General features: G+C 36.6%; 2 protein-coding genes across 3 annotated transcripts; both read left to right on the forward strand.

Annotated features, from left to right (window-relative positions):
• The first annotated feature begins 28,182 nt into the window (after positions 1-28,182).
• On the forward strand, positions 28,183-43,010 carry LOC103406312 (uncharacterized). Of its 2 annotated transcripts, none has more exons than XM_070816967.1 (29): positions 28,183-28,423; positions 28,581-28,835; positions 28,928-29,088; positions 30,606-30,671; positions 31,534-31,651; positions 31,767-31,876; positions 31,972-32,067; positions 32,462-32,585; positions 33,466-33,533; positions 33,902-33,988; positions 34,503-34,655; positions 34,731-34,826; positions 35,013-35,072; positions 35,166-35,284; positions 35,408-35,495; positions 35,806-35,910; positions 35,979-36,083; positions 36,162-36,214; positions 36,328-36,391; positions 36,505-36,639; positions 36,874-36,986; positions 37,068-37,161; positions 37,533-37,752; positions 38,972-39,102; positions 39,592-39,738; positions 40,357-40,485; positions 41,329-41,427; positions 42,133-42,171; positions 42,355-43,010. In XM_070816967.1, exons 2-29 carry the CDS (start codon positions 28,595-28,597, stop codon positions 42,490-42,492), a joined length of 3,159 nt encoding a protein of 1,052 aa, XP_070673068.1. In that variant the 5' UTR covers positions 28,183-28,423; positions 28,581-28,594; the 3' UTR covers positions 42,493-43,010. The 2 variants fall into 2 exon arrangements, with proteins under 2 accessions (XP_070673068.1, XP_070673070.1); XM_070816969.1 differs by having other exon boundaries at positions 35,982-36,083.
• A 14,698-nt stretch (positions 43,011-57,708) lies between these two features.
• Positions 57,709-60,065, forward strand: LOC103405945 (pectinesterase 2). The gene is made up of 2 exons (XM_008344979.4): positions 57,709-58,665; positions 59,236-60,065. Exons 1-2 carry the CDS (start codon positions 57,813-57,815, stop codon positions 59,916-59,918), a joined length of 1,536 nt encoding a protein of 511 aa, XP_008343201.1. The 5' UTR covers positions 57,709-57,812; the 3' UTR covers positions 59,919-60,065.
• The last annotated feature ends 6,595 nt before the right edge of the window (positions 60,066-66,660 follow it).

Here is a 66,660-nt window from a genome sequence, read left to right on the forward strand (position 1 = left end):
GCCAAGCCGCAAGGCAAAGGCAAAGGGAAGGAGAAGAAGTCTCCCACTCCTAAGCCGCAAGGAGGAGTGAGGAAAAAGAAGGCAAATGAGCCCAAGGGGACTTGCCACCACTGTGGAAATGAGGGGCATTGGAAGAGGAATTGCATGTTATACCTTGCAACTCTTAAGGACAAGCCACAAGGTATGGTTTATGTTCTTATCTTCAATTCTAATTGTTAGATCTTCTAAATATTTATATTTGATATAAAGGGCTAATCACTTGTATAATTGTATATAGGTGGAGGAGCCAAGTAGAAGAGGAACAAGCAAAGAAAAGTGTGGAGAAGGGTCGGCCACCATGTTTTTGCTTACTACTTAGGAAGTTTGTTAGGCATTTAAAGATAGTCTTTAAACTTTCTTATTTTGTTAAGAACCTTTTAAGTGGCTTCATATGATGGAAGACCACTATTAGTGCCTACATGAAGGTATATAATTAGTCTCCAAATGTATAGAGCTAATTCATTTTGTATTAAACATTATGAATGTTTGAATTATCATATCAATGTAATGTGATGAATGCCTTCTAATATATTATTTCCTTGAAGTAGTGTTATGAATTGAATATTGTCTTGATGTATCCTAGTTGAGATACAAGATTTATATCACTTATTGTAATGTGATGACCAAACTTTAGACTTATCAATTATGGATAGATCTCACATGTAGGACATAGAAGGATACAATGAATCTTTAGATTTGGTTCCAATTGTCTACCTATGAGTTCTATAAGAATTGAAAAAGATCTAGAGATTCCTTTCTTGAAGAAAAGAAAGATCACATTATAATGATATAAGTAATAAAAAAAACGTTTCTTATATGGCTATCACTTAAACCACAATAATCAAGATCACTCTTGATTCAATTAGTAGTTTTGAACAACTAATTGGGCATTCTTTAAATTGTTTTAAAATGTCAATTGTGTTAGTGATTAAACCAAGAAAGAAGTGTCTAAATCTATAAAATGTTTAAAGACTTTAGTCACTTAATAACGAGACATTAACTTAGTGAAGATTGAAACAAACGAGCTTGAAAGGTTTTAAAGCTACTACACAATGTCCTCTACCCGTATACTCCACGTTTATACATTTTGAATGTATGAAGTGATTTCTCATTAAAGTCATGAGAAATAGTGGGAGGTGTGAAAATGGATATAAACTCAAATATGATTGGTTTATAGTTGTCTAAAGAATAATAGTACTTGACTATTATTAAGAGTTTGTAATTTTAATTGTTAAAGGACTCAAGCTCTTCAAACGTTAAAATTCTATGTTGTGTAACATTCTAAAGAATAGTCTTTGAATGTTGGTTTTGTCAACCTAACATAAAATGGTTATATGTTGGGAGTTGTCCATCATTCTCTTTTATGAGAACAAGCTAATAACAAAGCCCATGGACAAATTTGATGAAACAAAAGGGAATAGTTTCAAAATGAGTCGCAACATATAGTTTAACAACAAGACAATCCAAATTCAACATCTTATGTAACTATAACGCTCTATGTAGTTTCGATAAAGAATTATATCAACCACCTGGAAGGAATGGTTGAGTTTCTATATCCTTAGTAGGAGCCATGCTTCCACTAAAGACTTGGATAATTCTTATATGACTACATTAAAGGTCTTAGTATGACTAAAACTTGTAGTATGGTGTATGACACCATATAATTTAAATGAATAGACTTGACAAAGCAAGTCACACATTTCAAAATGAATTACTTGAGAAGGAATTCTTTTGTGTATGATTCGTTTAAATAACTTGTGTTAGCTAAAGTTGTTAATAGTCTCAAAATAGTTGAGACATCATCAATAAGCTAATGGATCTTAATGATTGTCAATAGATCCAAGACAAGTTAGTGGGAGCAATATGCATTCAAATCAAGAAAATATAATTGTTAAGTTTTTTGAATGAATGTTAAGTTACAACATGGCCAGTGGGAGTGATGTCATAATTTGAGCAACAAGATATGAATAAAGTCTATTTGATAGACTTGATAGAACATAGATGTTACTCGAAAAATTGACAAAACATGACACGGTCAATTTTGAAGTATAGACTTGAAATTGGACTTATTGATATAGCAAGGCTATCTCAAGGATGTTATTTGGGGAAATTAAATCTCAAATGTTGAAGATTTAAGAAAGCATTTTCCTATATGATAGAAAAATCACTTTCGTAACCCTTATAATGAATGTGTCACAAAATCACAAAAGGGGCACATGTATGGACTTGTGAGTAGATATCCAAAAGTGAAAAACCACATGGGTTGTCACTTTAAGATATTACTAAATCCCAGGATCAGAACCATAGCAACTGATAGAGTATTATTGCCTTTAAGAAAGGAACATCAGAGTATGACTCTGGAAGCGTGCATTCACTCAGGTTATTAATCAAAGTGAAAATAACCCATTTTAACAAATGGAGCTTCATAATGGATGAAGTACTAATCATATGAATGTATTGTAAGTATTGTACTACAATGGTCTCAAGGTTGGAGCAAAGTTTGTATAACGTATACTAACGAAATATATGACGATATATTGTTTTAGAAACTGCTTCAAAAGGTGTTTTGAATGGAAGGGGTTCTTTTAGAACCAATGATTGAATCCAAACCATAAGGTCGTTGGTAGGATACTACGACGTAATGGGGCGATAGCTCAAGCAATGGAATCAAGGTCTCATCAAAGTATTCGAACACAAGAAAGAGACATCATCAAATGTTTTGGAAACATTTGATAAGTGAATCCCTTTTAAATAAAAAGGATTAATACATAACCAAGTTAACCTACGAGCATAAGCTCTCTCAACTAGAATGTATAAGATACACTAGTGATTGACTTTAGTGCAAATGGGAGATTGTTGGAAATATGCCCTGAAAGACAATCTTTGGAATAAACCTTTCAGGACAATAAATGGATGTATAGATGACTCTTATACATCAAATGGCGAAGATACTATTTAGGACTATCTCTATAAACGATATATGTCCTAAATGGTGAATCCATGGACAATGGATCGATTGAAGAAGTAATCTAATGATGTTAGACTACAGAGACCTTCTTCACATAACCATAATGTCCAAAAGGTTCCTGGTCATAGAATTGTCGGAGGGATACTGACAATGCATAGACCGGTATGTACTATGTCCACTTCGATTAGAAGGATGGAAAGTCTCATCCCATTCGTGTAGTGATACTAAGACAAGTATGTAGGTGCTCATTAAGGGAATGAGTTCACTGAACACAATCGAACGAGAGTACTTGCATGGAGGTCTACTCACATGTCAAGCAAGTGACTCTAATGGTTGGAATAATGTAAGTAGTCCTTTGACCTGAGGCATCATCGTTGTCTTGTGGTTAAGTACTTGATCTTTGATTATGTCAAAGTCACTCCATCCGCGGGTGTCCACGGCATAGTCGGGGTTAAGCCACTTAGTCATGAAGGCAAGTGAATGCGCAACAAGGAATCTCTAATCCTCGTTAAGAGATGATGAATACTCTAAGATATGATTCGGGAATCTTCGGCCGAAGTATCGAGCGTTATAAAGGAAAGCGTTCCTATACGACTCAATTGAATCATATAAGAAGGAATAATCACATTAGGGGTTTGACATAATATATCCATACCCTAGTGATGTGATTGAGAGTATTATTTTAGAGAAGGATCGAATTGCATTGTAATTCCAACTGAATAGGTTCTCCGAACAACTTCTACATTAGCTTAGGTAGCCATGATATATGGTTAGATGTCCCTCATGGCTTGTGAGTTCTTCTAGATGATTAAATGTAGTCGTCAAAGAAGAAGGTGAATTAAAAGTAAGTTTTAATTCACTAAGTGATTGGATTAAATATAATCAATTGGATTGGTGCCAATCACCTCACTGCCTTGCTAATTAGAACCTAAAACGATTGTTCACCAGTACACTATTGTAGTGAGTAATTAATGGATGATGGAAATAATTAATTGGATTAATTAAGTGTTGTGATTAATTAGAAAGTCTAAAGAAATCATAAAAAACGATATAAGATCGTTTTGGGCTTAAAGAAACGTTCGGGTTTAATTGGGCCCATTGGGCCTAAACCCATTGGGCTTTTATTCAAGCATAAGATGACTTGAAATGATAAAAGCCCAAAAGCCCAAACAACACTAAGGAGGCCGGCCACATAAAAGGAAAGGGAGAGAGAGGAAGTCAAGTGGTTGACTAGGTTTCTTTGTTCTATAAAAGGAACTTTATAGAGATATTTTTCAATAAGGGTTTTTGGGTGTTCAAAACAAGAAAAGAGAAAAAGAAAATAACTCTCTCTTCAACACCAAAGGCCAGCCACCATAGGGAGATTTTAGCTAATCATTTTTTTCTCCCTTTGGTTATTCCTTCATCCTTCTCACTACACTAGTGGGTGAGGATCTTTAGAGGTCTTCAACTTTGGAGACTTGAAGAGAACCTAGGAGCACTCATTTGTAAACAAAGTGGAGGAGGCAAGGAAGGAGGCTAGGCTCAAGGAGTTCAAGGAGCAAAGGTCTTTGAGGTGGTCCATCCTTGGTCTAAGATCTAGATCAAGAAGTATAAAACTACTCCTAAACTTTGTTCTTCACTAAAATGTTTTGATGCATCATATATAAACCTATACATCTTGAAGGGGATTTGCATGACTATAGCTTTGATATTATTTGATAACATGCTTCCGTTGCTTATGTATATAAATTTTGAATTGTATATGCTTGCTAGTCACTAGAAATCCCATATGAATCTCATAGATTTCCCTTCAATTTAATGGTTAAACAAGGCATAGTTTTAGGACATATCATCTCTGAAAAAGGAATGGAGGTTGATAAATCAAAGATCGATCTTGTACATCACTTACCCTCTCCTACTTCAGTTAGAGACGGTCGCTTTTTTCTTGGACATGCAGGTTTCTATCGAAGATTTATCAAAGATTTCTCAAAGGTTTCCCAACCTCTTTGCCTTCTCCTTAAAAAAGATGTGGCGTTTGACTTCAATAAAGAGTGCACGGCATCCTTCGAACAACTCAAGGAGTTGCTGACCACGGCTCTCATTATTGTTCCATCGGATTGGAGCCTTCCTTTTGAGCTCATGTATGACACATCCGATTATGCTTTAGGGGCTATTTTAGGACAAAGGAAGGATAAGAGGCTGCATGTCATCTACTATGCTTCACGGACGTTGAATAATGCCCAATGAAACTACTCCACAACGGAAAAAGAACTTCTTGCCGTTGTCTTTGCTTTAGATAAATTTCGATCATATTTAATTGGTACTAAAGTAATTGTTTTCACTGATCATGCAGCTTTAAAATATGCAAGAAGGAGACCAAGCCAAGGCTAATTCGATGGATATTGCTTCTCCAAGAGTTCGACATTGAGATTCGAGACAAAAAGGGAAGTGAAAACGTGGTGGCTGACCACCTAAGCTGTATGATGCATAATGAAGAGTCCCTACCCATTGCTGAAACATTTCCTGATGAACAATTTATGTCCATTAAGGTAAGTGAACCTTGGTATGCTGATTTGGTAAACTTTTTGGTGTCTAAACAAATTCCAAGCACTCTCATTAGACACCAACGTGATCAGCTTAGAAATGACGCATGGTTTTATGTGTGGGATGATCCATATTTGTGGAAATATTGCCCGGATCAGATTATTCGTTAATGTGTGCATGATTCTAAGTTTCATTCCATTTTAAGCTTTTGTCATACATATGCATGTGGTGGTCACTTTGGCACACAAAGAACAGCACTTAAGGTGTTACAATGTGGGTTCTATTGGCCTAGTGTCTTTAAGGATGCTAGAATTTTTTGCTTAACATGTGATAAATGCCAAAGAATAGGAAATATAAGTGCAAAGGATCAAATGCCGCAGGTTTCCATCCTCAATGTTGAAATTTTTTAGGTTTGGGGTATTGATTTTATAGGTCATTTCCCTTCCTCACATGGTTTCCTTTATATCTTACTGGTTGTGGATTATGTATCGAAATGGGTGGAAGCAAAAGCCACCCGAACTAATGATTCTCAAGTGGTTGCTGATTTCATTAGAACTAACCTATTTGCAAGGTTCGGAATGCCACGAGTAATCATCAGTGATGGAGGGTCTCACTTTTGCAATCAAACCATTGCGGCGTTGTTGAAGAAGTACAATGTCAACCATAAGGTTTCTACACCTTACCATCCTCAAACCAATGGGCAAGCCGAGGTGTCTAATAGGGAGATCAAGCAAATTCTAGAGAAGACCATTGGGCCAACAAGAAAGGATTGGAGCTTGCGTTTGGAGGATGCGTTGTGGGCATATCGCACGGCATATAAAACACCCATTGGCATGTCCCCATTTCGGCTCATCTATGGCAAACCATGTTATCTTCCCATAGAATTGGAGCACAAGGCGCATTGGGCTGTTAAAACATTCAACATGGACCTTGAAGCCGCTAGAATTCATAGAAAGCTCCAATTAAATGAACTTGAAGAGATTAGGCATGAGGCTTATGAAAACGCCTGAATTTACAAGGAAAAGACGAAGGCTTTCCATGACAAGATGATTCGAGGCAAATCATTCTCCATTGGGCAGAAAGTGTTACTCTTTAATTCCCGCCTTCGCTTGTTTCCTGGTAAGTTGCGTTCCAAATGGATTGGTCCTTTTGTGGTTACTAATGTTTTTCTTCATGGTGCAGTCCAAATACAAAGTTTGAAGACGCAACAAGAATTCAAGGTAAATGGGCATCGTTTGAAGCCCTATTATGAGGCCTTTGAGGAGCAAGTCGTGAGAATGTACCCCTCAATGTCGTGGGCCCTGTTCAAGCTTAAATGGAGGTATCGTCCGGCTGGAAGACGTTAAAGCAAGCGCTTCTTGGGAGGCAACCCATGTATTCAAATGAGGAAGATTTTTGAATCGCTCCACAAGCAGTTTTGCGTTTCTAAAAACCTTCCATTTTCTGCATTTTTATTTTGCCTGATTGTCATTTTTTAATTTATTTGTTTGTTGCTTATTTAATTATTTTTGGGTTTGGATTTATTTTTGAGACATTGACAGATATGCAAGGTATTTTCAAATTAAAATTCGTGGAAAAGAAACAGGAGACAAAAAAATACAAGAGGGAGCCTTCACAAAGGCTGTTTAGGAGAAGTCTCAGTAGTCGGCGGAGCCTCAGTAGTCGGCGGGGCTACAGAAGGAGGAGGTATCGGAGGTTGATCATTTGGAGCTTCACTACGCGGTACAGCCCCAGAAGATGAAGGCAAATGTTGTTGGAACAAACCCATAAACCTCCGATGATCAAGTAAAATCTGACCATCAGATTCTTGCATCTGGTCAATTTTCCTCTTCATGTTTGTGGCATAGTTGTGTGCGAGCTTGTGCAACTGTTTATTCTCATGCTTGAGCCCTCTAATCTCCTGTTTGAGACTCATCACTTCAGCCGCCAACGATTCAACTTGACGAGTTCGAGTAAATAGGCGTTGGGCCATGTTGGACACAAAACCCGCACACTGCACACTAAGAGCCAGAGACTCCTTAACAGCCAACTCATCAGATCGTTTTGAAAGCAGTCTGTTATCTTCAGGAGTGACAAGGTTTCGGGCCACCACCGCAGCAGTCAGGTCATTCTTCATCACCGAATCCTCAATGGTAAGAGGACCAGTAGGGGATATGAAGGATGGGCGCCATATGTTGTCTGGAGAAGGAATGGCAGCCTCTTTACCAAGGTTCAAGTCAAAACGACGGTCGGAAGGGCCAGACATTTTCAAAGGTGTTGAAGAAAGAAGAGGTCAGACAAGTCAAGTTATTAGAAATGCAAGAAGGGAGTTTATACAAGCGCAAATTCAAGTGTGCTTTGAAATGAACTGCGTGCCTCTATAAAAGTCAACACTCGATGGGATTTCAGATATCGAAGAGGCGAGCTCAAAATTCAAAGAGTCAAATTCAAAAATCGAAGAGGCGCTAACTTTATCAAAAGTTGGGCTTGCTCAGAAACCATGGGCCATCCTCTATTCCAGATTTGTCTGCACTCGTCACATGCAACCTCTGCACTCGACGAAGCTCAAAACTCGAAGAGGCAAGCTCAGAACTTGAAGAGGCAAGCTCAGAAATCGGAGAGACATCTGCTTTATCCAGACGTGTCAGCATCTATCACATGCACGCTCAGCTTTGCGGAAATCACGGGCAATCTGTCGAAGATTTCTGGTGAAATAGAAAGCACGTGAAGTTTACTGTTCAATCATCCAACGGTTGCCGACAAGAGTGAAAGAATAGTACCGGTTATTATTTCCTATAAATGTCGACCTTCACCCTCCATAGCAAGGCAGACATACATAACCTTCCGTCATCTCCGAGAATACCTTCCCAACGAAGCTTCTCGAGTCACTCAGTGTTCCTTATTCCTTGGGGTACCTCTGCAAACAACTCATCCAAAGCAAAAGTATTTCATATCATGAAGGTTGAAAGCAAGAGTATCTCATATCATGCTTTCTCCCTGTCCTTCTCCTTGTCGTTGTTTTCATCTGCATGACAAGGAGAAAGAGAGCAATCAGCCAGCACTTGGTATCAATCTTTCGATCTGAAACCGACTGCCTGGAACCCCTTCCTGATTGCTTACCTAGCCCTGCTCTCAAATACTCATCTTCAACATCTTATGCTTCCTCTTCGTCTACCACACCTGCTTGGGGAACAGATAAGGGAAGTGAAAATGATACCTCGAAGCATGTGAAGACAAGGTACTAATTCATCCTCAACTAGGGACAAGGAGAAAGAAAGCAAGAGGTGGGCACTTGGAAAGATTGAAGAAAGAAATAGACCATCACCTCTACCTCGTGCTTGCCTGTCGTGCAGAAGAAACAAGCAGAGAAGAATGCAGACTGCACAATCAAATCAACCCAACAGAAGGAGTCTGATTTGAAACCAAGGAACTCTCGCTCAGAATTCCGAACCAGTTCTAGATCAAAGCTGTGGAAAGACAACAAGATCACCTATCTCCAAAACCATATTTGCGTTCTTAAACTCTACTATGTCTGGTTTTTACTTTACCATACTTGTCATGTTTATTCGTTGTTTGTTTATTTGCTTGTTTTTGTGTGAGTTTATGCTTGAAACATTGAGGACAATGTTTGATTTAAGTGTGGGGGGTAACCAAGTTGTTTTGCATGAAATTCGTAGGAGTTTATCGCCCATTACTTCTAGTGTTGTTCGTAGAAGTTTATCACCCATTACTTCTACTGTTGTTCCTTACTGTTTTAAGTGTTTTTTTTAAGCTGTTTTGGAGTGTTTTAGTGTGTTTTGATATAAAAATCCGAAAATCTCATAAAAATTTTGAAAAACCCAAAAAGAGTTGTTTTTGTATATTTATTTGTGTCTTAGGGTACCTTCCAACACAATGATGAGGATTTGGTTTTTAATTACATGACTGTTAAAGAGAGTTATAAACATGGATGAAAATTTGATTTACTCCTTGGTGTATGCTTGGTTGTGGTTTAAATTTATGAATTCACATGCAATCATAAAAGAAAATTCAGTTTTGTAACATGCTTGAAGGAAGGAACTCAAATGAACGCTACAACCTTGTGAGACTTGAGCCTAAAACGTTTGTTTGGAGAGTTAATAATCTGTGCATTCTTGTTTTCTAAAGTCGTTGCATGATCTCATTATTCTTTGCTTGGTTACTACTTAGAAGGCATTTCATCATTTAGTTCCAAATGCTAGAACTCATGTCCATTTCATTCAAAGCATGCTCTTGATTTGCATAACACATATTCAAGATGAAGTTGTGTAGTGACCACCACCAAAGCCAAATTGCCGTGTATCCTACTTCATTATATGTTTAAGTTTAACCCGTTGAGCCTTGGGTAGCCTATGTTCTTTGTTAACCCACACTATCCTCACCTAGCCTAGATTTGAACCATCCATACCCTTGTTCTTGAAGCATAGTAAAGCATGACTCAAAATGAATTCCTTTTTATTAATGTATTGCAGAAAACAAGTGTGGGGGAAGTGATTCTTGTTGTGTGTGTGTGCCAAAATCCTTAATAAGGCATGGGTAGGAAAGAAAAAGAAAAAGAAAAATTCGTGGAAAATAGAATGAAAAGAAGAAAAGTTGTGAAAAAGAGCTTTAAAGTGTTGTTTGTTGAAGAAAGGGTCCAAAAACATTGAGTTTGGCCCTAAGTGTTGCATGAATCTTCCCTTTGTATTTAAAAGTTGATTCTGCATTCTAAAGTGAATTCCAAGTGTCGATTTCATTGCTTTGCTTACTATCGCTTTAAGAACGTTTGTTACCCCTATCCTTTCTTTGTTAGCCATTACCCCCAAACCCTGTTACAACCCTTGACTTCAATCTTGAGTGTTGTGCGTTTCAATTTGTGGAGTTTGAAATTGGTATGAGCATATGGTGTCACTGGTTCTCCTATCTAAGTAGTAGCATCTCATTCATAAAATCATATTTAAACATGCTTATTAACTCCAGAAAATTGCTTTCTTGTTGTAACATATGTGAGTACTAGTCTTTCATGTTTACATCAATCTTCTCACATATAACTAGTGTAGGGTGTGTAGTCAGAAAATGTGTGTGAAAATAGAGAGTATCTTGCAAGGAATTGAGCAAATTCTCTAAGGCATGTTACTACATTCAAAACATTGTTTTAATTGGTTAATTGTGAATTAGTTAGTAGTGACTATGATTAAGTATGTGCTCAAGTGTGAAGATAACTAAAATCTGTGGGAATAACGATTTTTAACATGTCATGTGCGTTGGAAATCCCTGAGGCAAACATTGGAAGGTTTAGATTGTGTTTTGTTTTCTTTATTTTGCTCGAGGACTAGCAAAAGCTAAGTGTGGGGGAATTTGATAGGAGCATATTTATGCGACTTAGTTAACATGTTTTCTTGCACTTACTTAGTTAGTTATTGCTTATAAGAGTGTTTTAAATCATTTTCGTATGTTTGTAGGTCCTAATAACAAAGTTGGCAAGAAAAATGCATTTTGGTGCATTTTGGAGCAATTTTGGGCTGAAATAGATTGCATGCACTTGGAGACATGAGGATGGACGTTTTGGGAAGATTAGAATTCAGCATATGTGTGTGCAAGTGTGTGACCTACAACTAACAAACATCATAGCTGCCATGTGATGGAGACAACATCATACAAGGCACATGCAAAGAAACACACACGGCATAGAGAGAAAGTGTAGTGGTTTGTAGCTGAATTGTTGAAGCAAGTGTGTGCAAATGTAAAGGGGATCTAAACATGGACAACACACGGCATGGGCAAAGAGAAAAGCACACATGGACAGCTTGGCATGGACAGGTTAGAGGGCAGAAAATGTGTTTGTTTTGTGGTTGAAATGATGAGGAACATGTGTGTGTAAATGGGCAAAGGAAACACACACACATGGGCAAAGGAAAGGCACGACATGGGCAGAAAATACACCACTACATTCACTCATTACCACAACATTCACCCTTGTCCCCTTCATTATTTCTGTTTTCATGCACCATTACATTTAATCATTGCACTCAAGTGGTGCACATCCCTTGTCCCTTTCACCCATCAGATTTCATTCACTTTCACCTCCACTACATGCACTCATTGATGCACCACTCCTCCACTTTCCTTGCCCATGCCGTGCATCATGAATCCACCTGCACCTATGACTAATTTCTGCACCATTCCACCTATCTTTCCTTTATCTACCATGTGCACAATCATTCATGTTCCCCACTTGCATTCATAGCTGCAACACCACTCCCTTTCACCCCCATGCTTTGCATCATTACTTCACTTTCACCTTTGAATCATTACTCACACCACCATTCATCCCTCCATGCCGTGCACTTCCTCTATAAAAGGAAATGTGTGTGGCAGCCATTACATTCAGTTTTTGCTTGATAATTCATCCCCAATTCAATACAACTTTCATCCAAACACATCCATTCATCTTCACATCCATTCCTCCATACAACCAAACCTTCAAACACTCACCAACACCTTGTGCCGTAACAAAGGAAGGGAAGGAAAGTGCTTGGACGTGCATGCTGTTCAACTTGGATCGTTGGAGCGTTTAGGTGTTTTCTTTCTTTTGTTTTCAATGTCTAAATTTGTTTATCTTTGTTTTGTAAGTATGAGGAACTAAACCCCCCTTAGCTAGGGGGAATTCGAAACCATGTTCATACTTGCAATATGATTTGATTACCTTCAGTTATGATTTCATAAGTTGTGAATTCAATTTGTTTAACTGCTTGATTGATAACTTATTCGTGTATGTTTAGTAAGAATGCACACTTCGTTTGCATGCATGAATATGATGCTAGAGTATAAAGAAGTTTCACCTAATAGTTACAAATTTATATTCACAAGTAGTGGAGGTCGCTTATAAACGATCGCGTTAAATGAATTCTTGGCAGGAGTTTCATGCTCATCACAGTAACGAATGCCTCGTCAATACTTATAGTTTTCATGATGCTTAATGATCTTTCATTGTATCTTTATTGTGCTAGTCATGTAAAGGACTTTTGAAGAATGCTTGAATTGTTGTATGCGCTTTCCCATCCAATTCAATAACTTAAGGAGAACTTGAAGATTAATTTAAGCGGACTTAATTAACCTGGGGTGTTGAGTTTCATGATTGATCGAAAGAACAACTGAAAAATTGGTTTATGTGCAAGTATGTCATGTGTGGAGAAGAACCCTCTAGCTAGCCCATCATCCATAGTTTAACCCATCACCCATCAATTCACCTAAATTTGTCTAAGAATCTGTTTAAATTATTCTTGCTTTGTTTTCCTTATTTTCGTCCAAAACCAAAATCCCCTTTATTTTATTAAAGTCATATTAGTTAGTACTTGTTTTAGATTGTGTTTTTAAGTGTTTTAAGTCAAGATAAAATCAATTTTCGTCCAAACTTTGTGTTAGTGGCAGAAACTGCCTTAGAGTTGTTTTTAGGCAAGTTTGAGTCTCTATAATCTATTTTGAGTCTTATGACTTTGTTTTGAGTCTTGTAAGTTTAATTTCATGCTTTTAAGTTTGTTTTCACATATTTAAGTCAGTTTCAAGTGTTTTAGCAATCCCTCCTAATCCCCGGCCTAGAACGATCCCTACTTACCTTCTTTACTACAATTGAAAACAAGAGGGTTTAATTTGTGTGTTAAGTTAATTTTCGCATCATAGTACAAGTAGGGATTATTGAATTCCGGAGATTAGAAAGGGTGCTAATCAACATAAATTAAACTTATAAAACTGAAAACTAAGTTAAACTAACAACAAAACAGTGACTGGGGATTTTGGACGAATTTAATTACAACAAAAGTAAAGGGAACTTTAACGAAAAGCACCCGATACTGTTCACTTTAACGAAAAACCATATTTTTACACTAAAAAGTCAATTCTGTTACTATTCACTTTACCCTTTATTTTGTCCTTATCATTAAAACTCAAGGTTTTCAAGCCCTTTTTATTAGTTTTCCTAAAAGTAAATGGTAGCAAGTAAATAAAGTTGTGATTGAAATATAGATGAAAGGATAGCAAAATGACTCTTCTCCAAGGATGAAACATATACATACAAAATGATTTCCAGTTATTCTTTCTATAAACCATGAATGACAATTCCCCAAATTAACTATGAACAATACTAATTAACTCTAAGATTTTCCTAAGTTCATTGAGAGGCAACCAAATTATTCTTATGAAGTTCCATAACTATGAAAAGTATGATAGAGATACATCTCAAAGATCATTAAGACCTATGAAAATCATAAGCATTGACGAAGCATTCGTAACTATGAAAAGCATGATATCCCTGACAAGGATTTACTTAATCATGACTAGTGACTTTTACTACTTGCAAACATAAGTTCATAACGTTTAGGTGAAATTCCCTTATATTCTAGCATCAAATCCCTGCGTGCAAACTAAGTATGCATCCTCAATAAACATACAAGAATAAGTTCTTTATAAAGCAGATAAATAAATCGCATTCATGTTTTATGAAACAATAACTGGATGTAATCAATTTATATAAAATATGTAATCATGGCTTCGGATTCACCTCTAACTAAAAAGAAACTTAGTTACACATGTTCATTATAGTTGAAAAGCAATCTAAAATGAACATTGAAACTTAAAATGAAGAGAGAAAGAACTCAAAAAATTTCAGCAACTTCAATGGATGAAATGCAGGCGCGACACACACTAAAACGTTGCAGGACACTTCACATATATAAGGCACGGATGAATCCATGGAGGAAAGGGATTAGGCGTTTTGAATTATTTTAGGACTCTAAGAAATAGTTAGAGAATGTTGAAATGTGATTAGGTTCCTTCCTTGCAGCTGGTGATAAGATAAGATAAGATAGAATAAGATAATGTTTCACTCCAACTAGGATTCATCTTTCTTGTGCAATTCCTTGTCTTCCAAGCCTCAACTATAATTTCTCTAGATTTTAGCACATGTTTAACGCCTTTTAAACACCAAAAACGTCCAGCCCATATGCTATCCACAGATGCTATCCAATCCTAGTCAAAAGCTAATCCAAATTGCTCCATTTGATGTATAATTGTCAACTTTACCAACTGGACCTATTATAAGAAGAAAATAACTTAAATTACTATAAAAATAGAAATTAACTAAGTAAATACAAAGAAATAAGATAACAAAGTCGCACAAATATGCTCCTATCAAATTCCCCCACACTTGCTTTTTGCTAGTCCCCGAGCAAAACAAAGAAAACAAAACAAAACCTAAACATTCCAACAATTGTCTTAGGGATTTCCAATGAAACATGACATATTAAAAATAACTATTTACATAGATTTTAGCCATCCTTACTCTTGAGCTTATACTTAACCGTAGTAATCGCTCACTGGGTCACATTTAATCAATTAAAACAACATTTGAAAGTAGTAACATGCCTTAGAGAATTCACTCAATTCCTCACAGGATATACTCTCTATTTTCACACAGATTTTCTGACTACATCCCCTATACTAAGTATATGTGAGAAGATTGGTGTAAACATGTAGACTAGCACTCATATATGTGATAACAAAGAAGACACTTTTTGGAATTATTAATACAAACATGTATATGATCTCATGAATAGAATGCCACTACTTAGAAGCGAGAACCAGAGATTCCATATGCTCGTACCAATTTCAAACTCCACATATTGAAACACATAACAATCAAAATAAAAGTCTAAGGGTTCTAACGAGGTTGAGGTATTGGTTAACAAAGAAAGGTTAAGGATAAACAAAGGTTCTTAAAGTGATAATAAGCAAAGTAATGAAATCAACACTTAGAATTCAACTTTTCATTGCAGCACCCAACTATAAACACAAAAGGGAGATTTGTACAAACTTTGGGTCAGATTCACATTTTTGGACCTTTCTTCAACAATCAATACTTTTGAACTCATTCTCACTTCTTTTCAACCTTTTTTTTTCTTCTTTTTCAATATCTTATTTTCTTTTTTTTCAACGTTTTTCATCTTCTTTCTCTGAAACATAAAACATAAACACTACTTCACTGGATTCAAAAGAACAAATCCATACTTTTTTATTTTTAAATCGTAGATCAAAAGGAATTCTCAATAAGTTATGCTTCGCTATTCTTTAAGAACAAGGGTATGGATTTTCCTATACTAAGCTAGGTAGGGATAATGTAGGCTAATAAAGAAAATAGGCTAAATAAGGCTCAAAGGGGTTAAACCTACAATACATATGCAAGGGATAAGGCTTTTTGGCTCTAATGGTAACTAGACACCTTCATCTTGTTATTTGTTATGCAATCAATTTTATGCTAAAAACGAAACGGGCATGAGTTCGAGTATTTGGAACTATAATGATGAAAAATCATTCTAAGTAGCAATGAAACAAAGAAATAATGAGATCATGCAACGACCTTAGAAACAAGAATATTATAGATTAATAAACCTCCAAACAAAGCATAGACTCAAGTCTCACTGGGTTGGAGCATTAGTTTGAGTTTCTTCCTTCAAGTATATTACAAAAACTGATTTTCTCTTTCTTTGTGATTACATGTGATTTGTAAATGACAACTATAACTAAGTATTAACCAAAGAGCATATCAAACCTTCACACATGTTTGTAACTTTCTTAACAGTCATGCAATTAAAAACCAAATCATCATCATTGTGTTGGAAGGTATTCTAAGACACAAACAAACAAAACAAATAAAAACGACTCTTTTTTGGTATTTTCTCAAACTTTTTCAATTTTTTTTAAATTAATGTTTTTATAACACAAAATAACACACTTTAAAACAGTGAATAACAACATTAGTAGAGATATGTGGTGAAATTCAAAGAGAAGTCATGAAAAGCAATCCGTTTACCCCCCCCCCCCCAAAACACTTAAACCAAACATTGTCCTCCATGTTTCAAAAATAAACGTAAACAAGAACCCAATAAAAGACAACTAGCAAACAAGACTATAATGCAAAGTAAAAACAATAAAGAGAATGGTAAAAGAGAGCAAATTTGGTTGTAGGAGCCAAAAATTCCATTGTGTCTTTATTTGAACACATCGGTTGCCTCCCAAGAAGCACTTGCTTTAACGTCTTCCAACCGAACAATACCCCCATTTAAGCTTTACTATGGCATGCGGCATTGAGGGGTACATCTTCCACGACATGGCCATCAAAACACTCTTGATAAGGCTTCAATAGATGTCTATTCACCTTGAACGTTTTCAGTCTTTAAACTTTGAATTTGGACTGCACCATGGGGAAAAATATTAGTAATGACAAAAGGACCAATCCATTTAGAACGCAACTTATGTGGAAATAATCGAAGGCGGGAGTTAAAGAGTAACATTTTCTACCCTACAGAATATGTCTTACTACAGATCATCTTGTCATAGAAAGCCTTTGTTTTCTCCCTGTAAACCTGAGCGTTCTCATAAGCCTCATTTCGAATTTCCTCAAGCTCATTCAATTGTGACTTCCTATGAAGGTCCATGTTGAAAGTCTTGACTACCTAATGTGCACGATGCTCCTACTCAATCGGAAGATGACATGGTTTCCCATAAATGAGCTGAAAATGAGACATTCCATTGGTGTTTTGCAGTAGTAGTACGATATGCCTACAATACATCATTCAAATGTAAGCTTCAATCCTTTCAAGTTAGTCCAACTATCTTCTCCAAGATTTGCTTGATTTTCCAGTTAGAAACTTCAGCTTATCCGTTTGCTTGAGGATGATAAGGTGTCGAAACCTTATGTGTGACATTCCATTTTTTTAGCAACGCCTCTATGTCTGATTACAAAATTGAGAACTCCTATCACTTATAATTACTTGCGGCATTCTAAACCTTGCAAATATGTTAGTTTTGACAAAACTACAACCACGTTAGAATCATTAGTATGAGTGGCATTTGCTTCCACCCATTTTGAAACATAATCTATAACAAAGCCCCTTCTTTCAAAGGAGGTTAATATATGTGATTTTTCAAGGTCTGAGAAGCATAGAAGATGACATGTGGCTCCTTGTCCTTTCTTTGTCCCAAAATAGCCCCTAAAGCATAATCTGAAGCATCACACATAAGCTCGAATAGAAGACTCCAATCTGGTGGAACAATAATAAAGGCTGAAGTTAACATCTCCTTAAGGTGATTGAATGTCTTCTCACATTCCTCATTGAACACAAATGGCACATCCTTTTGTAGAAGTTGGGATAAGGGTGTTGAAATCTTTGAGAAGTCTTTGATAAATTGTCTATAGAATCATGCATGTGCAAGAAAATGATAAATCTCTCTCACCGAAGTGGGAGAGGGTAAGTAGTGTACAATATCTACTTTAGATTTATGAACTTCGATTCCCTTTTCCAAAACTATATGACCTAAAAATATGCCTTGTTTTACCATAAAATAACACTTTTCCCAGTTTAAAACAAGGTTAGTTTCGATGCAACGTTTCAATATCAAAGTGAGATTAGTTAGACAATCATCAAAAGAATCACCAAAGAAACTAAAATCATCCATGAAAACTTCAATAATCTTCTGAACAAAATTTGAAAAGATACTTACCATGCATCTTTGAAAGGTGGCTAGTGCATTACATAAACCAAATGGCATTCGATGATAAGCAAAAGTACCAAATGGATAAGTAAGAGTAATCTTTTCTTGACCATATGGAGCTATAACACTCTAATTATATCTTGAATAACCATCAAGAAAGCAAAAAAAGAGTGACTAGCTAACCTTTTGAGCATTTGATCAATGAATGGAAGAGGAAAGTGGTATTTCCTTGTGGTGGCATTGAGCTTCCTATAGTTAATGTAAACTCTCCAACATGTTTGGATATGAGTGGGCACAAGTTCATTCTCTGCATTCTTAACCACAGTGACTCCAAATTTCTTTGGTACTACTTTAATCGGTGAAACCCAACGACTATCCAAAATTGGATAAATGACTCTACAATCAAGAAGCTTGATGATCTCCTTTTTCACAACTTCCATTGTTGGAGGGTTAAGTAGACGTTGAGCCCCTCGAGTTGGTTTAGCCCCCTCTAAAAGAATGTTATGCATGCAGGTTGTAGGACTTATTCGCCTAATGTCAAGCAAAGTCCTTTCAATGGCTATTTTTTACTCTTTCAACACTCTAACCAGATTCTCCTCCTCTAATGTTGTGAGTGATGAAGAGACTATGACTGGAAAAATTTCTTTATCTCCTAAATAAACATACTTCAAATGGTTCAGTAATTGTTTAAGCTCAAGAGTGGGTGCCTGAATTACTGAAGGTAACAACTTGTTAGTAGAAAAGGAAATTGGAAATGGAAGAAGGGGCTTACCAATATGTTGTGGCAAAGACTCAAGGGCAGCCACAATATCAAAAATTTCTACATGATTAGTCTCGGCCAGATTGGATGTGAATCCAATTCTTTAGGCAATGGTTGTCGTAAGTGCATCCCTATTTAGGAATTCAAGATATTTATGCACCAAAGAATCAAATACATCAATAGAAAAACAAGAATGATCATCACTAGGATACCTCATAGCTTCAAAAATATTAAAGTCAAGGACATCGTCGTCAGATTCCATCGTTAACGTTCCCTTGAACAAATGTCTTGGTTCGGGCTGTTTTCATGAAAGGTGTTCCAAGTAATATTGGTAATGGTGTAGAGTAGGTTGGATCCTTCATCTCAAGCACATTAAAATCTGCTGGAAAGATCAAGTGATTAACCTGCACCAAAACATCTTCCAAAACTCATTTGGGGTGTGTATTAGATTGATTAGCTAATTGAATAATAACAACATCATTTTTAAGCTCTCCTAAATTCATAGATGAATAAATGGAATAAGGCATGACATTAATGGAAGCACCTAAATCTAACATAGCACGTTCAAACTTGGTATTACCAATAACAAAAGGGATAGTAAAACTATATGGATCTTTGCATTTTGGTGGGAGCTTTCTTTGCAAAACATACAAAAACATTCTCACTTACCTGTACCAATTCCTTTTCCGAGATCTGTCTTCTTGTTGTACAAAATTCTTTAAACAAATTAGCATACTTTGGAACTTGCTTTATAGTATCAAGAAACGGGATATTACCTTGTACCTTTCGAAAGGTTTCTAAGATGCCTTTTTCACTCTCTTCTTTCTTGGATTGCATAAACCTACGAGGAAAAGGTACATTTGGTGGAATGAGGTTAGAAATAATTGATTTTGGACCAACCTTACCTGAACTGGGTGGCATAGGGGTTTTAGAAGGTTGCGACAAAGTTTGTTCCTTCCTTATCGTGACCTTGTCTTCTTCCTCTTCTTCGGGCAGCAGTTGTTCGTCCTCTTTTTGGCTTTGTTTAGACTTTTTGGTTCAGTTCCAACATCTTGACCAATTCTTAAAGTGATAGCTTTAGCAGTTTCAAAACCTCCATTTGGATTGACAATGGTTGAACTAGGAAGTTTGCCTTGTTCTCTAAATTGTCCCATGAATTCTGCAATTTGTCCAATTTAGTTCTTCATGTTGCCCATCTCTTTAGCTTGGTATTGTAAACCCTGAGTCAAAGAAGTTAGTGTTTGAAGAATTTTATCATAATCCATTGACGAACCTAAATTTGGTTGGGATGGTTGTGAGGGATGCTGTGGTGGTGCAAATGGCCTTTGATAGAATCCTGGAGGTGGCTATATATATCCGCCTTATTGTTGAGATTGCTAAGGCTCCCTCCACTTCATATTTGGATGATCTCTTCAACCCGAATTTTAAGTGTTAGAAAATGGGTCATTCCTTGGTTGATTTTGGCCTTGGTAACCGACGAGATTGGCACTTTCTCATCCCCCATTCTCTATTAATTGAGGACATGGATCAATAAAATGTTCTTGCATAAAGCACACGCCAGATGCAGCTACACTTTGCACTTTGGACCTTTCGACAACCTATGATATAAGAGTAGTGAGATTACCCATTTGAGATGGAAGTTCTGAAATAACACTTACCTCATTGACTTGAATTGGGCGTGCATGTTCTCTTTCTTTAACTCCTTTATATTGTTGTGCATTCAAGGCACGATTCGTATTAAAATCTTCATAACAATTGGGGCTTTGTCAACCAAAGCACCTCCAATTGAAGCATCAAGCATTTATCTCTTAAGTGGAAGTAGTCCTTCATAGAAATATTGAATTAAAAGATCCTTCTTCATTTGATGTTGTGGACAAGATGCAACTAAAGTCTTGGCCTTGTTGAATTCCACCAATTTTCTTCCTCAAAAGAATGACTCTTAAAGTAGGGAAGAATTTCTCTATAAATGCTTTCTTTATGCTTTTTTAAGAAGTGACGGTTCCAAGTGATAATTCAAAGAGCCAATCTTTAGCCTTTTCCAAAAGAGAGAATGGAAAGGCCTTCATCTGTAAATATTCTCATCCACATTAATAGGTGTCATGCTCGAGCACACTACTTCAAATTCCTTGAGATGCTTGTTCGGATCTTCCATGGACAGCCCATGCTACTTGGGAATGTAATGCAGTAAACTAGACTTCAATACACACTCATTGGTTTTGCCTTGAACTGCTATAGGATATTAAATGTAAAAGGGAACGGCATTATCCAATCCCAAGGCTAAAAGTTCCTTAATTGTTCGATTGTCAACAACCATTTCTTGTTCCTCTTTCGGTTCCATTTCAGTTTCAACTTCAAATTCGAATTCGGAACTAAAACTAGGTGGATTGAATTATGGTTGCTTCCTTTTCTTTCTCAAAGTTCGTTCAAAATCGTCGTCAAAGTCTAATATATTTCCACAAACAGGTTGAGAACTCTAAGTCATAAACTAGTACCTAAAACAAAACAAAACAAAATCAGAAAAATAAAAAAACACAAAAATAAAAAGACACAAATAGTAACAAAGGGGAAGATTAGCAATTTTGCGAATCCCCGACAACGGCGCCAAAATTTGATGTGGTAGAAACTAACACACAAATTAAACCTTGTATATTATGCAATTGTAGTACGAGTAAGTAGGGATCGTTCTATTCCAGGGATTAGAAAGGATGCTAATCAAATTAAACTTATAAAACTGAAAACTAAGTTGAACTAACAACAAAACAGTGACTGAGGGGTTTTGGATGAATTTAATTAAAACAAAAGTAAATGGCAGCAAGTAAATTAAGTTGTGAATAAAATAGGGATGAAAGGATAGCTAAAGGATTTTTCTCCACACATGAAACATATGCATACAAAACGGTTTCCAGTTATTCTTCCTATAAACCATGAATGACAATGCCCCAAATTAACTGTGAACAACACTAATTAACTCTCAGATTTTTCTAAGTTCATTGAATTGGACTCAGTGATGCAACTCTTCTCAAGTTCCCTAACTATGAAAAGCATGATAGAGATACACCTTGAAGATCATTAATTTTTGTGAAAATCATAAGCTTTGATGAAGCACTCGTAACTTTGAAAAGCATGATACTCCTCCCAATGATTTACTTTAACTCAATCATGAGTAGTGACTTTTATTACTTACAAACATAAGTTCATAACAATTATGTGAACTTCCCTTATATTCTAGCATCAAATCCATGCATGCAAACTAAGTATACATCCGTAATAAACATACAAAAATAAGTTTTCTATAAAATAGATAAGTAAATCGCATTCATGTATAATGAAACAATAACTGGATGTAAACAATTTATATAAACCATATGATCATGGCTTCGGATTCACCTCTAACTAAAAAGAAACTTAGTTACACATGTTCATCATAGTTGAAAAGCAATTTAAAATAAACATTGAAACTTAAAACAACAAAAGAAAGAACTCTAAAAATTCCAGCAACTTCAATGGATGAAAAGCAGGCGCGGCACACACTGAAACGTTGCAGGACACTTCATATATATCGGGCACAGCTGAATCCAAGGTGGAAAGGGATAACCCGTTTTGAATTATTTAGGACTCTAAGAAACAGTTGGAGAGTGTCGTAATGCGATTAGCATTCTTCCTTGCAGCTGGTGATAAGATAGGATAAGATAACATTTCACTCCAACTAGGATTCCTCTTTCTTGTGCAATTCCTTGTCTTCTAAGCCTCAACTTTAATTTCTCTAGATTTTAGCACATGTTTAACACCTTTTGAACACCAAAATATCCAACTCGTATGCTATCCACGGATGCTATCCCATCCAAGTCCAAAACTGCTCCAAATTGCTCCATTTGATCTCTAATTGTCAAACAACGAAATAACAAATGAAAAAAAATCCTTAAACTATTTCTTACCTTTTGAATCGGGATGACGCAGCAACCCTAGGCAAAGAAATCTTCGGAAATTATCTCTTTCTGCGGCTGTTACCTTACGCATCAATGCTCTGTCAGCTGCCCAACCCTTCACATCAACGTACAATGTCCTTGACGCCATTCACATCAACACCCGGGTGCAAAATAACAACCCTCGATCTAGGCCCAAAGTACAGCAGCCCAACATGCCTATTTTGGGTGAAGAACGACCCACACGCATAGACCTAATGGCAAACCTTTATTAATTCAAAATTGAGCCCTACTTCATACCCAAGATGAATATTGCAATTCGAAATCCAAAACAAAATTTATAAACGCGGATAGGTAACAGCATAGACTTTTCGTTGGAGCCAAAATTACGAAAATACCCCTCATTTTTTACAACAATTGTTTTTATGGTGAGCTGATAGTACCATAGCCCCATCTTTGTTCTTTTCTTGATTTCTCTTTTGATATCTCTCATTTTTTTTGTTGTTTTTTTTCTTTTTCTAGGCTTGTGGGATACGAATTTGGAGTACAAGTGAAGCAAGAGTTTTGAGCGGCTCTTGTTTCACTGGTTCAAGCAAAGGTGCGCAACGATCTGGGTTCATGTTGTAAGTTTAAGGGTTTTTTTCACAAGAAATTTTTTGAAAGTATTTAAACTGATTTTATAAATAAAGTATACAAAACTGATTCTACAAATAATTAAACTTATTTTACAGATATTTAAGCTGTTATATAAACTGATGCTATTAACAAATTACAAAACCGATTTTGAAAGTACATAAATTGATTCTACTAATAAAATACAAAACAGATTCTACAAATAGTTAAATTAATTCTAATAATAAATGATACAAACTGATTCAATTAATAGAGTATAAAAATGATTCTAAATATATTTTTGAAAGTGGTCATGCATAAATGATCGAATAAGGGTTGAGCTGATGGTAGGGGTATAAATCCGTTAAAATTTCTGCTCACTGGGCTCTGATAATTAATAGGTGCCTCAGCAGCATGGATTGAAATTTTAAAATTTTAGTTTGCTTATTTTTGGGTTGTTGGGTTTGGGCTTTTGACTCTCTATGAAATGATTCAAAACTAATGGAGTTCCATAAAATGTAAGTTATTTTGTTTCCATAAAATTTAGCTTTTAGCCCAGAAACAGCTTTTCTGCTCTAACTGTTATGGCCTAAAATTTTAGCCCGAGATTATTAAAGAACGAACTGAGGCTATTTTTTTTCTTAAATTAATTTTTTTTAATAAATATGTAGACTATCGTAAATTAATTTTATGAACATTTTAATCTAAAAAAATTTATATTCCGATAAATATTGAAAAATCACTAAATTTTCCACAAAGCAAGCCTTCAACTTTTACCAATCTTTCAACCCTGGGCTAACTTTCAATTCACCAACTTTTCAACACCAAACTTTCAATTCACCAACTGTTCAACACCAAACTTTCAACTTTCACCAACCATTCAACTTTCATCAATCATCCTCTATATTCACCAATCTTTCAACTTTCAAAGAGTTTTTGTTTCTTAAAAATCCTCAATATCTCATCAATGGGTGATAGAAAAAGGCGTAACATGACAATGCAGATGGCACAATACCAAGCAAGGATCGAGATTGAGGATGCAGAATTGTTCAATGTCGAAGTTGAACTTATCAACTCGTTTATGCAATCTGAGCACCATGGCGAATCTAGCCATCGTGGTTCTGTCACGGGGCGTTCATATGTGCAACGTGATAAAGAAGAATGTCATGATCGAATAATGAAAGATTATTTCATCAAGCGTCCGAGATTTCCTGCTCATGATTTTCGGATGTAGTTTCGAATGAGGAGAAAGTTTTTTGAAAACATCTTGAATGCATTTGTCAATCATGACCATTACTTTGCAAAGAGGTTAGATGCCGCATGCCGACAAGGTCTATCACCTTATCTATTTTTCTCATGCTAGCTAATGGGTGCTCTGCAGACTCAACTGACAAGTTTTGCCGACTTACAAAAAGTACTGCTATTGAGAACCTAAAGCGCTTATGTAAGGCAATTGAAGGCATATATGGAGCCACATACCTTCGCAACCCAAATCATTAAGACTTGAAAAGGCTTCTACGCAAGGCAAACAAAAGAGGCTTCCCTGGCATGATAACAAGTCTCGATTGTATGCAGTAGGAGTGGAAGAATTGTCCTACTGCTTAGGCTAGCCAATTCAAGGGCCGTCATGACAAGCCAACCATCGTGCTCGAGGTTGTGGCGTCTTACGACACATGGATTTGGCATGCTTTCTTCGGCGTTCCTGGATCAAACCACGATATCAACGTTCTTTGGTCTTCTCTTTTGTTCAATTATGTTGTCAATGGATAGGCACCAGAATTTCGGTACAAGGTAAATGGTAATAGGTATGAGCTAGGTTACTACCTAACTAATGATATTTATCCTAGTTGATCTACCTTTGTCAAAAGTTTTTCTCATCCCGATAGTGCAAAGAAGAAATTATTTTCGTAGAGGCAAGAGTTTTACAGGAAGGATGTGGAGAGAGCGTTCGGGATCCTACAAGCTCGATGGGCCATTGTTAGAGGGCTTGCACGATTTTGGAAGTCCAAAGACCTCAATTCAATCATGATGATGTGCATAATTTTGCACAACATAATTGTGGAATATGAGTACATCGAAATTGAAGAAGATTCAGATGAAGATGTAGATGATAACCAACCAACACATGTGAGAGCTATTGCAAGAGATGTTGAATATCTCGCTCCAACCACATATGAGACCTAACAGGATAGGGTCACCTTGAGTGAGTATATGAGATGTTTAAATAGAATTCAAGCTCCTCAATGTTATGACACACTCCGCAAGGATTTGATTGAGCATGTATGGGGCCGAAAAGGTGAACGTTGATGATGTTGGTTAAGCATTTATGTAATAATTTTAAGGGTAAATTACACAGTAGCCCCTCAGGTTTTGAGGTTTATTGCAATCTTATACAACATCTTTAAAACATTTCACTTTCATTCCTCAAGTACTATTTTATTTCAATTTCATACAACCGTTACATTTTCCATCCGTAGATCTGTTAAATGCTGACGTGGCTGCCACATATATGCCACGTGGCTGCTAAATGTCTGCCACGTGGCAAATAAAATAATTTTAAAATTTTTTTTTTAAACCGGAACTTTCTCAACCAAAAAAAAAATATTGAAACTCACATCTGCAACCAGCGATCAGAAGGGGAGGAAAAAAAGGAGAAGAAGAAGGAGGAAAAGAAAAAAAATAAATTTGTCCCCCCCAGCGACCAGAAGAAGAAGAAGAAGAAGAACCCCCCTCCCGTCCCCCCCCCGCGCCCAGCGACCCTCTCCCCACCCCGACCCAGCTCCTTTCCTCCCCTCCCGTCCCCCCCCCCCCGCGCCCAGCGACCCTCCCTCCACCCCGACCCAGCTCCCTTCCTCCCTCTTCTTCTTCTTCTTCTTACAGATCCGGGTTTCTTTTTTTTTATTTTCTTCCTCCTACGACCCTCCTCCCGTCCCCCCCCCGCCCCCCCACCCCAACCCAGCTCCCTTCCTCCCTCTTGTTCTTGCAGATCTGGGTTTCTATTTTTTTTTTCTTCCTCCGACGACCCTCCTCCCGTCCCCCCCCCCCGGCGCCCAACGACCCTCCTCCCGTCCCCCCCCCCGGCGCCCAACGACCCTCCCCCCACCTTGATCTTTTCTTCCTCTTCTTCTTCTTCTTCTTCCTCTTCCTCTTCCTCTTCTTCCTCTTCTTCTTCTTGCAGTAGGTTTCTATTTTTTTTTCTTTTTCTTTCTTCCTCCCTCCTCTTCTTCTTCTTGCAAATGTGGGTTTCAATTTTTTTTTATTTTTTTTTAGAAAATTCAGGTTTTTTAAAAAAATTAAAAAATTATTTTATTTGCCACGTGGCAAACATTTGGCAGCCACGTGGCATATATGTGGCAGCCACGTCAGCATTTAACAGATCCATGGATGGAAAATGTAACGGTTGTATGAAATTGAAATAAAATAGTACTTGAGGTATGAAAGTGAAATGTTTTAAAAATGTTGTATAAGATTGCAATAGACCTCAAACCTGAGGGGCTACTATGTAATTTACTCTAATTTTAAGTGTACTATGTTGTTATTTTCATCGACACCTTCATAGACACCTTCATCTCCGACATTTGTTTGTGTAGCTTCACGTTGAAATAATATTCCCCATTGTTGGTCCGCATTGGTTCCCCACCTTGAACAATCCTTGAGGACGTCCCAAGCATGTTGCAACTTAAAAACTTGATTTTTTTGTGTTATTCTTGTCTTGTAAATTTCCATTGCTTTGTCACCCTATGCAAAAAATACATAAAAATAATTAGTTGCAACATAATATTATGTACATGACAAATAAAATATTAAGAACAAAACTCATAATTTTTGTGGTGATCCTTCCACTAGCCATGCCAACCACGTCTCTCTCCAAGCTTCCCTTCCATAAAGTGCATGCTTTGTTGATAATCTTCCACCGATCATAAACACCACCACCATCCTGCTCGCCGCCATTGCAGTTTTCTTGAAACTTTACAATGATTCTATCCCACAAAACCTTCTTATTTTGATTTGTGCCAACTACATCATCTTCGCTAACAAAAACCCATGTCAAGCATAGAGCAATATCTTCCTCATAGGTCCAATTACGACCTCTAATATGCTCTCTTGCCATGTTGAACAATTTAGAAATGGAAAGAAATGGTAGAAAGATAAATTGGAAAAATTGTAAGAGAAAATTGAGTTTTGTGTGGATGTTTGAACAAATATATAGGTATTTATAGAGTTTTTTGGTGAATTTTGAGTTAAATAATTTTTTTTTAAATTATTTTAGCCGTTGGATTTAAATTTGGATCGTTATATCTTTTTTTTTACTGTTAGATTTGATTATATTTGATCTCAGCCGTTAGATTCAATGTATTTTAAAATAACATATTTAAAAAAATCAAATTTGAATCTGGACCGTTGGATCAACCAACGGTCCGTGAAAACTAGCCATCAGATTGAAAATGTAGCCGTTGGACTGCATTGGGTGGCCGACAAACCGCTGACAGCGGGGCCCACCCCTGTCGGGAACGAATTGCGGGTACTCCGCGTGGGGCGCATTGGAGTGTGAATGGGTCGAGACTGGCCCAATGGCCAGCGAGTCCAATCGCACTGGGGGGGGAAAGGAATTCTGGGGGGTATTTGGCCCAGCTTTAACATTTAACATTTAACCCAATATTTTAGCATGTGTTGGAGATGGTTTGGGAAGACTTAGCATTTAGCGCACCATTGGAGGTGGTTTAAAGGATTTTTTTTTCGACCCGAAAAAAAGGAAAAAAAGGTAGATTTGGATTTGGATCCTTTGTAAATTTTAGACAGATGTAAAATAGTTGCCTGCCTGTGTCGAAACTAAACGGGTCCGTCTTCGGGTACAAAAGGAAAGAAAAAAATCTCACATTTGTGCTCTCTGCTCTCTCTCTCTCTCTTGCTCGCCATTGTAGACTCCTTCACAAGGCACCCAGAAATTCCATTTCCAAAGCCACCAAACGAATTGGGACCGTGAAGCATCGTTGGACTGCAATCGGAGATCGAATCGGCGGCAGCGGCTTACGGCAACCTGGGTCGCGAACCGCCGCGGTTCGGGGTTGGAAGGTAAATCGACCAACCATGCAACTCGGAAAAACCTATGATTTTGATTCTGTGTCTGACATTTGAACCTTTTACCTGGGTTTTAGTAATGATTACATTTTTTTTTTTGTTGGGTTTAAGAATCTGAGGTTATGGTTTATTGGTGATTGATGAATCATAGGAGTTTTCGAAGCGATGGAGGGTTTAAGGCAACTGGAGGCTTTGTGTGAGAGGCTGTACAATTCACAGGACTCAGTCGAAAGGGCTCACGCCGAAAACACTCTCAAATGCTTTTCGGTGAACATCGAATACATTTCGCAGTGCCAGTACATTCTCGACAATGCCATGACTCCCTACGCGTTGATGCTGGCTAGTTCTAGCTTGTTGAAGCAAGTCACTGAGCAAAAACTTGCTCTGCAGCTTCGTCTCGACATCTGTAAGAATCTCCCTTTACTTATATATGTTTAATTGGTTTGCTTTGTTGCTTGCATCTTGTTGGAAATGAACAATGTGGGAAATTTGTTGTAGGGAATTACCTTATTAACTATTTGGCTACTCGAGGACGAGAGTTGCAGCCGTTTGTGACTGCCTCTTTAATCCAACTCTTATGTCGACTCACCAAGTTTGGGTGGTTTGATGATGATCGATTCCGGGATGTGGTGAAAGAGTCAATGAACTTCTTGAATCAGGTTATATGACTTTCTGTTAATATTTGTGATGTCTTTGATCTTGAACTAAATTTTATGATACCGCGGCATTTCTGTTGCGTTATGAGCGGTATTCCCAAGAAAGGTTATGAGTAAGTAACGATGACTGTGAACAAACTGGCCACTGAATAAATGTACTGTAAGGAAACGCCATGAACGAGAAACCAGACAACAAAATCATATTATGTTGAAACTAAGCTAAGCAAAATCTCAATCGCCAACATCCTTCCAATTCTCATAGATAAGGAACAACTGTACATCCTAAAACTCAGAAGAAACCGATGACCATAAAAGAGGTCTAAAATGAAACTTTATCTCACAAAATCCCCAAAATCTCACCACCATAAAATGCATGATGTGGAAATTGCCTAGAGCATACCAGCTTTCCTAAATAGGACTGACATGGGAATACGCCCTCTGGCTCAAAATTCCAGCTCATTCCTTCTGTCTAGAGGTTGTAAATCAGGTGTAAGTGTAGATACAAAAACTAACTTTGCTGGGTAATCTCAGCAACTTGCATTACTTCAGCTTCAGCTTCTTTGGGATTTCAGGAAATTCCTTACTTTCCCCTTTCTTTCATTTTTTTTTTTTATTTTTTTTTCTGATTAGAAGCAGTTCTTATCTAAATTATGTGGTAGTTGTTGGATTGTTAAAGTTATTACATTGGCTATTTTGTTTGTAGTGGACAGCTTTCTCGTAATTGCTTGGGCTTAATAAAATTTTATTTTCTGTAAAAATCAAAACTCTGTATGTATAGGACATTTAGATTACTATACTGTATTTGTTTCCAGTCATATCGTTGATTGAGAATATAACTGGTTTATAGAAAGCTGCATCGATCTACAAAATCACCTTATTTGTATCCATGATTGCATTGTTTTTAACACATTGTGGCCACATGATCCCTGATCTATCATTCTGGAACTTAGGAGTTAAATATTAATTGGTTATCTTCTTGTACATGTATATCTCTTACTATTTAGCTCTATTCAAGGCCTTGTTTTTGGGTAACTATCTAAAATTTTTATTGTCCGTTGCTTATTTTTACCTAACTCAATTTTTGGGATGCTGCATGCACTTTTTTTTAACATACAACAAGAGTCAGACTAGTATTCTTCATAAGCCCTATATTGCACATAGCCAACTTTTGTCTTCCAGTCTGTCGAACTATTTTTTGAAGTATCACATCAACTGTATTGCCATGTAGAGTGCCAGCTCAACCTTACGAATGTGCTCATTTATTAAGTTACATTTTCAGTTTTCTAATGTTGCTCGATATCTATCTTACCATCTTGAAGTTCATGTGCTCCATTTGCATTGTAATATTGCTCTCTTAAAACTGTAGAGGGAAGAGTATAGATAACTGAGTAAATTTAACTGCTACTACTGAGTGATTCAAGTGGTTGTGTTGCTTTTTTCTTTTTTTTTTAATTTTTTTATATGTTCTCTGTCATTATATCTTTCAGACAAGTGTAACTCATAAACAATTTGTTTACCAGGCAACATCTGATCACTATGCCATTGGTTTGAAGATATTGAACCAGCTCGTGTCTGAGATGAGTCAGGTTAGATTGTAATTTGTGCCCCTTTATATCATCATTAATATGAGAGATTACTTTTTGGTTACAGAAGATTTCCGCTCCATTTCCATTATTTCTCGTCTTCCTGCAACTTGTGTTTGAGTGAGTTGAACCACATATCATCCTGAAGTGTCTTCGGGGCATCATTACATGGATAGATGATAGTGTACGGTGTGGATATTTCTAATTTATTTTCTTGTTCAAGAACACTGATAGAAGCTAGTTAAAGCACTCAAAGTTTGTCCTTGGTCGAACATCCATAGGCATGTTGTTTTTTAGTTAATTTCACTATTATTTTGGGGTTATATTTAACTTTCAAATTTTTATAAGAATTAAACTTAATTTTGTTTGTTTCCTTGAAATGGCCTTTCCTTCTAAAATGTGTGATGTAAAACAATAGGAAGGGATAGAGAAATAGAAGAGATCCAGACTCACTCCAGCCTTTGGCATTACACCAAAGGTGTATTGGACTCACTCCAATAGAGAATTAGAAAAATTCTGGCATCACACCGAAGGTGCCTTGGAATCACTCCAAGGTTGTGCCTCACACAAGCTGAGAAATTTTCTTTTTGACTAACAATCTGATTTCAAAGCTCACAAAGTAGCCCCTTTATAGGCTTAATTGGTACGTGAATCTGGAAAGGTCCACATTAATATGCTTAGGAATTCTAAAGACTAATTTATGACGCCTAATACATTAAAACTGTAACATAGAGAGACTTAGACAATTACCTTGTAGACTACATTGCATTATTGAAGTTTTAACTTGGCTATTAACATCAATGTGCTTGTTTATTTATTATTTGATTAACATTTGCTTGTTTTTCATTAATTGATAAATGATCAGCCTAATCCTGGGTTGCCCTCAACACATCATCGGAGGGTTGCGTGCTCCTTCAGGGACCAGTCTCTCTTTCAAATATTCCAAATATCTTTGACTTCATTGCGTCAATTGGAAAGTAATGGTAATACGTTGGCAGTTGTTCTAGACCTGTTTTGATTACCCCCTTACCACCACTATTTAATTATTGTAATTCTTGGTTTATTGGTATCAATGCTGTTTTATTTTGTGTTGCACAGTTGCAAGTCGATTGCAAGAGTTGGCTCTTTCGCTTTCACTTAAATGCCTATCTTTTGATTTTGTTGGGACCTCAATTGATGAAAGTTCTGAAGAATTTGGTACTGTTCAGGTATTATCCTCGTTTCTTTTGGATTGTTAACCATTCGAAGGTCTGTCAATTAGTCTCGTATGCAGTGAATAAGTATTTAACTGGTAATCTTACAGATTCCGTCGGGTTGGAAGTCGACATTGGAGGATCCTGCTACACTTCAAGTCTTCTTTGATTACTATGCCAATACAAAGCCCCCTCTTTCAAAGGAGGTTAATATATGTGATTTTTCTTCGTAATTAATTGCTGATGATTTCTCGATCCTTCTCTAATTAGAAAATAGAAGCAAAGAAAACTGTCGCTTGTGGGATAATTTATTGCTGATGCTACATGTGTATTGTGAGTCGGATCCTTGTCATAATGGCTAATTTATTGCTGGTGCGAGATATTTTTTTTATTAGTTCTCGATTACTGCAATCACATACAGTCATGCATGTGCAAGCGTACAGCTGTGGAAGTTCTGTCCTTTGATATCTAAAATGTATCTGTCTTTGTTTGTTGGAGTAAAAAGTTTCTTTTCCTACCATTTGAAATTTTATGTTGTTATTGTTCATGTATTTTCACTGTTTAACATCTTAATCAAGTTTTTACTATTGTTCTTTATAGGCACTGGAGTGCTTGGTGCGACTGGCTTCTGTTAGACGTTCTTTGTTTACAAGTGATCCTGCCCGTTCAAACTATCTGTCCCATTTAATCACAGGAACCAAAGAAATCCTACAAACTGGGCAAGGTGTTGTTGGCTTGGCCTTTTTTTTTTTTTTTCTGTTGATTGTCATGTATGTTACTAAATTGTGCTGAATGTGAAATAATTTGCTTGTGTGCTGGAATGCGTGCTTTCCTGCATTTGTGTATTTTTGGTAGTTATTAACTTCCTAGATATTTTTTAAAGAACTTTTTAAATATGATTGTTTTCCCTTTGTGCTTTTTTTACTCACTCTTGCATGAACAACTATGGACAGATTTGTACCCGTCTATGCTGCACAGACACGGGTATGGGTGCCCACTATGATACATCAATTAAATAATATATAATATGTCATATTACCACACGAAAAAAATAAGTTCATCATAAGTTCATACTTCATAACATAAAATAAATCACAAAGGAGAAAGATTCATCATAAACCATATAGAAGAGGAGAGAATTGGCTTTAAAATGAACTTTTGAAAATTACACTTTGGGCTTGCCTTGTTCTAAATTCTCAAAAACATCCCCAAAAGTTACAAAAACTGAATAACCCCTTGCCGTATCTTGACTGTGTCCTATGAGTATCGTTGCCGTTTCTCATAGTCTACAAAGTAGGAAAAGTGGACAATACTCTATTTTGCATATCCGCTATGTGTCAGACTATATCGCGGGGGCATCAGTAGAAACTCACCCTGGCCCAAATTTCAAGTATCGGTGCAACAAAGATACTTTGTAGTTGTCATTTATTGGTTGGTCCTAGGATTCGTATATATAATATACTTAAGGTGGATATAATCTGAATTTTAGACACTTGTCAGTGACTGCTAATACTTAATCACCAACCCTAAATTTATGATTTATTATTGTGTGTTTTCTTTAATCTGTTGGGTTTTCATAATGATTTGTTTGGACTGGAAATCAGGTCTTGCTGATCATGATAATTACCATGAATATTGTCGTCTTCTTGGACGATTCCGAATGAATTATCAGGTAATCTTTCTTCCTTTTGGTAATTTTGACATCAATCTTTTTCTCTAGTAAGAAATACCCTGGAGTCATTTTTGGTATCTTGGGTAACTCATTCAAAGCGAGCTTAATGAATGTTGCATGCTTGTAAATTACTCTCTAAATATACCTACATTTTTCGTTTTGATTTATATTTATATGAAATTGATTTGTACCTTGAAAAGGTGGAACTTACGCTTTACGCTTGTAGTTTTGATTTTGACGTGAGATTTTACGTAGATGGTTTGTAATTTCTTTGTGGTGATTATGAAATTTATTTTCTGGTATGTAATCTTTCTTTGAGTTGATCTAGTTTACTGCTTATGCTTATTGAACTTCTAAATTTGTCGCAGTTGTCTGAGCTTGTGACTGTGGAAGGCTATAGTGACTGGATACGTTTAGTAGCAGAATTCACTTTAAAGTCTTTGCATTCCTGGAAGGTTGAATGTCTTTCACCACTTTTTTCCAAGCATTAGGAAAGAATATTGCATACTAAGCCGTTGAATGAAAACACTTCCACGATAAGTCAGTCTCACCCTTTCCTTTGGGTTGGCCACTGATCTTCCATCATATTTTATATCATGCAATTTCCTAAGTCTAATTTTTGTAGATTTTTGGGTTTTGCTACATCCCATGTGAGTCTTGATCGGGCTTGCAATCCCTTACCTTCTGTTTACATTAATCTTCAGTTGCTTATCTGCATCTAGTCGTTTATTTTCAGTTGTAGTTACTCTTATCTTATAGTTTCCAGTTGTCACTCCCACTGTTTCTCTAACACACCGACTCTCTCTCTCTCTCTCTCTCTCTCTCTCTCTCTAGTTGTCCTAATGACATTTACTGCCATTATACATGAATATCACTATCTATGGTACCTTATAGTGCCTGGTAGCTGGAACTAATTATCCGGGTTGAGAAATTGCAACTTGCATTACTGAAACTTTGTCTTCTTTTCAGTGGGCCAGCAGCAGTGTATACTACCTTTTAGGACTATGGTCTAGATTGGTGACATCTGTACCATACTTGAAGGGTGATGCACCCAGCATGCTCGATGAATTTGTTCCTAAGATTACTGAAGGTTTCATCACATCAAGATTTAACTCCGTGCAGGTAAAAACCAAAACTTTTTCTGGGCCAGTACTGCAATTTTATGAAAGTTCTCTATATCTTCTCACTATTTTACAGGATGGATTGCTTGATGATCTTTCTGAGAACCCTTTAGACAACGTTGAACTTCTTCAAGATCAGTTGGATTGTTTTACACAAGTCTGTAGATTCCAGGTTTACCTCTACAAATGTTTTGTGCTTCTCGTTTTCAGTCTGAAGAAGTTATGGTTTTGCAATTCGTCAAATAAACAATTTTCTATTTGATAAAAAAGCATTTAAAATACATATCTTGACTTAGACACGTGGAACTGATCTGAATTTGTCAAAGTTGCCTCTGTGACCTTCTCTCTTTGGTTGCAGTATGAAAGCAGTAGCTTGTATATAATAAACATAGTGGAGCCTCTTTTGCAAGTCTACACGGTATGGGCATTTATAGTGAAGGATGCCTCTTGGAAATTGAAAAGAAAAATTTCTGGACTTCATGTCTTTAATCAATTCTTCTGACTTGAATAGGAAAGAGCTCGAGTTCAGACCAGTGATAACAGTGACCTCTCTGTTATTGAAGCGAAACTTGCTTGGATTGTTCATATAGTTGCTGCAGTTCTCAAGATAAAACAAAGTACTGGGTGCAGGTAAGGAAAACTAAACAACTTTATTGACCGAAAAATCCTGCTTTTACTCCTCTTCATTCATCTTGCTTTTCCCTTCATTGCTACCATGGAAGATTTTTTATGTTTTATATTTTTCCTTTGCAGTGCCGAGTCACAAGAAGTACTTGATGCAGAACTTTCAGCTCGCATCTTGCAGTTAATAAATGTCACTGACAGTGGGCTACACAGCCAGGTACAGCAGGAGCAATTACATCTTTCTGAATATTAGATATAGTAATCAAATATTTACCTTCTAAATGTATATTTTAATATCTTTTTCTGCCTAAGATGGTACTGTTTTTATCATGGTTTGATATAAATGAAAGGGCGCACTTTAAAACTCTGCTGCTTTGGGCTTCAAGCACTTTGGTTAATATATTCAGCCAAATTACTCGGTGTTAAGAGTGATAGTCAACTTTAAAGATTGCCTATTTATTTATTTTTTTCTTCATTGGGTGGTGCAATCAAAATTAACGAAAACTGTTCAACCCTGGCATTGGCAGAGGTATGGTGAAACAAGCAAGCAAAGACTTGATCGTGCAATTCTTACCTTTTTTCAACATTTTCGGAAGTCTTATGTGGGTGACCAGGCCATGCATTCTTCGAGGGTAAGTTTTTCCTAGCATTCTTTAAAGTTATGCTAGCATTCTTCTTGAGGCTTCTCCATTTGTTGCAGCAGTTATATGCTCGCCTTTCTGAGCTTCTGGGACTTCATGATCATCTTTTGATGTTAAATGTCATTGTTGGCAAGATTGCTACAAACCTGAAATGTTATACGGAGGTGAAATCTTTTTCATGCTTTACTCACGTTAAGTACATTTGGATATTATTTTGCATTTTAATTCTTGCCTATTTTCAGAATGAGGAGGTCATTGGTCACACCCTGAGCTTGTTCTTGGAGCTGGCGTCTGGGTTAGTTCTTTTCCTTCTGTATATGGTTTGGAAAATTGGAGTGCTTGTTGGTTTAAGAGAGCCTATTTTCCTTTTATCATATTTTGCTTATTGTAAGGCTAATTACTTTGCAGATACATGAGTGGCAAGCTACTCTTGAAGTTGGATACTGTCAAATTTATACTTGCCAATCATACTGTAAATCCAAATCTGAAATATCTATCTTTTGCATTTACACTTTTGATTTGAATATCTTGAACAGAATCCTGTATTTTGTGTGAAAAGGTCTCGTTTTGAATTTCTCTTTTCAGAGGGAGCATTTCCCTTTTCTGGAAGAGTATAGGTGTTCTCGCAGCAGAACAACTTTCTATTACATAATTGGCTGGTTAATATTCATGGAAGACAGCCCTGTCAAATTTAAATCTTCCATGGATCCACTTTTGCAAGTACTCTCTCTCTCTCTCTCTCTCTCTCTCTCTCTCTCTCTCTCTCTCTCTCTGTGTGCACACATACAAAGACAAACATACAATAAAAAAATGTTTCATATGTGCATGCTGCAGAATCTGCATAGATGTTCCTGTGTGTTCTTTAAAATGCTTAACTACACACACTAGATACTGTCAAGTTTGGTATTGTATGGATTCATTTTAGTTACTCTTGTACTATATGTGGTACTTCAGGTTTTCGCCAATCTGGAATCAACTCCTGATTCAATGTTTCGTACTGATGCTGTAAAGTATGGACTAATTGGGTTGATGAGAGACCTTAGAGGAATTGCCATGGCCACAAATAGGTTAGTACTTTTTCATTTTCTGTATCGAATTTATAAGGCTTAACAATTTCTTATTCTTATGCTCTTCTTTAATATCTTCAGTCGCAGAACTTATGGCTTTCTGTTTGATTGGTTGTATCCTGCACACATGCCCCTTCTTTTGAAAGGAATCTTGCACTGGTCCGATACACCAGAGGTAAAGGACAATGTTAACTGCTTCCTTTGTCAAAAAATTCAACAGAGTTCTGCATTCGGTGGTTAAGCAATTATCTAAAATTTCATACTTTGAAATTGAACTTTTAGTACTAGTTGAAGATTTCTACATTTTCAGAAAGCTTTTAAAATAAATGAATGTCTTTTGAATCATAAGTCTCTGCTTCTTGTTTGCATTATAGTTTTTAGCTAAGAGATCAGGTAAGGTTAGATAATATTTTATTATTTTGAAGCATATTAAAATACAACGGAAACAGGAAGTAGATCTCTCTCGGCTACATTTTATTCCTTCTTATTTCTTGCAAAGTTAATTTGTGTTATCTTCTCTCAATATTTTCCCAATATATGCTGCAGGTGACCACCCCTTTGTTGAAATTCATGGCTGAGTTTGCATTCAACAAAGCCCAACGCTTGACTTTTGATTCATCTTCTCCTAATGGAATACTTCTTTTTCGAGAAGTCAGTAAATTGATTGTTGCGTATGGGTCAAGGATTTTGTCTCTTCCAAATGTTGCGGATATATATGGCTTCAAATACAAGGGAATTTGGATTTCTTTAACTATTCTTACAAGAGGTGAGTCCACTAACCTCTTGTTTCTTGTAACAGTAATCACTTTGTTGAATCATTAATTGCATGATTATTCACTAGGTATACTTGTATCTTTATTCAGTTCTGAATGGTAAACTACTTTTTGAAAATGTTTTATCAGCTTTGTATGACAATTATCACTCTGTTTATATTGCACTTCTTGCATGTATATTCTTGAACATCTGACATATTGCTGTGGGTTTTTTCATTATTTCACTTTGGTTGGAAAACAAAACTCATCTGAGCTGCTCTCAAATGGTGTAATTTGTAGTCTGCAGATAGTTAGAATCATATTTCTGGGTGCAGGATAAGCAGTAAAAACAGCCTAGATCTGATGAAGGAAGGTCTGGCAAGAGCATGAATAAATCATAATTTATTAGTTGGCTAGTGGACTGTTATCTTTTTTTGGTAATCCTTAAATTCTTTACAAACTTGGTGTCGCAAACTTGTCATTCTCAAGTTGAGAGTCTTGTGACTAATGTGGGTACGCAATGAAGGTTGTTTATGGTTCGTTGGTTTAGAACAGTAGTCATTGTGACTAAATAATATGATGCTTATGCTTAAAAAAAAGGTTAATCTTTTGGCTCTTGAAAGTATTAATGGAATCATGTAAAGGTTTTAGCAATTGGATTGAATTTAGTGCAAAGTTTAGCGGCTGTTTGGTATCCTTCTTGGATCCAATTTTTTGTTTTTGAAAATAATGAAGTAGTGAGTACTAAGTAATTTAGCTTCATCTTGCAAACCAAAAATTAGATACAAGAAGGTACCAAACAGCCCTTTAAAAATGCTGAAACATGTATCATTGTTTAAAATAATTAGAGGAAACCCATCTATTTGCTTAGTTCAACAACCAAGCTCAAAGTGAATGGATTGGAATTCCTATAAAGAAGCTGATGATTATATTGTGTTTTTCAATTGCCATTTTTTGTCTGTGTTTTAGGAAAGCACCTCAAGTTGTTTTTTCTTTTCCTTTTACTGTTGTTCTTTCCAAATTGAAAACAGCAAACAAAGGAATAAAGTTCTTTTGCAAGGTTGTACTTTCAATTCATTTCTTGACTCTACCACAACATTGTTGGTACTAGTTTTTAACTAGAAATCCTGTAGTGGCTCTTCCCCTGCTTTCCTTGTTGAATTAAAAAAAGGAAATAGCTCCTTGTACAAATGTTATGTTATGAGCTGATTTTAGGATTTTTTCAAATGATAGCTCTTGCTGGAAACTATGTCAACTTTGGGGTGTTTGAGCTATATGGTGATAGAGCGCTTGCTGATGCACTTGATATTGCACTGAAGATGACATTATCAATTCCTTTGGCTGATGTATTGGCATTCCGCAAGGTACATTAGCTTATGTTTGTTAGTCTTCTTTGCATCTATTAGTTTTGAGTGCCTGGTAGGAGTTGTTTGATATGATTTCGACGGCGAAATGAAGGTATGAAACAAAAACTTGAAATTGAAAACAACTTAAAATGGGTTTTTTTTCCCTGGTAGTTTTCATTTTTGTGCACTATTCCTACCAGTGCTTTCAGAGGCTAAAAACTGTTTTTCTTCTCAATTTCTAAGAAACAATGGGAAATGAGAAAACAGTATGGCTCTGAACACTAAATATGCAATTTATGAAGTCTGAAATTTATGCTATCCTATTCTTTAGTTTGTCCTTGCTAAAATCCTATCATGCTGATGCATTTTGATGCTTTAAACTCTTACTCTGCTTACTCGATTCAGATAAATTCAGATATAAGGCTCCTTAATTTTATCTTTCGTTAAGTTATTCCTCTTGCCTAAAATTTGGAAGGTGGTCTTTATTGGAATTTCTTACTTTTGCAGCTGACAAAGGCCTATTTTGCATTCTTGGAGGTTTTATTCAACAGCCATATAGTGTATATATTGAATCTGGATACCAGTACTTTTATGCATATAGTTGGGTCCCTTGAGTCTGGGATTAAAGGTTTCGATGCAGGCATTGCATCACAGGTACGTGTTATGCCTCTATTCTCTTTTTTTTGGTCAAAGTTATGCCTCTATTCTATGGACGAAATAACTCTTCATCGTCAATTGCATGTCTCAAATTTAAGGCTGCACTTTGAAAGAATAACTTATTACTGAACTGTTTTTTTGCATTTGTTTTCCTCTGTTTAGCTCAACTAGAAGGTCAGATAGAATAATGTGTACTAGCAAAAATAAAACTAACCTGAAATGTAGAAATCATCTTGTGCTATCAAGGGCACAAGTCGTGTTTTGGAATAAGCTTAAACCTTCCCTTGCCAGAATTTGTACTCCCTCAAGTCCAATTCTCACCCTACCCTCATCAGTCTTTGGAAACTTTCAGGAGGTTACCAGTCAGGCAGTGGAAAATTCCAAAATGATGAACAGTTGGCCACTGCTAAGTGCGAAGTGTTAACTTCCAAACATTGAACGCTGTAGAAGTTTTTTAGAAGTCTAATGTTAAAAATTTTGGAAAAAGTTATTGCACTGGAGAAGTTTTTGGTGACATGATTCTGTGTTACCAACTGGCCAGTTTTGTCTGCATCTGCCACATTAATTTTACAATTTATTTCATTATTCAATTTCAAACTTTACCTTTTTCTCCAGTGTGCATCAGCTGTTGAAACTTTGGCTGCTTTCTACTTCAACAACATAACCATGGGTGAGGCACCCACATCACCTACTGCGGTCAATCTTGCTCGTCACATTTCAGACTGCCCCAACTTGTTTCCAGAAGTAAGGATGCTTATGCTCTATTACTCTTTTGTTATCTGTCTTAGAATCTTTGTTAAGATGCCCATTTCTTGTGGTTCAGTAATTGTAATTTTGTTAAATATTAACATAGTACTATCTTTGTAATATTTTTTTTTTTACTGTTTTTCCATCGTAAGTCAGACTCAGCTCTAAACACTGTCAAGATCTATCTTCTTGGACGTTTACATATTGAAAATGCATGGATTTTTGTTGACCCAAAAATAATGACACAACTCAGTAGTATTTTTTTTTTTCAGTCAGCTATATAAGGTGACACTCCAGAACCTTGTCAGTGCTTATCAAGTAATCAATTAAACTGAAACGATGGCAAATTTGATATACTCAGTTGTTTAATGGCATTGAACTCCTATAGCCACATAATAATTTGCGGAAATTCATAAGCCCAACCGGATTGTAAAGATGTGTTTGCATTGTTTTAGTTCAACTAGTCCCATGCCTGGACTTGTAAGTTGTAAGTGAGAGGTCTTAGGTTCAAATCAGTGGATGGCGAGTTCGATACCAATTTTTCCCCCACCACGTAGTGTAAATATATTGTTGTATAAAAAAGTTTTTGTGTGCCTAACCTTTGGGAGGATTAGGTCGAGATTAATATATGCTCTTGGGGACTTCGGTTTGGGTTTTGCTTGAAGATATGTAAAGCTATTGGGAAAAAATGTTTATATGTCAAATTTATACATGAAATCGGACTCCATGCATGCGATGTGAATTAAATTTGCTTACGCTTTTTGTGGTTATTCTCCATAGTTACTAAATTACTAAATTCTTTTGGTTATGTGACTGATCTGAGTCATTTTATATGTAAAGGTACTGAAGACGCTGTTTGAGATTGTTTTATTCGAGGAAAGTAACAACCAGTGGAATTTTAGCAGACCAATGCTGAGCTTGATACTTATTAATGAGCAGGTAGTATTTTTATTGGAGTGCATATGTATTGTAACTTGTTCAAGTCTTTTGTTTTTATCTTTTGGTCAGATTGTTCAAGTCTTTGTCTGCAACATCGTTTTTTAAATGCCTCTTTTTAATCAGTTCCACCTTCACATAATTGCACCAATAAATTTTCTGTTCAGTATGTACGTGCATGTGTTTGTGTTACTGCTTCCTGAAGCCATTTTTAGCTTTTAGAAAATATTTGGAAACAATGCAGCTCCGTCTCTCTTTTTCTCTCTAACTGTAAATCTTGGTTCCATATCTTATGGTGTTTGTCTTTTATAATGTAAGACATTAGAATATTGTAAGTTTGGGTCCTGTCTTAACAGTACTTATACTGTCCTTCACTCTTCTGTGTCTCAGTAGAGAAGTTGCATCTTTGTGTCTTTTGTTCAACTCATTGTGGTGGGCCAACTTGTTTTAGCACAGTTTAGCTGACAATACATATTATTTAGGTTGTATTTTATGCGGCCTTTTATTTTTAATGAGAGAGAGAGAGAGAGAGAAATAAGTGAGGTGGAGAGAGAGTAGATAGAAATAAAACGAAAACCTTACCGAACCGTTGGATTTCTTTTCTACAAATTTCAAATTTGCATTTGCTGGAAGTGGTTCTGTATTTCTCTTATCCTTTTTCACTTCTGATGGCTGTATTTGACTGAAAGATGGTGTCTGACTTCGCAGATATTCTCCGATTTGAAAGCTCATATCTTAGCTTCACAGGTTAGTTGTGCCTTCCACTCTTGATTGTTTGAGTTATATAATGGAATAATAAAAGACTAAGCTAATATGATGGGTGAAACCTCAACTTCTGAGGTTTAGCAACGCTGAATTTACTGTTTAGCTGTTTTAAATTGTTATTGTCACGAGTACATGTACATGACACTTTTTGGTATTGGCCTGCAGCAAGCGGATCAACATCAACGGCTTTCCCAGTGTTTTGACAAGCTTATGGTGGATGTTACTAGAAGCTTGGATACAAAGAACAGGGACAAGTTTGCCCAAAACTTGACGGTATTCAGGCGTGATTTCCGGTTGAAGTAACTATGAATTGTACGTCCAGAAGATTTTAGACGAATAGTTTGCCGCATACTTCTAACTGAAAAAAGAATGGAAACTCTACTGGGAAAAAAAGGAGCTAAGTTTGAAGTTCTTGGGCTGGTGTAACCGGAAACTGCAGCAGACTTTCTTTGCGGTGGCAGTATCGTTATTGCAGTACGTGACGAGGAACGATACGGACGTTTGCCTTACTGGTGGTTTGTAGAAGATAGCGGTGGGGTTTGACATGTAGAAAATGGCCAGTTCTAATATTAGTAAACCAATTCTTTTAGAAAAAAGGGTGTATATCTTGTCAAGTTTTATGTTTGGGGATGTATGGTCAGTTGTAAGTTGATCTTCTGTACATTAACGTTTACATATTCTTTGTATTTGTTGATAATAGGGGAAAGAAAAATAGGTTTAAAGGATTGTTCTTGACTCTTGGATCTCCATTTTCGTTCTCAGCATTTTCCCGTTCCGCATGGGGTGAATAGATATTTGAATTTGTCAATGTTGTCGATTAACTTGTTGTTTGATAATGGGACACTCGATATGTCATTAATTTGTCTTTCATATTATTGATATTATGTTGATATTGTGAAGAAAATGTAAACAGTCAATGGATGAATGTGACCAACTGTGCTAATGTGAGACACTTGTTAAAATCTAGGGGTTAGAAAGTGGTACTTTTGTGATAATTCAAGAGCATTTTGATAATTAAGTTTTTTTTTAAATTTATTTTTATGGGGAAAAAAAAGAATCTTACATTATCCAAACATAATGAGGAGATTTAACATTACTAGGGAAATGACAGAAATTCAAATGATGGAATTTTATTGGTTAGAATTTGAATTTTTTTCGTTTGGTTAACCTAAGAACAATAGAATTTGAATGCGGAATATGTTATTTTTAAGTTCTCACCCTTGGAAATTTGGAAATTACAAATATTTACATGGAATTTAAACTTGGGAAATGAAAGTCCCAAATTGCAAGTTTTTTTTTCATGCGGAAATTCTAAATTTCTATGTTTGTTAATCTAAACAAGGGAATTAATGCATATCATTTATAATTTCTGACTTTTGTCAAAATTTCAAATTTACTTCCCTCATCCAAACATAGTGTTATGTTTGGACAAAGGATTTGCATTTACTAAGCAATTAATTATAAATATAATCAGAATAGACAAAAAATTTAGAAGGAGGGATTAGAAATGCACTTGATAATTGCAAGGATGTATGAAATAGATTTACAAATGATTCATTTCAAGTAGTTATTTGCAAATTCTTCTTTCTGTACTCTATCTACTAATTTCAAATCTCTCTAACTTTTGTAGTCTATTTTTAATTATACATGACCTGTCACTCAGTACTAGGATCTGGTGATATTTCTCTTCACGTGTAAATGAGAAGTCTTAGATTCAAATCTCGTGGATAACGAATTCGATACCAAATTAGGTTGCTCATTAGATGACTTAGTTGAACTCCTCCTCCCTTAGTGTAAATATATGGTTGTATTAAAAAGAAAAAAACTTGGATAACTTTCAGAACAGCACCAAGGGGTTAGTCTATTAGAAATCGGGTGGGAGGTTTGGAAGTCCAATTTGACTTCGAACTCCCATGAATGCATTCTTTGGGCTTCCGGCTCTCTTTTGGTATACTCTTTGACCCAAAGGTCAAAGGTACGCTACCTCTTCATCGAGTATTGCACCTGCATGGGGAGGAGGATTAGTCGCTATCAATTTGTGGTGCAGTACCTCTTATATTGAAAAGAATAAATTTCCTGACAGGAAATGAAAAAAAGAACCGGGCAAAATTCTTCAAGATGTCCCATTTAGCATAAGCAAAACTACTATGGGAAAGTATTTTGCATCCATAATATTATTTTTTTGGAAAGCCCTTGTTAATCCTAAGGAATTAATTCTACAGATTCAAAATAAATTAGCTGGTTGGAAAGCGAATAATGTGAGAGATGATAATAGTTTTGAAAATTATTCATCCATTCATTCAATGTACTTTTGCAAAACAAGTGATAATAATGTTTCTAGTATCATAAATTGGTTAAGTAATTTATTATTCAGTACTACGATCTAGTGATATTTTTCTTCACTGGTAAGTATGAAGTTTTAGGTTCGATTCTCATCAAAAGTAAATTTGAACCACATTATTGCTAGTCTATCGTAAGGCTTATCCCACTTCCCCACTTCATTAGTGTAGATAATATCATTTGTTCAAAAAAAAATTAGTTAAACAATCTAGAGGGTTTTGTTATAAGAAATTGGCTCTGTGAATGGTCATCCAATTGACCATCCTTATACCTTATAGCTTCAAATAAGCTCTTGCCCTCGGAGTCAGAGATGCTCTTCTTTTTCCTGAACAAAGAAATTTCAAACACATTGTATTGGTGGGGGACTCCAAGATTGTCGTTGATTTGTATAGCCAATTTCCGTACATTAATAGTCGGGATCGGGTGCTTCCAAGTGAGACACGCCTTTGCTTATGAATTTGACTGCCTGGGAACCGTTTGTGGCCAGAGTTTCTTCCTTTTTTACTTCCAAGGAACGTCATACAGGCTCTTCAAGGGAAGGAGAATCTATTTTTTTATAAATGAAGATTAGTTGTGAGATTTCCTTTATATCGAAATTCAACGATTTAAACCGTCTATTTTGTAAGTCTCGATTCATAGACCATTCTTACAAAAATTCAATTCAATCTGAAATAATTTGTTTATTTAATTATCACAATGAAATTTTAATGTTTCTTTGAGAACAAAATGTTGATCAATTTCTTTAAACTCAATTAGATGCTTCAAATATTTCCGATTTGGCTAAATATTTTGCAATGATGATTTATGAAGTGCAATTTAAAAAATAAACAGTTCGGATAATTAATATTCAATATAGTGTGGACCGCACAACTAATCTCCATTTTATATATAAAAAAAAAATCACTTCTCATAAAGGCTTTCTATATATATATATATATATATATATATATATCTCATACATAACTATATATATAATTTGTGACAACCTGTCCCGAATGTATATATTATTTTATCCTCAATAGCGTGGAAATTCCTTTTATACCCTTGGGCGTTGAGTTATATTCTGTGGTGGTGTGGTTTAAGCTTAGATTTTGGAACAATTTAATTTATTCCTAAGTTTGTGGAACTTAAGTTTTAGTTATTTTTGGTTTGGTTGGCCAAACTTGGACCACACACACACACACCATCCTCTCCCGTTAACCCTCTCTCTCTCACCCCTCTCGGATTTTCTTCCATTTTCGTACAAGTCGTACGGTCAAACACCAACCACCCTCTAAACGCCTCAAATCGAACTTATTGAGGTTGGTTCTGTGTTCCTTGCCAGCTCCAGAGTTCACTCATGTACCTAGTTCGACGTGAAGACTTTGTTTTCTTGAGAACCAGATAACCCAGTTTTGGAGCATTGTTCATTCGATTGTGATTGTGGACCTTTAAGTGAATTTTAAGGTCCTAGTAAGTCTTAAATCATCTTCATGAAGCTCGGGGAAGAATTTTGAAGTGATTTGGATGTCGGGAAAGCCCAGTTCGCAAAGCTGCAGAGGTGGCCGGACTATCGTGGGTTTTTTCAGCGAGTTTCCAGTGGATTTAAGACTTGAGAGTGGTAAGGTTTTGTTCCTCTCATCACAAGCTTCATTTTGGTTTAAGTTTCATGAATTTTGGTTGAGAATCGAAGAAGATATGAAGTTTTAAAGATTTTTCCAGCTTTCGGCGATTGCAGCGGCATCGGCGCCAGACTCCGGCGAATCGAGGTTGAAGGAGGAGAATATTCCGTCAACTTTGATAGAATATTTTAACGCCGTCAGGTAATTATAACGGTATATGCTGATTTTTAACGGAATATTCCCTAACACCGTTAGGGAATATTCCGTTTGAAGTGCCAGGCACGTGCCTGCGCGTGGTTCACGCGTCTAGCCGTGCCTTGGCCAGTGCGTGGGTGGTTGGAATTTTTTTCTAAAAATATGAGGATGTTTGTGGTGTTAAGTAGATCACGTTGGTATATTCAATCACCCCATTTGAGCAATGTATGAGAAGTTATTAGCTAGTTTTGGTTATATGCTATAATTAACTTTTATTTAGTTATTTCGCATATAGGTGAGACCTACCCTGAGGACGAGCGCCATCAATCGAGGCTCGGGGGCTACGACCCTTTGACATATCAATGAGTGGGCCTTTGGTTTTCCGTATATACCTATATACTTGAGATTTTTCCCAGAAAATGAAATTGAATGATGATACGTTTTGAAATGCCATGCAAAGTATCTGCCTATTTTATTTATGCATTAGTAGTTGCATATATTTATGATTGGTGTTGCGGACGCATAGGTAAGTGCCAGGTAAGTTCATAAATTAAAGATATGAGATTTCTTCAGTTATGCGAGATATGATGTGATGCATTGAGAGCTCATAAACCTGCACCCCGGTGTTAGTGCTCCCGCCCAGAGTTAAGGCACAATCCTTCACGTGATGTTCACTTCTTGCACCATATGCTCACCTGGATCCAAGTTAGGTGCACAGGCTTATCTTACAGACCATTATAGGTGGTTCCGACTCGTAGGTGACGAGCGATTATTCGCATAGTCTTCACGTGATTGTAGCACTAGAGCATATTTATTTTACACCTAGGCTTGTCGTACAGACCACTTTAGGTGGTTCCGACTCGTGTGCATGATTTGATATTATTGTGATTGCTTATGAGCTATAGACTCAGCCGTGCAGGTCACATTAGGTGAATCTGGCTAATATGATATCTGGCATTGATATATTTTAACTGGATTACTTATGGCATTTCATTTAGATACTTTGGCATGGTATATTTCTATGGATTTTCATCTTGAGCAAGATTTTTGATATAGCATATGTTATACTTTCTGGGAAATTATACAGGTTTTACGGCGAGGGGTTATAACTTTTGAGAAATGAAATGATTTTTGAAAAGCTTTGTTTTTGCCCACTCACACTTTTTGTTTTGCGCGTTTTAGATAGAAGTGCTTTGGTGGCTCACGGGGATTTCGACGGTGGTTTTGACAGAACATCATAAATGTAGGATCACCCTTGGGTGTTGTATAAATTGTACTTGTCCTGCCTGACTGCACTTAGGCTATTTATACTCTGGTTGTGTATTTTCACACTTAATCTCGCACTAGCACTTTATCTTAGCTAGTACTACTAGTAGCTTGGTTTTTATCTAGTACTACTAGTAGCTTGGTTTTTATTTACTCGTATTTCTCTATATAAATTTTGTTTCCGCACTGTGCACATGGTTACATCACTCTTATGTGATGGCCATCATGCCTTGATTTTGGTCAGGATGTGACATAATTTTCCTTTTTTGTTCTCATAGAAAATCATCACATCATCTTCTAGAAGAAAATGAACGACGCAAATCATGCATCTTTTATTTTCCCTGAAAAATAATCTTGATTATTATTTTTTATTTCAACTTGACTGAAAATTTTGTTTTAAATAAAGGATAAGCTTATTTCAAATTCTAAACAGGATTAGGAGGTAATCGGCATGCAGAGTAATCATGATCGCCCAATACGACCAACATTAACCGGATAGACACGAATAATTCAAATATTATTTTTAGAATTATAGCTTGCAAATTGCAATACAATCATTGGCAACGAATTTGAATGTCTTTAAATTAGTATATCGTATTTGTCAATTGCTTTTGTCAATGTTGTGCCATGCAGTCAAAAGAATCTACTTAAATTGGAAAGAGAGAATAAACTAGTTTGTTGGTCTACTCAACGAATTAATCACAATTCCTATTTGTGATCAATATGCCATTTGGAGCTAAGTTTTCACCATAGCTTTTTTTTTTCTTCGTTTATTGCCCTTGGCGATAATCTATGAATCACGGATACTTCTGTGCACAGTTTTGTCGCGTATTTCATATTCGATACTTTATCAAACACGATACATGTCAAATACTCTTGAATACTTATTGGATATGTGTCATGGTCAACAAATACGGTTTTAATTTGATAGATGCGTATCCAGTTTTTTTGATACTTTTACACTTTCATATGATAAATTAAGAGGAGAAAACGAATAGAAAATAGAACTTTAGTTGAAAGTTGATGAATACGAAGAGCTTGCCTCTAATTGAAACAAGAAATATAACTCTCACATTTCTTTTAAATATGTATTTTTATTATTGTATCCATGACATATTATATCTTAATTTTCAAAATTTTTTCGTATTACCTCATCATATAACTATACCTATATTTGTATCTGTGGTTCAAGTGTGATAACCATAACTTTTGTGAGATATTATAAAGAGGAAGACTGTTTCTAAGAAGAGAGGCGTGATTACTAATTCAAATATGAATTGACAATTAAATTGCATGTATATATAACAACAACAAAAAAGTCTTATTTCACTAAGTGAGGTTAGCTGTAACATCCCACATCATTTAGGAGAGTAGATCCTCTATGCCTTATATGTATATGTTCATCTTCTTTAGCATGAGGCTTTTTGGGAGCTCACTGGTTTCGGGTTCCATCGAAACTCCGAAGTTAAGCGAGAAAGGGGCCAAAACATTCCCATGATGGGTGGCCCACTAGGAAGTTCTCATGTGAGTTCCCAAAAACAAAACCATGAAGGCGTGGTCGGGGCCTAAAGCGGACAATATCGTGCTACGTTAGAGTCGTGCCCAGAATGTGGTGGGGGCCCGAGCCGGGATGTGACATTAGCTTTATGAATATTAGAACACCAATGCGCTTGATTTTGCGCCAAGTCTTCCATTAGCTCCAAGTAGTCTATGCCCTTTCTTAAAGTCTATGTCCAACTCTTTAGGTCTTCCTCTACCCTTTTCCCTTGAGTCTCTGTCTCATAATCGCATTTTCTATCCAGAGCATCTATATGTTTCATTTCACATGTCCAAATCACCTTAACCAATTTTCTTTTTTCCTATCTTCAATTGCAACCACTCCTAAATATCCTCATTCTTAATCATGTTCATTCTTGTGTGCCAACACCTCCAATGAAGCATTCTCATCTCCACTACACTCATTTTTTGCATGCATTGATGGTTGACCCGTTCAACATTTCGTGCCATAAAACATTACTAGCCTTATTGTTGTCTTATTAAGTTTTTCCTTGACCTTTACTACACTCATCTACTTCATCCGTTTAACTTGTATTCTATGGTTAAAATCTTCATCTAATTCTTCATTCTTTGCAATATAAATCCAAGATAACAAAAGCACGCTTTTGCATGTATATAAAGTAGGTAATTACTACATGCAGTTTATTTTGTAAGACATGGTATGTAGCGTAATAACTAAAATTAGTTCGCTAATTAAATGGGTTCTTGTTTGAATGAATGAAATGTCCAAATTGAAAACTTACATTATGGTACTGGCCCTTATGGGAACCATTGCTCTGGTGGTTACAATCTTTTTTTTTTTCAATCAATGCATTTCGAGTTCAAACATTCTCTTCTTTTTTCATGAAATTAAGTGTATCAATCCTAAAGAGCAACTCCAGTTGTCTAGGCAATTGGACAGTTTTTGCCAACACCTAGCTCTAGTGGTTGTCCACAACTTAGGTAAGGCCATCTCTAACCGAAGGGTCCAGAGGGCCAGAGGGCCGAAAATAGCCCTAAAACTGTCTCCAACCGAGGGCTAGGCCAGAGGGCTCTGGAATCTGGGAGGGGCCCACGGGATCGGAGAGGGCTGGAGGGCTGGCTGCTTTCGGCCAGCCAGCCAGCCCCGGGCTGGCTATTTTTTTTTTAATGTTTTCCTATTGCTGTCGGTTATAACCGACAACATTAAAGAAGAATTTTTAATACTGTTGGTTATAACCGACAGTAATAGTTATTCAAAGGCAAAATTTTTTTTTTAATTACTATTAGTGTCGGTTATAACCGACACTAATAGTTTGAATTTTTTTTAATATAACGGCTAGTAGCCGTTGTATTAACTTTTTTTTATATATATATGAATTTAAACTTCTTTTTTTCCCTTTTTTTTCCTTTTCATATGAATCAAATTTTGTTTCATATTTTTTTTTCAATTCTATTTTACAAAATTTGTTTCAATTTTTTTTTAAATTCAATTTTTTTTCCTCTAACTTCTATTTTACAAAATTTGTTTCATATTTTTTTTTAAATTCCATTTTTTTCCTATAACTTCTATTTCACAAAATTTGTTTCAATTTTTTTTAAATTCTATTTTTTTCCTATAACTTCTATTTTACAAAATTTGATTCATATTTTTTTTTTCATATAACTTCTATTTTACAAAATTTGTTTCATATTTTTTAAAATTTCATTTTTTTTCCTATAACTTCTATTTCACAAAATTTGTTTCATATTTTTTTTCAATTCTATTTTTTTCCTATAACTTCCTAGGCCATTTATACAACATTAAATTAAATTAAGTAACATGAAACAACATTAAACAATATGAAACAACATTAAATAACATTAACCAACATACAAATTATACAACATAAAAAAACATTTAGCCGTTAGATTTGAATTTAAATTGTAGTTTTTAAATAATAAATTATGTTTGGCCCTATGACCCTTTGGCCCTCGATTGGAGACGGAGGCCAATATGGCCCTGTACTGTTCATTAAAATATTAATATCTTGGGGAATCTTGGAGGGCCAGATGGCTAAAATGAGCCCTCTGGCCAGCCCTCGGTTAGAGATGGCCTAAGTGGGTGGAGCCAATGGGCTTAGGTAGCAATCCAGACAGATTGTGCCTAGGCCGTTACTCAGGAAACATGTGGCTTAGTTGACATCAAACACGATTTTATTTTTATTTGGGATCTTTTGATATAGACGTCTCATTTTTGAATTTTTTAGATAAAACATCCATATTTTTTAGTGATTTGATTAAACTTTTTTGTCATAATTGTGGTGCTATATGCACATGATATTGTAACAAATTTCCTATAATCTAACATTTTGATTACGCTCTCCTCCGTTAGAGATAATTGTTGAAAAAAAAAAGTTGGTTAGATTCAATTTATTTTCACAATAATGCTTCAATTTAGCAATAATTATCTATGATTAAGATATTTTCTTTTCAAAATTGTTTAAAATATTTTTAAATCCCCAAAATCAAACGTACCGAAATAAGTTTTTTTTAGTACATTAACTAAAAATAGGATTGAGAATAATATAAACATACCAATACACAAAGTGTACAAAATAAAACGTACCAAAATAAAAAAAAAGGTACCAATATTAACAATATGTATCAAATCAAACGTACCAAAATTGCAAACAAACGTACCAATTAATGATTTTTGTAAATTTAAACGTACCTGCAGATAATATATACGTAATGTATTATTGTACCTAATAATAATTCGTTAGCAAGTATACTTAAAAAAACAAATATATATATATATATATATATATATATATATTTTTCACAAAAAAAATTGAAAAAAATTACACGGAGCTTTTATGTTGATAACCAACTATTTGATAAAAAAAACAAACCATTTGGAAAAAGAAATAATATTAAATGTTTGCATAACCAAAAAACAAAAAAAAAAAAGCTGTGATCGAAAAAACATATTTGGAAGAAGAGAAAATATAGTTTAATTACTAATATCTCCACTAAATAAGGAAAAGTGCATCATGCACATAAAAGGATAAATTCAAATATTATTTTAATTTAAAAAAATAGAGATGATTATTGATCAAAGCACTTTAATCAAATTTTAAAAATACACAGATGTTTAATTTAAATGATATAAAAAAATTATAAAGGATTATAATTTTTCCTTTTTATTTTTGCCTGTCACGTGGGAGAAATTTTTAGAAATGCTGGGAACACATACATCAACTGTGCAGGTGGTGTTCCCTTCCAATCCAATAACACCATCTGCCCCACTAAAGCCAAATAGTTTTATTTTTTATAAAATAATCAATAAATGATTTTTTTATTAAAAAAAATAAACCTCATTCCGGAGGCCCTCCCCCAACCTCCTAATCATTCCCCTCCAATTACTCTCAGCCCCCCGACATCCACTATCGCCGCCCAGTATTTTCTTGCAGCTGCCAGAGAATCGACGGCTTCCGCTTGGCATCGACGGCCAAACCAGAACTATTGTCTCTCCTCCTCTTGGACTTCTTCTCCACTAGTAGAGCTGCACAGTGAGATATTGGCTTCCATAATGAAGGATGCATATCAATCTCTCTCTCCTCTCTCTCTCTAAAACCAGTCTTGATCACTGCTACCCAGAATCAGATAACAAGTCTGAAAGCAAAAGGGGTCTCTGAAATTTGAAAAAGATTCAAAGCTCAAAGTTCCCACAACACATTTGCTGTTCAATTCTTTCATTCTTTGGGCCAAACCATATAAAGATTCAATCTTTGAAGGGAAATTGAAAGGCTAAAGAGGGAAAGAAAATGGTGCCCAGGAATCAAATCAAAAGACCCAAAAGAAATAAGAAGAAGAGAGAGGGATTAAAGCAGGGAGAAAACCAAAGAGAGGGAATAAATTTTCTTCTCGTTTTTGTTTGTTTATTTATTTATTTTTTCTGGGTAATTTCCATCGACTGTCGTTAAATTTTTTTTCAGCATTGAAAGAAACGGCCCTCTCTGTCAAAATCCATCAATCTTTCGAGTTTTTTGTTACCAGTTCGAACTCCGATGCTTATGTTCTTCTCCTCCATCAGTTTTTCAGAAATTCAAACACCAGAAAAAGTAGAAAACTTTCTGTTTGTTTCCCGGAAACTGAGAGCAACAACAAAAGAACAAGGCAGGGGATGAGATTTTAATGCTTTGTTTTTGTTTCCTTGCATTTTCTGGATCTTCATCTTCTCCCTCTATTCGGAGAAACTTGTTTTTGTTTGAATTTTTGTTTCTTAGCTCTTGCAGTCGCAAACAACCACCCACAACCAAATTCCAGATTCTCATCTTTGCCAAGCGGAAGTCGTCGGTTCTCCGGCAGTTGCAAGAAAATACCGGGCGGCGATGGTGGATGTCGGGGGCTGAGAGGAATTGGAGGGTAACAATTAGAAGGTTGGGGAAGGGCCTCGGGAATGAGTTCAATTTTTTAAAATAAAAAAATTCATTTATTGATTATTTTATAAAAGATAAAATTATTTGACTTTAGTGAGGCAGATGGCGCTATTGGATTGGAAGGGAACACCACCTGCACTGCTGAGGTGTGTGTTCCCGTTATCCCTAAAATTTTCTCGTCACGTGTGGTTATACTTAACAAAATCTTCTGTCGTGGGCCTAGAAGTCGTGCCATGAATAGTAACTGCCTAGTCCCCCCTCCCCAAAACGTACACACCACGTCCTTGCCTAGTGGAAACAGGGAACACCACCTACACTGCTGAGATGTGTGTTCCCGTCATCCCTAAAATTTTCTCGTCACGTGTGGTTATACTTAACAAAATCTTCTGCCTAGAATTCGTGCCATGAATAGTAACTGCCTAGTCCCCCCCCTCCCCCCTCCCCCCAACCAAAACGTACACACCACGTCCTTGCCTAGCGGAAACGGATTTATATGTCTAAATACTATTATCTTTCGTTTGGACAATTTTTATTGGACATTCAGAATTGGCAAAAACCTCATGCAACGTAATGCATGACTACCACTTTATAAATATGTCAACGATGAGCCTTAAGTTGGACCATGCTCCACAATCCAAAACTCTATTTGTGTGCTTTAGAATCTAGGCCTTGGAGTTGCGTGTGGAAGCATATAGTCTGCATTATTAATTGAGAGTTGAACTATATATATAATAACAAGGGCAGAGGTAGAACCCAATATAAGTTTAGGGTGATGTTATCCACACATCATTTTTACCGTTTAAACACCTCATGTGAATTTTTATTATTTGATTTTTTTCAATTCATTTGATTCGAATGTCAGAAATTGAAAATGGTGTGTAAGAAGTAAAAAGAGGTGTGTGGATCGCACCACTCTAAGTTTAAGTTGTGATCATTCACAGGCACCTACATTCTATATATTCCGGTTTAATTAGAAATGGTCAAGCACATTTCGTGTACACGTAAAACACTTGATTAGTAAACACAGAAAACGTTACATCTTCATATAAAGGCATGGGAGATCCAACTTTCAACTTTGGGTGGTATATTGATTTGGAGTCTATAATCCATGTTTAGGATAAGGTCACCTAAACAAAAATTCAAAGTCTGCCTTAACTAGTTAATTAGCTGGGTAGGCAGGTCCCTACGACCAAGGGCTAGCTTACATGAGAGCTCAAAGTTTCCTAATAAGGTTTTAATATATAAACGTCAAGTAATTAACTTAAGTTATAATTTGTTTACATGTTATAATATAAATAAATGTCCAATGAAATATTATGTACGTATCCCACAAAAGAAAAACATATCAGTCATGGTGTTACTCATATTAAAATGAACACTATGAATTCAGTATTGTTCATTGTCTTTTGGGATATTGACTAGTAAGTTTTGAATTCCAAATCGCTATTGTTGCCATTCTTTCAAGTCTCAACTTCAAGTTGGCAGTCAAATATTCAAAATATAAATATCAATATAAATCTATGTATGTGTGTATGTATATCTCCGTTTGATTGATCTAATGGATTCAGCAATTCCACGTTAGCAATTTCGTTTTGATTACTCATCCTTCAATCCTTCCGACGTCTTCTATTACAAACCATCTTCCAAAATTCCCAGTTATTGCTGCTATCTCTCAACGGTTAAACCTCAAACCCTCATCCCTCCTCGCTCGTCAGTCGGTTTAGTGCATCATGTACATCTTATCTAAAGTTTGCTCTCTGTCCTCCGCGTATTTGAATCCTTTCATATTACACAAATTACGAGGAATATAACGTCATGTTTCTAGAAGGGTGAAAACTGGTTTTACAATAAAAGTAACAAAACAGTAAAAGTATAATAAAAACTGTATAGTTTCAATGCCTCTGTAAGTTGAATTTTAAAAGACAAATTAGATGTCCGGATTTCATTTAAAAAGGATCAGAAGAGGCCGGTGTGGGTGAGACTGACGAGGGATGAGGGAGGAGGGGTTGGGGTTGGGGTTGGGGTTGGAGTTGGAGTCGTTAGACTGTTGGAGATATATGGCAGCTGTGAAAAATCTGGGATAATGAACTTTTGTAAAGTGTGACGGGTCGTGGGGATGGGAAACGAAAAATTGAATCATTAGGGTTTGTGAATTGTGATGGGAAGAGGCAAGTGATACGGTACAAAAGGTGAATTTTCAATTTAGTATGATTATATACTGATGTGGAATAACAATTCTGTTAGATTAATCAAATAGTTAAGATTTTGTCAAGTGCATGTAAATGCACTGAGGCTAAATATAGAGACTCAAGATTCCATTCAAATACATGTTTACACTTTCAAATGGGCGGGTATATATATGGTCTCAATCAGTTAAACATGTTCTGTAATTACAATTAACCTTTATAGACAATCCGATAATCTTATCGTTGGTGTAGAGGAAAATAGTTTGAGAGAGAAAGGGATTGAGAGATTCAATCTTTTAGGGGTATATGGATTACTCTAGGGATTTAGGATTTAAAAGATTTTAGGGATTTAGAGATTCAATTTTTTCGGGGTTTATGGATTCATTTTAGGGTTTTACCGTTTTGGATATCAAGTTTTGTAAAAGTATGCCTTGTTTTGTTGTTTATTCTGTTTTTGATTTTTTTTTTTAAATTGAAACCATAAATAAATAAAATAAAAAAACCCATGATTATCAATATCATCATCCATCCACAAATTGAATGAGTTAGCTATTTTTGTCAATTGAAAAGGAATTAGCTGAAAAATTAGATTATGTAAACTTATTTAGCATATTTGCGTATAAAAACGCGAGACATGTAATATATAAATAATGTTCGTATATATTTTCTTTTGATATTAATTGTAAATGATATTTGATGTATAAATAGACTTTTTCATGTATTTAGAAAACTTTTTTTATTTTTTTTTATACATATTAATGTACAAAAGGTCAGAGTCCAAAAAACTCTAGGCCCTCACTTTAAAGGCTTGCCTAGGGCCCCAAATTCTAAGGGCCTACCCAGACAGCTAGGGCTGATGGCTAAACATTTTGTTAGTAAGACTAACTACACACCGGTGAGAAAAACTCATTTAGAAAGAAAAACTCTCACTCAAAAAGAAAAACTCTCGCTTACGGAGAAGCCGAGTTATTGAAGATGAGATCACTAAGCTTCTGAGAGTACTTATTATAGCACTGTACTAATCTTCAATATTAGCAAAATACCGTTACTTAACTCAACCTTTTTTTTCCTTTCTATTATAGAGTTGGGTCGTTGCCGCCATAATAGCTGCGCTGGTTTCTTATGCATAATGCGTGCAAAGGCTTTTACGTAGTTTTGGCGGCCGATTGGAAAAGAATATGAACAATTCGTCAAATATTATCTAATATTATTGCGACGTAGAGCCCATTGAAAAGTAATTCAAATGACTTTTTTCTTTTGGTGAAAAGTATTCCAATGACTGAATGACACAGATTGTGAAATCGTGAGCAAAACAAGTTGACCTATATACATGTCTAATCTAAAACGACATGCTATAGTGATCGATGTTTGATCGAGGGTGGTACTATCACAATTTTTTTTCTATACATTTCAAAATACTATTTTTAATTTTCGATCATCAAATTAAATAAAAAAAATATGATAAAAAAATAGAAATGAAATAAAAACTGAAAATAAAATAATATTAAACGACTCCTATATTTTTGTAGTATTACAAATTGTTGTCCAATTATTTTCGCAGCGCCAAATAATGTTCCAATTTATTGTTACCAAATGTTGCATATGACATGCCAAAATGCCATTTGCCAATTGCAACGTCCTTCTCTTCATTCCTCAACCCACCATGTCATATGTCATCGATCAAATTCGGATGATATATATATATAAAGTTACTCCTAGCATTATTAATTGCAACTACATTTGCTACCAACAATCCTATAGTTGAAGCGCCCTACAATATTATCAAGTTCCTCGCCCACCAAATAACTATACTTATATTATATTATCAGTCATGATAAAAAATTTTGTTGTATACTAGTCGATCTATTGGGAGAAAAGTAACAAAGGAAAGTTGTGCACCCAATCACTTTACGCGCTTTATAACCCAAAGTAATATTGGCCAAAACCATGTACCTCACGACTGCTTCCCTTCTATATAAAGAACCCAATAACGTAAGCCATGCACACCATATTTCAAACACACAAGTTCAGCTAGCTCTCTAGTCTCCCAATCACCCATTTCATCATTACATTTCTTGATAAAAAAGCCATACAAAATGGCAATTCGATTTTACTCGACACTTTATTTGGTGATTTGTCTCTCTCCATTAATCATTTTTGGTTACTCTCCCAATGATGTGAAAACATGGTGTAGCCAAACCCCTCACCCACACCCATGCGAGAGTTTTCTAAGCCATAACCCAAATAATATCCCCATCAAAGGTAAGTCCCAATTCTTCAAGATATCAACCCAACTAGCCCTAGACCGTGCCATACTTGCTCACACCAACTTGTATTCACTTGGCTCAAAGTGCCAAAATGCACATGAAAAAGCTGCATGGGCTGACTGCCTTGAGCTTTATGACTACACAATCCAAAAGCTCAACAAATCCATAGATCCCGTCACCAATGGCGCTACTCAAAACGACGCTCAATCTTGGCTCAGCACAGCTCTCACGAACCTTGAGACATGTCTAGCAGGGTTTGTAGACCTCGCTGTCTCGAATAATCAGCTCATGCCATCTAATAATGTTTCTAATTTGATTAGCAACACTTTGTCCATTAACAAAGTACCGTACACCTCTCAGCCAGAATATAAACAAGGCTTTCCAACTTGGGTGAAGCCCGGGGATCGGAAGCTCTTGCAGTCGTCTTCTCCTAAGGCAGATATTGTGGTGGCAAAAGACGGTTCAGGGAATTACAAGACCATAAATGAGGCAATATCTGCAGCTTCAAAGAGAAAAGGGAGCGGGAGGTATGTGATATATGTGAAGGCAGGGAGCTACAAGGAAAATGTTCAGATAAAGTTGAATAATATCATGTTGTTGGGAGATGGCATAGGAAAGACAATCATTACAGGAAGCAAAAGTGTTGGCGGGGGTACTACAACCTTCAATTCAGCTACAGTTGGTAAGTAAAATTAGCTTCAATTCTTTATTATGTTCTACGAAACATTTTTTTGGCTTGATGATAAATTCAATGGGGTCACCGGTCACAAATAATAAGAAAATTTGTATCTCATAATAAAAAAAGTGAACAAGTCACTTGTAATATATGTAATTTACTAGTTTGTTTGAAAATAGATGTGAGAGAGTCAAAAAGAGAAGTACGTAGTAAATTATTATAAGAATGATTAGATGGTAGTAGTAGTACTGGCTAGGCAAAGCGTAAAGTTTGATAGTCATTAAGTTCATTGACTGGGAGGGTAAGCTAATTTGTCGAGTTTTATTTCACTGGTGATAGACAATGATCATGTCATCTAGATACTTACAAGATTAACATTTTTCCTCCACTTGTCTTAACTATGGACTACGATGACGATCAACTAGTTTGAACATGTTAGATTGTGGTACGAAACTGTTCTTTTCCGTTGTCTTCTTATATTGGCCAAAGAATATTTGCAAAGTCAGCAATTACACACACGCAACTAAGCTATTTACAATACATAACAGTTTTGATTTTTTATTTTCTTCATTGTAGCTGTGGTCGGAGATGGGTTTATTGCCCAAGGCATAACATTCGAAAACACTGCCGGTCTAACAAGTGGGCAAGCCGTGGCACTCCGGTCCGGTTCAGATCTATCTGTGTTTTACAAGTGTAGCTTTGAGGGGAACCAAGACACCCTCTATGTGCACTCTGAAAGGCAATTCTATAGAGAATGTGACATCTATGGAACTGTTGACTTTATTTTTGGCAACGCTGCCGTGGTTATTCAAAATAGTAACATTTATGTTCACAACCACAAAACCAACACAGTTACAGCCCAGGGCCGAACCGACCCAAATCAGAACACAGGAATTTCCATTCATAATTGTAAGGTTACAGCTGCTTCGGACTTAAAACCGGTTCAAAGTTCAGTTAAAACATACCTAGGGAGGCCGTGGAAGCAATATTCTCGAACGGTGTTTATGAAGACATACCTTGATAGCTTAATTAACCCAGCAGGTTGGATGGAATGGAGTGGCGATTTTGCCTTGAAGACTTTGTATTATGGTGAATACATGAACACTGGCCCTGGTGCATCCACTAAAAATAGGGTTAGTTGGGCAGGTTACCATGTGATTACTAGTGCCTCGGAGGCTTCCGAATTCAGTGTTGGGAACTTCATTGCTGGTGGTTCTTGGTTGCCAGCCACCAATGTGCCTTTCACCTCTGGTCTATGATTATTAATAGATTTGTTTGTAACATAATAAATAAATTGGCTGTTGCCCAAAAAAGTAGTGTTTCTTTATATGGAATTGTCAATGGCTCATGAATTGTCATTCTTTGTGAAATTGTTTATATGACTAATAATGGATAAGGTTCTTATATTTGTGTTTGTCTGATTTAGATACTATTGTTGATCATTTTGCTGTTTCTGGTTTGGGAGGTTATTTAATGATTGTAATTTATGAATCTATATAAATATGTCTATCATATTATAAAAAATAAAAAATAAAAAAATTGACCACATATTTTTTGTACTTAGTTATCAACATTGTCGATCCAGTATGATTGTATACTTATTCATTTGTTTGATTAATTGCCAAAGCAAAAAATCCGACTTGTTTCATCGAGATATTGTACATCTTGGTCAATGATAAACTGTTCAAAGGTGGGGAATTATCTTTTTTCTAAAATAAAAGTAGTAACTGAATCCTTTCTTAATCTTTCTTAATCTTCGACAAGAAAAAAAATTTCTTCAATCTTATCATACGAAACTGAAAAATCTAATTGAGAAATATTTACTAAAGAATTACTTTTTTGTTTATTATTGATCTGATTAACGTTGGAAAAAAAAATGCCTGTGAATACAGTAAAGTCCAAAATTTTCTCTGTTATTCAGCTATGTTTCGCACAAATGGTTAGGTTACCATGTCATTTCTAGTGACTTGGAGGCTTCAAATTCCAGTGCTGGGAACACCATTGCTGGTGATTCTTGGTTGCCAGCCAGTCAGCCACCAATGCCTTTCTCCTGTGCTTTATAATTATCATCAGATTTCTTTTGTAACATAAATAAATATGTTGTTGCCCAAAAAAATTGTGGAATTGATTAAGGACGTTTGTATGATTGGAAAAATAGTGTTTCTTTATAGAATTCACTAGTAGAAAAAACCATTTGCGAGATAGAACTTTATGTGACGAAGGAGTTGACATTGCACAAGGGTGTTTCGCGCAATGAATTTAAGTCTCCATCGCGCAAGTTCATTGCACAAAAAGTAAAGTACCTAACATTTTTTTTTGGTAAAGGGAAAACTTCATAGAAAAGAAAGGCACAAGGCCAAACAACAAGCAGAGAAAAGACTCCGCAACACCAGAGAAACAGAGACAACGATAAATAGGATCGAGAGAGAAGCCACCACACCAAGTACCAGTTTTGCCCTATCTATCAGTGCACAGAAACCCCTATCTTACAAAAGAGGACATGGGAGACCGTCTTTATTCAAAATGCCAACTAACGAAGATGGAGGTCGTACAACCCAGCCGAAGCCGCACATCTACGGTGAAATATTCCTCGCGAAAAAATCCACCTCCATATTTGCTGATCGTGGAGTCCACGACCAGGAGCATGATTGAAAGCTCCTCCTAACCTCCAAAACACGGCTAAGAATTGGGAGGAGGTCCCAATCACAACTCAGAAAAGGAGAATTGAGGGACCGAATAATGACTTGAGCATCCGACTCAATTACCACCTCCTGCACTTGTAAAATTTTTGCCAATAAGCACCCTTCCAGAACAGCTAATGCTTCTGCCATCCCAACCGAAGACGCATGCACCCAGACACTCTTCATTGCCCTGCAACCCGAGAAACAGTCTCAAACCACAATCCCAATCTGCTCGTATAGAGAGTCTTTATTCCAACACGCATCAACATTCACCTTAAACCAATTAACTAGGGGAGGAGACCAAAGAGCAAGATGGTGCATACCTCTAAGAAGGCTGTTTCAGACAATAGACAACAAATGTAGAGAAGATGAGGCATGCTTAAAAGATTCCAAGGCAATGATGATAGCCTGATGAGTTCTGAAAGGAGAAGGTTTTACACCGTTGAAAACAACATCATAACGGGCTCTCCAAATAAACCAACATGTAAAAACCAGGTCTGCCATAAAACGAACAAGATCCTCCTTACAACCCTGATTTTGATTTATCCCCAAGCACAACCAATCAGCCTAAGTAGTGATTGAGCTTCGATTAATCTAAAGACTTATCGGTCCCCCATTCCAAACTTTGGAAACCCATGGACACAGAAGGATAATATGCTCCATGGTCTCCTCACTTTCGTTACAAATTGGGCAGAGGGGGGATGTGGCACACCTACATTGAAACATATTAGATTTAGTGGCACAAGCATCCTGAAGAGCCCTTCATAAGAAGTTTCTCATCTTTGGGGGGGCCTTACAACTCCAAATCCAAGCCCAAACCTGAGGGTCAACACTTCGAGAAGAGGAAGGGCGATCAAGGTTTATACTGGGATGTTGACTTTGACATCTCCAATATCCAGACTTAACTGAAAAAGAGCCATTTCGTTCAAACGGCCAAACAAGCTTATCAGGACTCATAATTGGCCCACATAAATTCGAGAAATGGCATCACGCTTCGTTTCCGAGATAACGTTAGAAAGAAGGTCAAAATTCCAATCCCTCGAGACCGGATCAACAAACTCCGTAACCTTGCACTCCCTAATGATAGCCGAGTGATTAAGAAGGGTGGGGTGCCCCCCTAAGATGCCCAAGACCCAATTATCCTCCCAAAACCAAACCTTCATCCCTCCCATAATCTGCCATCTAGCATCTTTTAGAATAAGATCCCTCCCCTCTAACAAACTCGCCCATGCCCAAGAGGCCATTCCACTCTTTTTAGTTTCCAAGAAAGAAACATTAGGGAAATATCGCTATTTCAAAACACGAGCCCATAGGGAGTTAGGATCATGAATCAACCGCCAACACTGCTTCGCAAGAAGGACAAAATTAAAATCATTCAAGTTGCGGAAACCCAAACCACCCTCCATTTTTTACCGACCCAAATCCTTCCAATTAACCCAATACATCCCACGATCCCTTTCTGCTCCCGCCCACCAAAACCTCGCCACTGCCATATCAATATCTTTGCACAAACTCACTGGCAATCGGAAAACACACATTGGGTACATAGGAATAGCCCTGTACCACCGCTTTTATGAGAACTTCCTTCCCCGCTTGAGAAAGAAATCACCATTTCCAACCAGTAATCTTTGTCAATATCCGATCCTTGATAAACTGTAAGGTCTCCTTCTTCGATCTCCCCCAAATTGTTGGTAAAGCCAAATATTTCCCGGGGTTGTCCACCTTGGCATTTCTAAGATATTACAAAGCTCTGAGGCCAGATGGGCAGGAGTATTCGCCCCAAAATAAACCACTGATTCTAAAGGCTAACCTGCTGCTCAAACGCTCTACAGTACACATGGAGAAGGGAAGAAAAATTCTTACAATTCTATTTGGTAGCTAAAAGAAATATTAGAGTGTCATCAACAAACAATAAATGTGATAGCATAGGTCCCGAAGTAGATATCCTGATGCCCTCCAAATATCCCTGCTGAACCACCTTACTGACTACCAGAGAAAGAACCTCACTGAGAAAGAGGAACAAGTAGGGGGATATGGGATCCTCCTGACGAAGGCCCCTTGTTGGTTTAAAAGCTCTCCCTGGCCTCCCATTGATTAGAATAGATAACTCAACAGTTTTAATGCACCTCATAACTATAGCAATCCATAATTGCTGGAAACTGAGTTGCACCATAACTGCCTCCAGGAAATCCCATTCTACCCGATCATAACCCTTGTTCATATCAATTTTGATCCATATTTTGAACTTTGTCTTCGTTCTTCTCAACTTAAGGAAATGAAAAATTTCATGAGCCAAGATGATATTATCTTATATTTGTCTGCCTTTGATGAATGCATTTTGATTCGGTGAAATTATTTTATCCAACATTGGTTTCAAACGATTTGCCAAAATCTTAGATAGAACCTTATAAGAAAAATTACATAGGCTTATGGGCCTAAACTGATTAACCCCTTCCGGGTTTGGGACCTTAGGAATCAAAGCAATATAGGTAGAGTTGATAATAGAGGGACAACCATCACCCTCTAGGCAATCGGGAACTATACCATGGACCTCAGCCGCAATAATATCCCAATAGGATTAGAAAAACAAACCTTGAAACCCATCAGGTCCAGGCGCCTTAGACCCTCCCATGTTGAACACAACATCTTTGATGTCCTCATCGGAAATAGGACTACTTAAAGTCTCTCATTCATTTCATCCGTTACCACCGGGTCCAGGCAACTAAGGATATCCCCCCAATCTAGATTGCTATCAGACGTAAATAATCTTTTAAAGTGATCTTCCACCATCACTCTAACTCCAGAATGACCATCCTGCCAAATGCCGTCCTCATTCTGGATTCGGGCTAATTTGTTCCGTCGACACCTTAGAACTGTAGATTAATGAAAAAAAGGAATGTTCGAGTCATCGGCCTGTAACCATCGGATTCTAGATCTGGTTGTCCAATACATTTCCTCTTGAGCCTCAAACCGGTTAATAGTTGCCAAGACCTCACCAATTTCTTCACCATTTTCCTCCCAATTCCGTTGAAGATGCCCAAGATGAGAGTTCAACCCTTGGAGCTCGAGCTTTCGAGTTTTGAACTTATCTGAACTCCAGCTTATTAAGCCTCTTCTTGTGGCGTTAATCTTCAATTGCCAATTTTTCACCCCTATCAACACTTCCCACATTCCAGCATCTTGCTATAGTTTCTCTACATCCCTCATTTTACACCAAAAAGCCTCGAAAACGGAACATCGATTTACATTTAGGAACCAGTGGGTCAGTATTAAGTACTAGAGGACAGTGATTCGACGGCCTGACGTTTTCATGAATAATCAGCCAATTTGGCCATCGAATCTGCCAGCTTCCATTAATTAATCCCCGGTCTAACCTTTCCTGCACCAAACTACCATTCATGTTCCCTTCCAAGTAAACTTAGGCCCTGAGAAGCCAAGATCCAACAATTCCATATTATTAAAAAAGGATTGTAAATAGGGAATAACTATACAATGCCATTAGATCCCACCAGATTTTTCATCTTTTGATAGTAGCTCATTGAAGTCTCCAGCACAGAACTAGCTCAGCTCATCCGTAATCCACGGCCAAAAGTCATTTTTCTCATTTTTATATGGTGTGCCATATATCCATAAGGCATGAAACTACTTATCTTCTGATATGCGCATCTCTGTATAGATCAAATTCCTGTTAGACGACATAATTTTAACCTCCAAATTGTCATCCCACCACAGACTGAAACTTCCCGCTGAGCCAACCGGAGGTACATCACACCCATTTGTGAAGCCCATCCTCCTACGAACTCCAATTATTTTGTGATTTTGCATTTTAGTCTCAGATAAGAAAACCATAGAGGGTCTATATTTTCTAATGAGTAGGTAAGGCTCGAACTATCGTGTCTGACCTAAGACCACGGCAATTCCAAATCATATGTATCATGGTTGACTTGCGGCTGTTTCAGGCTAACAGCCACCACCACAATGATTGTTTCTTAATCTCTGACTCCGCATAATTGCCTCATCTTCCACAATGTCCTCCAGGTAAGGCCATAAGTTTTCTTCTTGAATTGGAACCTCCAATAAATTTTCCTCCATTAGTCATCATTTGCCGCACTAGTCCCAACTACATTTCCTTTACACCCACTCCTCCTAGCTCGTCCACTGGGTCCTGCTTGTCGTCTAGTTCTTTTAGTCGGCCTTTGGGCTCTGCTACTACTCCCTTCACTCGCATTCCTCTTCAGGCCCATCCGTTGAAAGAGGCTTGCATCCTCTACTTGGCCTAATATGAGGTTGCTTGGTTGTTGTTCCACTATCAGATTCTGGCTCATCACCTGCTCTGTTTGGCCGTGCTGTCTCCCTTGGTCTAACCTCTCTATGGGGTTTTGTGAGTTAGTCTCCATCACACTCACTCTCCTCTCAGCCTCCGTCTTAATCTACCGTCTTCCAATACCCACCCATTAATTACCAATGACCCTTATCGTCTATCCTCCTTCACCCTCAACACCCCTCCTCATTAGAGGCAACCCTTCATTGCTAGACCCACCCAACCCTCCCATGGAACCATGAACATGAGCACTGACCTTAGCCGTAGTTACCACAGTTGAATTAGTTGCCTCCTGTGAACTATATGGAGCAACCAGATCATTCGCTACCATTAAATGCCCCTACTTCCCCTACCTGCTCTTGCTCTACCTTATACTCCTACATTATTGTTCCCCCTCCCAAGTTGGGTCGAAGTCCCTCTCTCTCTACTAACCTCTGCTTGCCTCTTCCTTCCTTAAGGAATATTTATTATCCTCGGGATATCCGGAATATCTCTAATCATTATTGTTTTAGTCCAATTTTCGTAGTGTGCCCCCTCTTCGCTACCAGCTGGTGCTGAGAACTCTAGACTAGCATGACCAATTAGTCCACAACCTAATCAGCTCACCCACATTTATTTGCCAGGCGGTTTATGTTTCCTTCAGAGCACAAACACGGTGGGATTTCTTTCATCTGCACCCAGAAATGAACCATATGCATCGGGACTTCTTCCATTGCAATTTATGCGTTGCAATGTTTTGTCACGCAAAGGACACAATGTTTCATCGCACAAAGGATTTTCACTATGCAAAGTTTCGTATTTGGCACCAAAAACATGCATGACGTCGAAAACCTTGCACGACAAGTCTTCATCGTGCATGGAGTCAACATCTACCATACGGTCAATTTTTTTAGTCAGAGTAATGGATGCCATATTTACTACAGGGTTTTGCGCAAAAAAAGATTTGTCGCGCAAAAACCCCAAGTTTCCTTTAAATTTATAGTTTTGCTCTCCCTATTC

Source organism: Malus domestica, chromosome 02 (genome assembly GCF_042453785.1).
Source record: "Malus domestica chromosome 02, GDT2T_hap1".
NCBI classification, from domain to species: Eukaryota; Viridiplantae; Streptophyta; class Magnoliopsida; order Rosales; family Rosaceae; genus Malus; species Malus domestica.

What these genes read in the sequence shown, in the direction of transcription:
- LOC103405945 (XM_008344979.4), top strand. Translation starts at nt 57,813, where the DNA reads ATGGCAATTCGATTTTACTCGACACTTTATTTGGTGATTTGTCTCTCT. An exon ending in CTTCAATTCAGCTACAGTTG is followed by an intron (nt 58,666 to 59,235) that starts GTAAGTAAAATT and finishes TCTTCATTGTAG; the next exon opens with CTGTGGTCGGAGATGGGTTT.
- LOC103406312 (XM_070816967.1), top strand. Translation starts at nt 28,595, where the DNA reads ATGGAGGGTTTAAGGCAACTGGAGGCTTTGTGTGAGAGGCTGTACAAT. An exon ending in CTCTTTTGCAAGTCTACACG is followed by an intron (nt 35,073 to 35,165) that starts GTATGGGCATTT and finishes TGACTTGAATAG; the next exon opens with GAAAGAGCTCGAGTTCAGAC. An exon ending in ATGCAGGCATTGCATCACAG is followed by an intron (nt 39,739 to 40,356) that starts GTACGTGTTATG and finishes CTTTTTCTCCAG; the next exon opens with TGTGCATCAGCTGTTGAAAC.